Raw genomic sequence first — 72,089 nt, 5'->3', positions numbered from 1 at the left:
GGAGAGTTATGGAATTGGAGAATTCTAACAAAAATTAATAAAATAGCGGTGAGCCATGAAATTGGTGAGCTAAGAAAATAATAATAAAATATTAGTGAGCTATGAGAATGATGAGCTAACACATGAAGAGTTATAGACTTGGAGAACTCTAACAAAAAATTAATAAAATATTGGTGAACCATGAAGTTGGTGAGCTAAGAAAATAATAAACTATTAGTGATTTATGAGAATGGTGAGCTAACCCGTGGAGAGTTACGGAATTGGAGAATTCTAACAAAAATTAATAAAATATTGGTGAGCCATGAAATTGTTGAGCTAAGAAAATAATAATAAAATATTAGTGAGCTACGAGAATGGTGAGCTAACACATGAGGAGTTATGGAATTGGAGAATTTTAACAAAAATTAATAAAATATTGGTGAGCCATGAAGTTGGTGAGCTAAGAAAATAATAATAAAATATTAGTGATCTATGAGAATGGTGAGCCAACACATGAAGAGTTATGGACTTGGAGAACTCTAACAAGAAATCAATAAAATATTGGTGAGTCATGATGTTGGTGAGCTATGACAATAATAATAAAATATTAGTGATCTATGAGAATTGTGAGCTAACCCGTGGAGAGTTATGGAATTAGAGAACTCTAACAAAAATTAATAAAATATTGGTGAGCCATGAAATTAGTGAGCTAAGAAAATAATAATAAAATATTAGTGAGCTACGAGAATGGTGAGCTAACACATGAAGAGTTATGGAATTGGAGAATTTTAACAAAACTTAATAAAATATTGGTGAGCCATGGAGTTGGTGAGCTAAGAAAATAATAATAAAATATTAGTGATCTATGAGAATGGTGAGCTAACACATGAAGAGTTATGGACTTGGAGAACTCTAACAAGAAATTAATAAAATATTGGTGAGCTATGACAATAATAATAAAATATTAGTGATCTATGAGAATGGTGAGCTAACCCGAGGAGAATTATGGAATTAGATAACTCTAACAAAAATTAATAAAATATTGGTGAGCCATGAAATTGGTGAGCTAAGAAAATAATAATAAAATATTAGTGATCTATGAGAATGGTGAGCTAACCCATGGAGAGTTATGGAATTGGAGAATTTTAACAAAAATTAATAAAATATTGGTGAGTCATGGAGTTGGTGAGCTATGACATGGAGAGCTACGAAATTGGTGAGCTATTACATATGGCTCTAACTCTAACACTTAGGAAAATTCTTGAAGATTGGGAACGTGCTCTAAACATAATAATAATAAAATATTAATGAGCCATGAAATTGGTGAGCTAAGAAAATAATAATAAAATATTGGTGAGCTATGAAATAATAATAAAATATTGGTGAGCCATGAAATTGGTGAGCTATGACATGGAGAGCTATGAAATTGGTGAGCTATCACATATGGCTCTAACTCTAACACTTAGGAAAATTCATGAAGATTGGGAACGAGCTCTAAACATAATAATAATAATAAAATATTGGTGAGCCATGAAATTGATGAGCTAAGAAAATAATAATAAAATATTGGTGAGCCATGAAATTAGTGAGCTATGACATGGAGAGCTATGAAATTGGTGAGCTATCACATATGGCTCTAACTCTAATACTTAGGAAAATTCATGAAGATTGGGAACGAGCTCTAAACATAATAGGAGAGCTATAAAAATATGAAGCTCTAACAAAGATTAATAAAATATTAGTGTTGTAAAATTGAAAGTCTAGTTAGCATCACATGGTGAGCCAAGAATTAGGAGAACCGCATCCGACTTTGATCTGCCACATATTGGGGAGGCGGGACTGAAATCTGGTCCGCCCCTTGTTGGGAGCTAGGAACTGGGTGACTTGAGGAGGTCATTGAGGGGAGTAACTCTATTCATATTGGTGAGCTAATGAAATGTGAGCTAATAAAATCAGAGAGCTGGTTTGAGGGATTTGAGAAAACATGAAGTAAAGTAAAGAGCTACAAAGTAAAAGAGTTATTCTTATTTATTAAAAAAAAAACAAATAATTATTATTTTTATTTATTTAGTTGATTAATTAATTAATTAATTAATAATAATAATATTATTATTATTTTTTTTTTTTTTTTTTTTTTAAAGTATAAGTGTGATTCATGAATGCAAAACTTACTTGTTGCAATTTGGGGTAATGTAGGTAGAAATTGTTTGCTCAGAATGAAGCGGAAAGCCGTTGTATGTTCGTCGAAGAAAGTGGCCAAAAAGTTGCAAGCAAAGCAAGTGGGGAAAAGGCTGCTGAGGTGCCTTCTGTCGAGCACTGGTTTCGTGCTCCTTATTTTGTAGTCGGGGAGAGATTCTGGCAACAATTGGAGGATAAGAGGACTGTTAATCGATCTCAAGTTTTGTTGGGGGTACCCGAGGCAGAAGAAGGAGCAGAGGGGATGATAGCTCCAGAATCTATTATGCGGTTACACATAGAGCGCAGCCTCTACCCATATGCATTCCCAGCTCATGACAGCTATGCTTTTACCAAAAATGGTGGGGGTTTTGATACTTGGGCTGAGGAAGTGCTGACTAATCCTTCTTCTAAAGAGGTTTTAAAGAATGCAGGTGTGTATGGTGCTATAGTGGCAAGTGTGGGGTTAAATGTGAGAAGGGAGCCATCATGGTTGAGTGTGGTTTTTTTCCGTTGGAGTTCTAGTTCTCACACCTTTGTTACTCGGTGGGGGAAATTGACACCTACATTGGAGGATGTCTGCGCATTGACTAGTTTGCCTATACTTGGTGTTGCAGATCCACTTTCTAATACATCTGTTCCGAGTCATCTAAAGATTGTGTCGATTTTGAAAGCCTCAATTTCAGAAGCAGGATTCTTATTGAGCGACTACGATAAAGGAGGAGTGTATCTTGGGCCGCAGCGTCGGGAGCATTGTAAGAATACCTTTGGGGGATGGCTGCGATATTGGTATCGAGATTTGAATCCATCTCCGGCAGAAGGAACCGAGATAGAAGAAAATGGGGTAAATGGGCCTGGATATGAAAAGTATAAGCATAATTCCACCTACCTTGCTGCTTTCCTTGTATATTGGTTGAGTCGATATATCTTGAAGGGAGCACCCAAGGATGGAGTAGACCCGTCTGTGTTTGATATTGCTGCTTATCTTGCAAGTGGTCTTTCAGTTGCACTTGGGCCACTGTTTTTGGGGACTCTATACAGACGGCTTGATATGTATCAGGTTGGAGCAAAGAACTCGAAGGGTCGGTATGATGTTATTAGTTTTGTATCGACTTCCTTCCTGTAGATGTTCTTGTATGAACGGTTTCCTAGGCTTGCTCCTAGGCCGACTGATTTTGAGCCTGGAGAGGGGCGAGAGCGCCGAGCTACAAGGTGGTACGGGACACGCATTCGGGGGCCGCTGATGGATATTTTTGATGATGAGAGTGAGTTTATAGCTCGTCCGTACGTTCCTCCTGTGGTCGGGGTGGTTCCGTTTCGGATGTATGACTCGAGAGATTCTGAGGTGGCTTTTGATAGTCGACTAAGTAATGCCGAGACAATGACGGCTTGTAGCTTCTTGTCATGTTCCTTGCCTTATTTTATAGGAAGAGCTTATGGCTCTATATCCTATAATCCGGCGAGAGTGGCTCGCCAATTTGGAGTTGATCAGGGGGTCCCTAGTCCTAGCATAGTCCTTCCTGTAGCTGATACTTTTGAGCAGTTATTTTGTCATACTCATCTTCCGAGACTCCAGAAGTATGGCAAGTTTATTCGGACGAGGACTGATCGTGTAGGTGGGGTAACAGTTGGTTGGCGACATTATTGGAGGGAGACTTTTGCCACCTTTCAAGAGTTTCTCGGGGGTGATATTGGGGACTTAGAGTTTATATGCATTCCATCGGATATCGAACTGTGTCAACCGTGCGTGAAGGGCCAGACTGAATTGGCTAGAGGCGAGTTGTCTCGATTTGCACGCTTAGAGTTACTCTCTGATGTGTTGACTTAGGTGAGGGTGGTTGGTACAGACGGTTTTCGAGGGGAAGTTGGTACATCCAAACGACGCCCAAGCCAGCCTAGGAATGAGCCTTCCCAGAGAATGAAGGTTAGCTTTTTTTTTCTTTTTTCTTTTTTGTGATTTTCTTTCTTGTTGTGTTTCCTTTATGTGCTTCTAAGTTTGGCACTTCGTTTCTTCAGGTACAAAGGTCAGCTATCCATCATGATGTTTCTGTGGCACCTAGGGTGGCGGGCGTGCCTTCTGAGGAGGAGAACTCTGCTGATGATTTGCTTCCACGTCGGCGATTGCGGAAACAAAGTAATGCTAAAGGTTTTAGTGATTCCAAAAGTGAGGGTGACGATGGGGATAGCTCAGAGGCCAATTTGAATGCGAGGGATGACGATGTTGTTAAGGTTACATTCGAGCGGGCAGATGTTCCTCTTGATAGGATGAGATCTGAGGTTGTTGCGCCATGTGGTGAGAGTAGAATGACTTTTGCGCCTCCTCTATTGCAGTTAGGGCATCTGGTGGCACAGTCAGTTAGGCTTGGGGAGTCCGATGTTGATGACCCGACTGGTCAGTTGCTTTTGTCTGATGTTCAGTCTCGCCTGCCTCCTGGTGGAGTCCCTACCATATCTTTATTCGGTGGGAGTAGTGGTTTTTCATCAGTTGATGCTCGTCTTAGTGTGCCTTCAGTTGTGGCTTTAGTTGGTGCTCAGACTAGCCTTCCTTTGGTGGATGTTCAGCCTGGTACTTTGCTTGCTTCGTTGGGAGTTGTTACTAGTTTGTCACTTGGTAAAAGTGGTAGTTATGCCCATGATGATACTATTACTCCCGACGGTCGGGCGAGTTTACCTTTCTTGGATGGCGAGTTTACCGTGACCCGTCTTGATGGTGGTTGCATATCCTTGGCAGGGGCTGATGGCAAGGGGCAAGTCCTCGATCCTAAGGTACTGTTTGCTGGCGTGCGAGATGAATGTTTGCCTAGACTGAGTTTTATTTTTTATCATAGGCCCAGCACTTTCATGCGTTTGGAGGCTATGTTCTTACGACGCTATTTGTTAGAGGCGTTCGGTGATATGCTCAGTGGGTTTCATGGTCTTACTCCGGAGACTTCTATTGATACGTTTCAATCATTTCAGGCTGCTGTGGCTGAGTTTCAGTGGCATGAGTTTGAGGTGAGCTGGCTGAGAGAGAGTTTGTCTCGTATGGAGGTGCAGGTAAAGAATCACCATCTCAAGTTTGAGCTAGCGGAAATGGACACGGCTTTGATGGAATCGGCGTCTTCTAGGGAAAAGGCTATGGTGGAGTTAGAGCGGGCGACCAAGGCATTGGCGGATGTGGACTTGGCGATATCGAGTTTGAGAGAGAGGAGAGCCATGGTAGAGGCTCAACTTATTAGTGTGGAAGATGAGGCTTTTGACTTAGATAGCCAGATAGGTCCAAGTTAGACAAGTTGAAGAATTTCTTGTACTGGTTGAGCTAAGACCCTAAGCACTGTATATATTTTTGTTTTCTCTCTCTATCTTTTTTTTTTTTTTGGATTGATAATTTATTAATAGTTACACAAAACGTAATGAGAATGGAGATAGCAAATGATTGTTTATTTAACATAAGCATGAGCTGATGTCTTACATTGCCATTACATCAGTAAGAGTAAATTTCTCAGGGGTGATTCTTCACTCTTATCCTAAGGGAAATAGGCCTTTAGCCATTTGGCATTGATAGGGCTCAAGAGAGCTTGCGAGTTTGGTTCAGAAATTCTATAATAACCATTCTCGTTGGCCTCTCTTACTACGTAAGGTCCTTGCCACTTAGGAGTGAACTTGTGGGTAGCGATTCCTCTCATGACATGAGGTGCAGCACGAAGTACCAAGTCACCTTCTTGGAATTGTCTGGGGCGCACCAAGGTATCATAGGCTCGAGCTATGCGACTTTGGTAAACTTTGAGGTTAGCCAGGGCCTTGTCCCTTCTTTCATCAAGGATCTCCAATTCATAGGATCTGGAGTCTGGAGTAACTTCACTTCGGAGGGCCATGCGAGCTGAGGGTATGGCAATTTCCACTGGAAGAACTGCTTCCGTGCCGTATACCAATGAGAATGGGGTCATTTGAGTCGGCCGTCTTTTGGATGTTCTGTAAGCCTAGAGCGCCATTGGGAGTACGTGCGCCCAATCCCTTTGATAATCCTTGAGAGTCCGTGAAAGGATTCTAAGGAGTGTTTTGTTGGTCGCTTCTGCTTGCCCATTCCCTTGGGGATAGTAAGGCGTTGATTTATGGTGCGTGATGTCATAGGAGACAAGGAGTTGTCCGACTTGGCGGTTGACAAAAGGGGTCCCATTGTCTGAAAGAATTACTCTAGGTATGCCGAAATGACATATGATGAATTCTCGGATGAAGTTGGAGATAGCAGCTCCTGTTGCCTTTTTTAGAGGGATGGCTTCTACCCATTTAGTATAGGTCTCTGTAGCCGCTACAATCCATATGTGTCCCCTTGATGGCGGAGAGATGGGGCCATTGAGATCCATAGCCCACGTGTGGAAAGGCCATGGTGGGCTCGAACTATGTAGATCAGTGGCGGGTGCATGAATGAGATTTCCATGGAGTTGGCAAGGTTTGCAGCGTTTGGCGTACATTTTGGCATCTGTCTCCATGGTAGGCCAATAATACCCTAAATGTAGAAGATGTTGAAATAGTTTCGCTCCCCTTTGGTGCTCTGATCCGTGAGTAAGTTCCAAAACTTTATGGATTTCGGCTCCTGACAAGCAACGTAATGGCTTTCCATCGAAGCCATGCCTGAAAAGTTGCTCTCCTTGCAAAAAGAATTTCGGAGCTCGCTTCTTGATTATTGCGGCTGCAGAGCGTTCTGGTGGCAATGATTCATCTTTGAGGTAATCTATGTATACCTGACGCCAGTCGGAGGTGATTTCTGTGAAGTTGCATTCGGCCTTTGGAGGGAATTCCTGACATTTGGTGCACTTCCCTTGAAGGTCATTCGCTTCCTTGGCCATGGTAGGCCAATAATACCCTTGTCGTTGTAGCCTCCTGTAGAGGCTTACATCTCCTATCCCACAGGAGCGATTGTGCACCCCTTCTAATTTGGACTTGGCTTCGATAAGGTCAATGCATCGTGCCAATAAACCACCGGGCCCTCTATAGTAGAGGACTCCTTGATAAACTGTGAAGTGTTTGGTCTCACTCAAAGGTAGTTTACCTGAGGGGGTACAGAGCTCATCAATGATTGGGGCTCTTCAATCGGTGGGTTCTTTTTCAGGGAAGATAGTTGTTACTGAGCATGGCACGGAGCGTTTCAGGACTTCTATCTTGGTTGATTCTTCTGAGAATTCCACCTTAGAGGCCAAGGTGGTGAGGGCGTCCGGGTGTCGATTGTTGGAGCGAGGAGCGTGTTCTAGCCTTACCATGTCGAATTTGTCTGTCAACCTTTGGACGATGGTTCTGTATGAAGCCAAAGGGGCTCTTTGATAGCATAGTCTCCATTGGTCTGCTTGACCACCATATTAGAGTCGCCTTTGATACATAAGAGACTTACTCCTAGATGGAGTGCTACCAAAAGCCCTAGTATCAGGGCTTCATACTCTGCCTCATTGTTAGAGCATCGAAAATCTAGTTTATATGACAAATTGACTTCGGTTAGGTTTGCGGAAATAAGGACTATTCCAGCTCATTCCCCTTTGGAGGTGGATGACCCATCAAAACTCAGACTCCATTCTCCTTCAGCGTTTACTTTAGCAGCTTGGAACTCATCTCCTGGCAGCTCATTCGGGGGCGGCTCATGTTCTCCCCTGGGGAAATGAGCCAGGAGGTCAGCTAGCGCTTGGCTCTTAATGGCCTTGGGAGCTTTACAGGTGATATCATATTCTGCTAGCGAGAGAAGCCAGTGGGCTGGCCTGCCGGAAAGAGCAGGTCTGGTGAGAAGGAATCGGATGGGATCACTCCTGGTCATGAGATGAATGGGGTAAGAAAGGAGGTAATGTCGGAGCTTTTTAGCAGCGAAGACTAGGGCAAGGCAATGCCGCTAGATGGGGGAGTATCGGATTTCAGCCCCTTGGATAACCCTGCTTATGTAGTATACGGGTCATTCAAGTCCGTCGATTTCTTGGGCGAGCAAAGCTCCAATTGACTTCGGTGTGAAAGTGATGTAGAGAAGTAAAGGCCTTGCTAGTTGAGGGGGAGTCATGGAAAGAGGGGAGGTCAAAGCTAACTTCACCCCTTCGAATGTTTGTTGGTGCTCTTCATTCCATGTGAACCTGACATCTTTCTTTAGCAATGAGTTGAAGGGTTGTATTATTTCAGCCATAGCAGGGATAAATCTTCTTAGATAAGATGCCCGACCAAGGAAGGTTCTCAGCTCATCTATACTCGTTGGTTGTGGCATATTTCTGATGGCGACGACCTTTGCTGGGTCGGGGTCTATCCCATGGCAATGAACAATGGAGCCAAGGAACTTGCCGGCAGTGACTCCGAATGCGCACTTAAGCGGGTTCATTTGAAGTCTGTATTTCTTGCAACGTTCAAAGACTTTTTGAAGGTCTTTGAGGTGATTAGCTTCTTCTTTGGATTTTACAACTAAATCATCAATGTAACACTCTAGGGTTTTGTGCAACATATCGTGGAAGATGGCTGTCATAGCTCTTTCAATTCAAAAGGCATTACGGTATAGAAAAAGTTACCTATGGAAGTGCGAAATGCCGTCTTGGGGGCATCCTCTGGAGCCATTTTAATTTGGTTGTAGCCACTGAAACTGTCCATGAATGAAAACATATGGTGTCCAGCTGCCGAATCAATCAAGGTGTCTATGTTTGGGAGTGGGAACTCATCTTTGGGGCAAGATTTGTTCAGGTCTCTAAAGTCAACGCATACTCGAATTTGTCTATTCTTTTTTATGACTGGGACGATGCTAGAAAGCCATGTGGGGTGCTGGATAGGTTTAATGAATCCTGCTCCAAGCAGCTTTACTACTTCGTCCTTGATGTTGAGCTCTACCTCAGGCTTATAAAATCTGACACCTTGCTTGACTGGGTGAGCCAGGGGGATGACGTTCAAGCGGTGCATGGTAACTTCTTTGTCTAGGCCTGGCATTTCTTCATATGTCCACGCAAAGACGTTCGAATACTTCTTGATTAGCTCGACGAGGGGCCCTCTCTGTTCTTCTGGCAAATCTTTGCAAATGAAGATAGGACGTCTGCGTTTTCCTTCAGGGGCTATGTGTAGACACCCCATTTTTGACCGACCTTAAGACTCAGACGTCACCGATTGAGCGCTCGGTGATGGTGCATATTGTGCTCGTTCAGAAGTTTTAGAGTCTCGGCTGCGAGCCTTGCTTCCGGACTTCCGGGCTCTTTCGTGTCTTGCCTCAGTTTGCGAACCAGGCTCCGTTTTCTCTGTTTTCTCTTCCTGAAGGAAGGGAGAGGTCTCGTAGATCATCTCTCAGTGGCCGTAGGCTACGTTTCGTGGTCGTAGGCCATTTTTCCCGTTTGGAGCTCGGTTTCTGGTTTTTCGGAGCCGTTGGCCGTGTGCCTCGGTTCGGGACCGCTTAACCACCTCCGTTTGCTCCGATTTTTGGCATGCATCTTATTTACTCCCTTTTGAAGGACACTGCGGTCCGAAAAACACCAACTTCGTGGTCATACGCCACTTCCGGTACCTAACAGTCAGTTTTCAGGGCCCCGGGCTGCGTGTTTCGGCCCCCGAACTTTCATTTTGCATCGGTTTGAGTTCATTTTTGGAAGGGACCTTTGTTTCATTGTTAGAAAGGTCGTAGAATGGTGGGAGGCCAGTAATTGTTTTGACAACCATTTTTATTCCTCCATCGCCCTCCGTCGCCCGTTTTTCTCACTTGAAAGCCAATGTTGACCACCCTAAGGCCACTTTTTCTAGCCCTAAACCACATATTTGTGTTGTAGACACTTGGGAGGCCACAAATATCATATGGCCGGCCAGTAATTGTGTGTGACCCTTTTGAACCCCTCCTAAAAGTGGCCTTTTCTCTCTCCTGGTTCATTCTCTCCAGTTTTTGACCACATGGTTGTGTTGTGCACACATGAGAGGCCCTCTTTTTGGCATGGCCGGCCATTAATCTTCATTGACCCTTTTGACCCTTGGCTGACCGGCCATGGAGAAGGCCGACCGGCCACCTAAACCCTAGATAAGCAACCGACCTTGATCCTCTCTCCAGGTACATTACAAATCTGTATTTTGTTTCCCCCCAGATTGTGTATTCGGGGGGGGGGGCCAACTTTTGGGGGGAAATTTGAATTCCATTTCCCCCCCCCCTTTTTCCCCTTCTTTTGCATATATAACCAGCCCCCCCTAGCTGTGTTTTAAGGGTTAGAAAGTTTGGTTTAAGTCTCCTATATTGTATCTCTCTCTCTCTACACTCCAACCCTCAAAACCTCTCAAATCCTACACGCATTCTACTCCATCTCCAAGCCAACCAACCCACACTTTATTCTAGCAGCTTGGAGGTTCTTTCCAGAGGCTAGGATCACTACTTCTCAGGCCAAGAGTCGCTGGTTCATTGGTCTACAAGGGTGAGTCTCTATTTTCCCTCTTTTGTGCTTTATTTTGTTCTATATCTAAGCCATACTTGCTTACATTTTTGGGCTCCGACCCTAACTGAAAATAGCATTTTTTTAAGGTTTTTTTTCATGTTTGTTTAAGGACCTCTCCCTGTTTGAGGCTTTCTTTTTACACTTGCTTCTTTACCTCTCTTGTATGCCTCTTTCTTGCATAGTATTTTAGGCTCATTTGTAAATTTTTTTGAGCTTGGTTATAAACTGAAAAGTGGATTATTTTGAGCCCTTCTTCAACATTGTTAAAGGGTTCTTCACTGTTTGAGGCTTCCATCTGTCACTTGCCTCTTTATCTCTCTTTTTGCCATATTTTTGCATGTTTTGTTATCCCCTTGTGCTTGTATTTTTGGGCTCTGGTCCGAACTGTAAATATCCTTATTTTGACCCTCTCTTCATGTTTGATCAAGGGACCTTTGCTTTTTGAAGCTCCCTTTTTGCTCTTTGTGTTTAAACCTCTTTTTAGGCCTTATTTTGCATAGTATTTTAAGCTTGCATATGCACTGTTTTGGGTTTGGTCACTAACTGAAAAATACCATGTTTTGGGCCCCTCTTCAACTTTGTTTAAGGGCCCTCCTATGTTTGAGGCCAGAAACCATCACTTGCCTCTTTGTCTCCCTTTTGGCTCATTTCTTGCACAATGTTTTAGGCCTGTTTGTGTTTAGATCCGTGGCTTTCTGTAAACTGTAAAGTGCTTCATTTTGAGACCCTCTTCAACTTTGTTGAAGAGCTCTTGGCCATTTAGGGCCATAATATTCTACTTGCTTCATTACCTCTCTTACGGGGCCATTTTTGCATACTAGCTTAGTCCTATTTGTGTTCATTGTTTGGCCTTGCTTAAAACTGTAAATATGCTTATTTTGGGATTGTATTGATTCTTTATTCACACTTCATGTTCAAATAATGCATGCTTTGCATAGCCATAGGTCATTCCATGTACCTAATTTCATGTTTCGGGTCTCATTCCATGTATCATGTTTCCATGTTCTGGGGCTGTTTTGCATCATATTTGCTACTGAAATTTTCATGCTAGTATGCCATATTCCATGCCTTGCCATGTCTTGTTAGAGTGGCATTTGGTGCCTTAGGGTCGATCCTCGATTTGCGTGCACGTGAGCACGCATTTCGAGTTGTCTCATTTTCATCGTATGGCCTCCTATGTGAGTGTGGCTGAGGTCCACTTGTGTTGGTGTAAGTCCATTATACATTGTGTATGCCATTCCATTTCATAGCATTGTGTATGCTAGGTTGTATGTTAGCGCATTGTGTATGCCATGTTACCTCGTGCATCGTGTATGCCATTTCATAGCATTGTGCATGTTAGGTTGTATCTTAGTTGCATTCATGCATGTCATGCATATTGCATTGTGCTTGGGGTAGGAGTTAGCCCGAGCACGAGAAACGAGGTATGTTTCGTACTCCGAGTGACGGAACGTGTCCCAATTCCCTGTCACCGACACTCCGGATTACCCATGATGGAGTTTAGGTCTTGTTGTGTTTATGTGCGCATTCATTTCATATTGAGTTGTGCAATTCGACTCCTCGGCCATCATGCATCGAGATGCGCGATTGGTGGCACGAGGATCAAGGCATGCATACATGTGTAAAAATACATTGGCCCTGTTTGGTAGAGCTGTGGGAAAGTGCTTATAGCTTATGCCTAAACAGCTTATGGCTTATAACTATGAACATAAGCTGATTTCTAACTTATAAATTAAGCATCTCCTGCCCCACTCAAAGAATAAGCTGATTTCTGACTTCTAAAAAGTTATAAGCTATAAGCTAAAAGCTAAACCAAACACATCAAAATAACTTAAATTAAGCTGAAAGCTGAAATAAGCAGCTTTTAAGCTACACCAAACAGGGCCATTGCCATGCCCCTTTCTTGCTCTCTGTTGCAGCAAATCAAGAATCAGCAGCCTTCCAGAGCTTGGCACGCATTCCAAGAATAAATTGCAAACAGAGGCTAATCGGGGCATCGCCGTGGATTTCCGCGCAAGGCAACCCGAGCATGCATCATTCATCATCCGGAGCGGAGTCAAGGCAGTCCCTAGCTTGCATGCTAGTTTACAGCTTTCTTAGATTAATTTGTTAATTGATTAGAATTTTGTATTTATTCGGACTGTATTATTCATTTGGGACTGTCTATTATTTATTCAAACCCTCTGTGCGAGGGCAATGTTGTAATAAGTGTGCGTGTGTGTGATGTATGTCTTTCAACCCCACGTCTTTCTTCATTTTTATTTACCAGCTTATGATGGTTAGATTAGGGCATGTTTCAAATAGCATACAGTATGATAGCATGTTTGCATTCATTCATCTGTATTGCATGCACCGGGCTCGGCGCATCATACTAACTGCATTTGTATCTCAATTTCAAGTTGAATACATGTTAGCTGTTGCATCTCATATGCCGTGTTTAGAATAGCCGAGCCTGCTATAGTTGTATTTTTGGATGTGTTGCATTAGGCATTTCTGTATAGTTAGGATCATGCATGGATTTCTAATTAGCTTCTGTTTTGGCTTGGAGTACTCGGTGAGTTTTTACGCTTTAGCATCCTTGCATGTGTGTGAGTGAATGCCATGAATAGCATGCTTACCATGAGGCTATATGCTTATGTGATATAACTGCCTGAATGCCTGTGGGTGAAGGTTGGGTTATTTGGATTGGAACAAATCATTGACTGTGAGTTTTAAGCCCACTAGATAGTGGCAAAACCATCTTTTCTAAGCCCACCCGAGGGTGGCAAATCCACGTCTTAGCCTACTTGCGAGTAGCACCATCAAACCATCTTTCAAAAACAAACACGAAATGTTTTGTTCCAATTCAGGCGACCCGGTCTATACTTGTATATTGTGCGCGTCACATAGTAAACTTAGGCTAAAAAATCGGAATAAGAACACACAATGTTTTCAAAACTTGATATCATGGTTAGTAGAGGCCGATCTTTGATCGGGCGAGCAGGGGTGCTCACGAAGTGACCTTCCCCAATCGTACCCAAGTTCCCGAGCCGAGGCAACTTTGGTGATGACAGACACGTAGCCTTAGGCAACGAGTCAGGATTTCCTAAATTCTCCCAAAATAAATATTTAGGTGGCGACTCTGTATCTGGCAAAGCAGTCCATGTTTGGCACTTCTTTCAAAAATCTGTTTTCTCAAAATGATTTGCCGGATTTGGACTCTTTGGTTCAGACTTAGAACCGTGACAATTTGAGAGTCCGAACTGTAGTGAGCCCAAAATGAACGGAACGGGACCTCATCCCTCCCGGGGCGTTTGGGGACGTCTACACTATGTTGATTTCTTCCAGTTCTTGCTTTTGGGGCCGAGGGCCGTCTTGTAAGCATTCTGGAGCAGGCCTAACTTCTTGTAGTCCATCTTTCTTTGGGGTTACAACTGAGGTGGTAGGGGCTTGGTTAGGGGATGAAGTGGATACCTTAGATTCGACTTTTGAGCCCCCAACTCTATCCAAGTGACTTGTTGATGGACTATTGAATTTGTCGAAATGCTTTTCTATTACTGGGAGAGCCATGACTTTCTTTTCCTTTCTGTTTCTCTTGTCCTTGCTTTTTTTATTCTTTGCCCTTTGAGGGTGTTGGGCCAGTGCAGATAGAGTGCAGCAAAGATAGTCTCTTTCATTTGGTTTGTGATAAGCGATTGCCATTTCGTCTGGCTGGGGGTTGGCATTGGTGACACTTGCCAACCCCAGAGACCGTCATAAATGGTATACCACTCTGCCATCTTCTGTTTGGAGCCTCGTCACTTTAGGAAGCTTTCTTGAAGGTTCTGATCTGGCAAACGTCTTTCTCCGAGGTGGTGATGCATCTTCTTCCGAGAGGTCATCCCAATTTGGTATGGGAGTTCCTCGGAGTGGCAGGGGGGCTCGTCCTCATCAACATGATTGTAAAATACTGCATCCGCCATATGAGCTTCATCAACTCGAAAGGGTTTTTGAGAGCCAGTTATGGCCACTACCTCATTGTTGTAAATTGCTTTGACACATTGATGGTAAGTGGAGGGGATTGCGGCATATCTATGGAGCCAAGTTCTCCCTAAAAGATTTTGGTAGGTTGTCTCAGCCTCTATGACATGGAACTTAGTGGTGGAACGGATCGGTCCAACTGCTAATTCTAGTTGGATATGCCCTATGGTTTTGATTTTTTGATTTCCAAAACCGGTGATGGAAATGGGTTGTCTGACTAGGTGTTTTTGTGAGATCCCTGCTGCCTGGAAAGTAGAATAGGGCATTACATTTAGTGAAGCCCCTCCATCCATGAATTCTCTTTGAAACTCCATCCCATTGATGAACACTGGGACATAGAGGGAACGATTGTGTGGGAACGGTACTTGCTTGTCTGCTTCAGTAAAGGTTATTGCCAAGGAGTTATCTCGGAACACTTTCCTAACCGATCCGCTTACACTCATACATGCCTCACCATTTTGCTCCGCAAGCCTTAGAAAGGCCTTGGTGGCTTCGAAACGTGTTGCTTCAGACAAACCGAATTGGTCGAAGAACCATTTGAACTTTGTTGATTTCTTAAGTGCTATCGCGCGCCGGGTCTCAAAGTTTGGACAAGTGAGGGGTGCGAGCTCAGAGAGCTCACACACTATTGGTTCTTCCGTCTCGTCATAATGCGAAAGCATCATGACCGTCTTGCCATTATCCTTGTGACGGGGGAGAGGATCTTTTAAGACGTCCTCTGTCTGGTGACGAGGTAGCTCCAAAGCGTCGTCAGCCATCATCTTTCTGACTAGGGATCTGAGCGCCTAACATTCAGCGGTACGATGTTTAACAGAGCGATGATATATGCAGTAGTCCGCCCGGGCTTGATCTTTTTTGGTGACAGGTTGCCTTGGTTCAAGGAGATGAACTTTTCCATCTTCTACCCAGGCGTTGAGGAGTGCTTGTGCCTCGGCCATCGAGATAGGCAACAGTGGGGGAACTTGGTCAAATTTTCTTTTCTTTGCTTGGAGATTTGTTCTTCCTCCATTGGAACCTCTTGCTGCATATATGGCGTGGTTGCGTCTGTTAGGCCTTCACGAGGAAGGTGGAGGTGCCGCTGTCCGCCATGAATGTTTCCCTCCGTGCCCCCGATCTTACTGTTTCGCTTATGTTTTGAGCTGCAGCGCATAAGGCAGAAAAGTCAGGGAAGTAGTGATTGACCAACTGGAGCTTGTAAGTTGTGAGCATCCCTTCGATGCACATTGACACCAGTTGATGCTCTTCCATCGGGTCTTGAATGTCTACTGCTTTTTCCCTGAAGCGGCGAACATAAACAAGGATGTCCTCCCCAAGTCACTGTGTTTCCCTCATAAGATGAAGAGTGGTTAGCCTTTCTTCAACGTAAAAGAACTTGATATAGAATTGTTTTACTAAGTCTTCCCACGAAGAAATAGAGCCAGCAGCGAGGTTGGCGTACTATGAGAATGCTCGATCTGTGAGGGACTTGGAGAATTCTCTCATGCGGAGGTTTCGGTCTTCTCAATGGGCACCAAGGGCGTCAAGGAAGCGCGAAACGTGCTCCGTAGCGTTCCCTTTTCGTCCGTCAAAATGAACAAACTTGGGTACAGTGTACCCTGCCGGATATGGGAGACTTGCGATATTAATAGGGTATGGGGGACGGAGATCCAGTTCTTGAGAGATAGGGATGTGACCTTTGTTTGTCTGAAGGAGGTTGTGTATGTGTTCCTTTACTTCGTCCAGTGTCAGGGGTTAGACTGAAGGAACCTGGTCTGACGGGAGAGCTGGAGAGCAAGTTGAAACCACCGCGGCAGGAGTTCCGCCGACCAAACCGACTGGTGGCAAGGGTGTTTGGCTTGGAGCCTGTGGGGGGTGCAGTACGGCTGTCTGCCCTCCTACTAGGTTTTGTAAGTTGTTTCGAAGAGCGGGGTTAGCCTCTGAGCCATTATGAGCTGATGGCAAAACTCCATTTTGTGATGACGAAAGGGGGTTAGATGTTGATGGAAGTGTAGGCGCCCTTTGTAAGGCTAATAAGGCATCCATCAAGAGTTGTTGGTTCTGTTGGAGAGAGGTGACATTCTCAACCAAAGCACGGAGTTGTTCCGCTATGGCCGGTTGAGAGGATTGTTCCTCCGGAAAGCCGTCGGGGTTGTGTTCCGAGGTCTCCACCAAAGCCTCCCTACCGCCACCTTGGGATGTTGCTGTACCGGTTCTGGTATTCTTTTTGGGTGCCATGTGAAGTGGGCACCACTCTTCCCCAGTGGAGTATAATGTGGGTGATAGAGGTTAGAGGCGATCGGTCGTTGACCTCTGGGAAGATGGTAGGCACTTCAATGACTTAAGATCACCGGAGGTGGAGGAGTAGAAGACCAAGGCAAGCTTAGAGAGGGAAGAGGTGGCAGTGAGAGACCTTAAACACTTAATGTATGTTATGTGATTCTCGTTGCTCTTGCTGTGTGTTTTGGGCTGCACTTATGATGTCGTTATATAAACTCCAGGAGTATTGGAGCCCAAGCAACCTCAAGACAGGTGGCAAGTTCTCCTTAACTCGACAGGACGGTGATATCAGCCCTACTAGCTGTGTCCTATGATTCAGGTCCTCGGGGAGGTTGTATCATAGGAACTGCAAGGGTAGGTGTGATATCTTTTAAGGCGTATCATATGTGCATCAGATGTAAGTGTAAAGTCAACGTCTCTTTCTCTAAGCCAGGTCAAAAGGGGAGCTATCACTGCAGGAAGATAGCTACACGACCTTGACGATCCCGAGGTCTTAGCCTCCAATCCACAATCCTCCAATTATCCCAAGCGGGAGTGCCTAGGTCCTGTCCCCGACCTAGCCAGCCAAGAGGGTGAATGCATGGGTGAGCCAAGGGCTCACCTCAGTAGCCAAGTAAACATAGGTAAGCCAAACATATGTGAGGCAAGAGTCTGGCTATGTTGTTATGGAGCTGGGTGAGTGGGTAGACAATACATTTCTTGAGTTATAAAGGGCCATGAAGAGCTCTAAGTGAGCCAGCTCCATGTGGCCTTGTTTCATTCTTGGTGGTGCGCATGCCCCCGCTTAGGCTAGGCATACAATCTCGACTCGTCGTGGTGCCTCAGGGGTCTACCACGTGAATGCGTAATGGTGATGACATACTCATCGTGGTGCCTCGGGGGTCTGCCACGTGGATGTGTAGTGGTGTTGATGTGACGCCCGTTGGGCTCGCCACGTGCCAAGTATAGTATAGATACCCACAGGATTCATGACTAATTTTCCACTCTTTGCATATGTCATATATATAGGTAAGCCAAAAAAAAAAACTGAATATAATGAATGCCTAGCGCCACCCTACTAAGGGCAGAGGATGAACGTAGTTGTCTTTAGTGTACCATTGGTGGCTTTATCTGTTTAGTGACCATCTGTGACAGTTGAACTGCAAAGTTGCTACTTTCTTTAAAATTGCTTTGCAATTTATATAATGAATAAGCACGAGCATTTATTACCGAATCCATTTTCTTATAAATGGAAAAATGTTCTTCTGCTCTTGACTTTCATAATATCAATTCTCATTATTGTTTGCTTAGCAGATCAAAGACTGAAGTACAACTCTTAAAATTAATTTTGTAGGGCCATTGTACATCTTGCTCAAACAGGATTGTTTTGGTGGTGCTTGTTTGGCATCCCAATCGAAGCATTGATTCCTCGTTTTGTTGTAAAAATTTTTGTTCAATACTATGGAGCTGATGATATTCAGATTGCAAGAGAAGCCGAGAAGTTTGGGGGGTTTAGGGAGTTTGGAGGTGCAAAGATTGAAATGAACCCAATTTTCGATCCCCCGAGGAGATGACTAGGTGATTTTGCTGTGTGCATCTAATCTTCTTCTTTTTTGTAAAAACTGTAGTTGTCATATTCTTTTAGGCTTTTTTTTAAAAATTATTTTATTTTATCTTCTTTTTTTTTTCTCTGTGTCAAGTATATCATATTATTTAGGCTGCATCATAATATATCTCCCTTTCACTCTAGCCACATTTCGATTGTTTGCTATCGGAAGGATAGAAATTGTAATACTTGAGTTTGTATCCTTCCTATTGTAATTTTTCACAGAATGATGCAATGTAAATTAGAGCGCTGTTTACAACACAAAATCATTACCATTGTTATACATTTATTTGTTACGATGAAAGAGTTAATTTTCTCAGGCTTTGGAGTTGTGTATAGTATTCTTGGTTTTGGTGTTGTGGTTAATTTCATATGTTAATTTAAGATAACAGTGTGATACAAGGAAATGTGGTTAGTTTCAGATTTTATTATCAGAAAACATTTTGGGAACATGGTTTTGGTGTTGTAGTTATCACATCCCAACTGTTGTTGTGAAGATGAGTGTCTTCCTTTTCTATGAGCTTGCTGTTGCTGCTGCTGCTATCAAAATTGATTGGTGACAGCTGTGTTTGACTCTTTCCAGCTGATCTATGCTTTTTATTTATTTTTTTTTTAATTTTTTTTTTTATAAATATGTTTGTGACTGTAATGATTGTATTGTGTTAGCAGTCAGTGGATTGTTCTTTACCAAATGAACAATATTATGGAGGAATCTACATATTGGTGCACTTTTTTTTTTTTTTTTCTTTTTTTTTTTTGTGCTCGCACGCACATCTGAAAATTTTGAAAATCAATAAAAGCTTTGTGGATATCATAGAATTCTTACTGTGCTGCCGGAAAATATTGGGATATCATAGAATTTTTGTTTTGACCTGGCCCTAGCCGGCCGGGCCTACCCTCCTGCCTTAGATCATTTCTTCCATTCTGGATGCAAGCTGCTAGTGGGCATAAACGAATAAAGTCACCGATTAGGATTTAGGGTTTTTTTATACTAAATTTGAAAAAAAATTCTGTGATGTTCAGAAAAATAAATAAATACACTAACCATCCATAAGGTTCAGGCAAAAATTACAATATGCCTATAAATTTGGTATAATTACATTGATCTATTTTTTCGTAATGTTAAAGCAATAGGAATTAATGCATAAAAGTGTGTAAACATAAGCATAAACAAGAAATAATATATATTTCAGTGTAAATATGATGTCAATATCATTTTTTTTCATATATAGGACTAACGAATTCTTGATGAAAAAATGGCACAGTTTTAAAACCTTAAGGTAATCCAATATAATTATGCTAAATTAGTTTGATTACGTAAGCTTAATTAGTAATTTAAAAAATAATGTTTAAGCCATAATTTACTGGAATCAGTTCTTTTTTTTTTTTTTCTAAAAACCGAATTTTGCAAAACTATAAGGTAACAAGATCTTATATTATCATTTTGAATTCTTATAATGATTTTTTATTTTATTTTATTTTATTTTATTTATATCTTAATTTATGTAAGTGATAGAGACCCTGCAAAAGGCGTTGGAGAGCCTCTCTCTGAAGCGATTTCCAACGTCTTTTTGGCAAGCTCCAAAAATATTTTCATAGTGTAGATCTGGATTTTTTTATACCTAAAAAGAAAGGTTTGAGAGCTTAGAATATCTAACGTTTTGTTTGTTTAGGCAGAAAATATTTTTTGAAAAATATTTTTTGTACTTTCTAGTGTTTGGTATAATGAAAAACGAAAGTCAACGGAAAATATTTTCCATAATCAACAGAAAACAAGCATATTTGAACATAAAAATATTTTCCATTTTTACGAGGTGAAAAACGTTTTTTGAACTAAAATTTTACCATTTCCACCTCCACCAACACACCCCTCTCACTTTCACTACTACATCACCATCACCATGGCCACTGCCACCATCATCGTCGTCACCGTTACTGTCGTCCCACCACCACCACCAAACATAGAAAAATATTTTATTCGAAAAACATTTTCAGAAAATATTTTCTTCGAAAAACATTTTCAAAAAATATTTTTCGTTCAAACAAACAGAGCATAAGGTACGACACTCTCTCTCATATCTTCCCTACTCATTAACCAATCATATTAGTTACACATTAGTGATCTTGTAAATCATTTTTTAATTTAAAAAGTATTTAGAATGGTCTAAATAAATATATTTTTAACTTTTCATTAAAAAAAATATGCAAAAAAAAAAATAGACAAATAATATAGAATAATGCTTGGGACCCCCTTTTGGGGGTCACCCCTCGAGCAAGGATCCTCTAGAGTGATTTTTTCCTAAAGTTTCCTAAAGTACTACAGTGTATGGTTGAGATTTATTGGCAAGTCACATCAATTTTTCTGATGTGACTTGCCAGTAAATCTCAACCACACAATATAACACTCTAGGAAACTTTAGGGAAATTTTACTCTAGAGGATCCTTGGTGCACCCCCTCACCCCCCTCTTGCCACGTGGCGGGTGATGATTGGAGGAGCAGGAAAAAAAAGAAAAAGAAAAAAAAAATGTGACCAATGAGAGAGAGAGAAGGTCAAAGGGGTTGAGAGGAAAAGGGGATGAATCATTGTTAAATAATATAATAAAAAAAATTAAAAAAAATACACGTCGGTAGTGCACCCCAAACCACTAAAAATCTAAAATCAGAGTGTAGCAGAGCTTGAAGCGTGGTGTTACTGAAAATCGGAGTGTTCATGGGTCGATGAGCAATGGGATCGGCGAGTTTCGGATCAAAATTCCCGGTCGATCGAGTGTTACGGTGATTTTTGGGAGGAAAAAAAATCTTATCGTAACCCTAACCCTAATTTTGTGTCTACTAGGGTTGTGAGAGATGGGTATTGAGAGAGGTTAGGGTTGGGGAAGAGAGGCGGTGGTAGTAGTGGTGATGGGGTGGGGATGAAGAGAGAGGGGGACCTGGTGGCGGAGGTGGTGGTGACGATTAAGGGATTGGGAGATGGGTTTATGAGGTTGGAGAGGATGAATATGGACATGGTGAGGGAAGTCGAGGCGATGCAATGGACATGGAGATGAAGTGGACCGAGATGCTTCTCGAATCACAGGAGCGGATTGTGGAGTTCTTTGGGAAGGCTTTATCGGAGAAGAGAAACAAGAAGGCTAAGAGGATGCCAACGCCAAAAGCTTAGATTTTGGGCTGCCATGGGAATTGCAGAGTTCATAGTTGGAAGATTCAGAGAAAAATGCTTTTTCAGGTGTTGTGGAGCTCTCTGAAGCTGGCAAACTTGGGTTCGCATAGCTCTTGTATGTAAGTTGTCTTTTTTGTAACTTTGTCTCAATTGATTTTTAGAGCAATTGAACAATTGGAACTGAATAATTGTAGCTTGTTTTAGATGAATTTAGGTTAATTTCAAACTTGACAATCAAAGTGTTCTTTTATTGTTTTTGATTCTTTGTATGAGAGTTATGCTTTTTATCCAATTGCATTAGTTTGCGATGGCTACTTGATTGGAAAACAGAAGACTTGCAATTTGGTTTTGATGGCTGGAAATTGATTTGATGTCTATTGTACTTAGTTTGCTAGTATAACTGGAAAACAGAAGACTTGCAATTGGTACTTAGTTTGCTAGTATAACTGGAGTTGGGAGATAGAGATTGGGATACAGTATAGGAATTGAAATTGAAGATGTGATACTAAAGATTAGTTGTGTGGTAGAGGAATGCTTACTAAGAAAGATGTTTCAATGGTTGTTGGCCATTTCAAAAGCATTTGAAGTCGATTATTATATCTAAATGCAATAAAATGCTGGGTGCTTGTTTTTTAAATTCTAGAAAAATATTTCATGTTGTAAATAAATTACATTTTCTTTTAAAAGAATTTCAAGAGGTTTTGCCCAAGTATTTTCTTGGGGTGCCAAAATGTTTTCCCCAAATATTTAGCCAATGTTTGGATCATGGGTTTTGATAAGGATTTGAATAGGAAAAGGTAAAAAGTGAGGACAATGTGACTGAAATATAATCAGATGGAGGTAGGCCACTATGTCAAAAAGCCATCATATTTCGTTGATGGATAATAGAGATGAGCTGCCATTGAGATGATACTTTAGTAAATAGAATATTACCTATAACAATTTTCCTAGTACTTATGTGATATTATATATATATATATATATATCATTGTCTGGTGGTGGTAATTATAATTTATAATCATTACTTTGTATTTTATAGATTGTATTCCAAATTCCAATTAAACTTAGATTATGTAAGTTTTGTTGGTTGCTCTAACCTTTGAGATTTTTGTTTTTGCTTAGTGTGTTTGTATTATTGGGTGAAATTCTAGAAGAGGGTTGAAAAGGTTTTATTTCGGGTCTCTAGGGTTTGTTGTGCATGGCAGAAGGGCAAGTATGTGAATATTTCATTTGATGTCGTAATTTAGCAGACTTGCAGTTGATAATTTCCTTATCTTTGTCAATCATATCCTTTAATTAATGATATTTAGGAGATATGCTCCATTTAAATTGTGACAAAAAAGGTTGTCCATTCTTACTGAATACTTCAGTTCATCTGAGAGTGAAGCTTTAGTTGTAGAAGTTTGTTTTGCAACTTCCTTTATCTTTTGTGGTTATGATCTCAAGACTGAGATGTCAATCCATTTTAGTTTGTCAAGTTGGCTTGTTGAATTTCCATGTTTAGTTTAGCCCATTTGTGTTAGCATAGAACAAGTCAAAGTTTGGAATTGGTTGTGCAAGTAAAAGGTTGTGAATTTCTTTAGGAATTGCATACATAGGGACACTTTAGTGTTTCCCAGTATACTCTTATTCAGGCACAAGAGTGATGTGATTTTTATGTAATCTGCTGGTGTATCACTTTTGTTTTTCATTTGTCTTCAATAATTACTTCAAAGGAAATGTGAGATTGTAGCACACCCCAAATTCAGATATGACCGGCTGTGGCCCACAGAGACTTAGCCCAAGGCACACGTAAGCCTAAATATGAACTCAAAATCACAAAGAATAAATGTGACGATAGCCCAAAAATAAATAAATCAAAACCTAATCCAATGACATGTCACAAGTATAAATGGTAAAACCAACCATAACTAACTTCCAAAAATATATACTAAACGGAACACAAACCGCCCACAAAATAAAATAATTCTAAATAAAATCCAACCACAATGTATGCACAAAATCGACATAACAAGCTAAAACAAAATAATGAATGTCCTAGAAATCCATGCAATTGAATTCCCGCTACGCTATGAGTCCACTTTAAGTCCTTCTAACACTTCGAAATGGTAAACAACTAAGTTTATAATTTTCTAGCAAGTATGTTGCAAGTTCAAGCCCAGCTTGATTCCCAAAAAACCCAACTAAATGTATGTCTCAAGGCATTGATAATGCAAACCGTGGTGGTGTTTTGATTCCTGAGGGAAGTTGGGGTCAATTGTGGAGTTTAAATCTTGCTGTAGAATAGAGGCAAATGGTTCATATCTGTAATATATGGGTTTCTTTGTGAAACTCTTTTATACATTTCATTATCAACAATGCTCATTGCATAGCTGACTATCTGCCAACAATTATCAATCAAGCTAATTAACAACAATAAATTGAAAAAAAAGATAAAATTAACCTAAATAATTAACTAAGGCATTATGCTAAGAGCTTGGACACAACGATATAAAAATTTTATATTGTTTCTCGTTTATCATTGATTTCAAATTACTTTTTCAAATTTGTAATGCGTGTGTTTCCAAAGTGTCTTTAAAGCATATCTAATGTGTAGAAATTTTTTAAAAACACTACAACAAAACTGAGTTTTTACCACATCAACAACATACAACAAATACAAGTCGTAATTTTTCAATTTTACGACTTTCTTTTTTTGCATGTCGTAAATAATCTACAATAAATGCAAGTCGTAATAAATTTTTTGATGATATGCATAGAGCATGCTGTTGATACATCAAATATACACGGCACACAATTACTAACCATTGAAAATATTTCACTTTATGCGACACACAATTGCTGTCGCGAAAGGTATGACTTAAAAAAAGTAGGTGGGAAAATAAAAGCTCTAGTGCCAAACACTAGCAAAAATATTAAGTTAAAAACAATCAAATATATCAAAAGAGCCCTAACTCTTTGTCTCCACACTCTACGTTTCTGATAACTAAATCACCCCTCCTCTTCTGTTCTCTTCTCTTGGGGTTTGGATCCTATGTCCTTTATCTTCACTGAAGGGAGCATTTTTGTTTAGGGTTTACAACATCTGTTCTCTCAACTCTCGCAACTGCTCTGTCAATGTCGATCGACGATCTCAAGTTTCGTCTCTGAACAACACTTGCTTCTATCGTTGGTGTCATCTGCAACAAACAAAATATCTGGCATGTTCTTCTTCTTTGTCTAATCCTATCTTCAATGCTGTATTTTATTTGGTTTTTTGCCATAGATTCGTGCTCTTGTTTTATTCATGGTGCGTTCCCTTCAAAATCTGCCTACTATGTGTTTGACAATATGTCTACACAAGATATTCACATGTCTCTGCCTCCATAAATTGTCCACCAAGTGCTTGTGAATTTGTCTAAACCAAAAATTCAATTGTGTTACCATATCTCTTCTCTCAGCATAAATACAAATACAAAACCATAAAAAAATAAAAAAATAAATTCAGTCCTTGGGTATTTTATAGTAGGTAAAACCATACCGTCATGTTAAAAAAAAAAAAAAAAAAAAATTCTTTTGTTATGATGTTCATACACTTGCAATGTTCAAGTATCTTCAGAACAACAAAAAAAACACAAAAATAAAGGCTCCAATTTATTTTATTCAAAGTTTATGTAGAAAGTTACTATTGTGATTGGGCCTTCAAATCCACCGGGAATTCGAAACAGATTCTTAGACATTCAAAAGCTTCCATTAATATCATTGACTTACAATCCACTTGACAGGAAATAAACCAAACAAAGAAACAAGATCCAAAATATGATGAATTTTCTAATACTTTTGAACCAGAATTTCAATTGTTTGGCCATGTCTCATTCCATAAGTGTAGATACAAATACAAAAAGATTAAGAAAACATAATAAATCAGTGACCATTGTTTGGCTGGCCATGTCTCATTCCATGAGCATAGATACAAATACAAAAAGATTAAAAAAACATAATAAATCAGTGGCCATTGTTTGGCCATATGTTTGGCTACACTTTTTTGAGTTAATTTCAGAATTTGTTTTTGACAAGTGTTTTTGGACAAGTGACCATTGTTTGATTGTTGGAGTTAAATTCAATTGCCGATTCAAATGTTAATTAAGAAAGTTTTTTTTTTTTTCTCTTGTTAAGAAAATAAAATAAGTTAGAATTCAAGTTGATAAAAATTGTGGGTTTAATTATTTAAAATGAATGCGTGGTTGTTTAGCTTGAAACAATAGTGTGGGAGTTTTCATTGTCTTTTACATTTAGGAATGTACATAGCAATGAGTGGATAGACTGCAATAGAATGAATTGACAATAGCCATTTTTCTCCACCTTCTTAAAGGCAAAAAGCAATTCCTTGAGTAGCATTCAATGATTATCATGTGGTCTTTTTGAGTTATCCATTTGAATGGGATCTCAGTCATTTCCAAAATTGAGATTATATAGCCAATGTATCAATCATTCATAGTTTAGTCTTGATTTTCATAGCTTTTGAGTTGTCTTCCAGAGGAATAGCCATGTAGTTGCAATTTTCATGCCGCAATTCATTATGTACAAAATTTTGGGACCTTTTGGGATGCTACTTTCCAGCTTGATGAAGGGATTTTGAATTGTATCTTCGCTAGTAGTGATTGAAGATGCAAAGCTATGAAGAGAGGCTACCTATGGATAAAGCGGAGTAAGTATGTCAATATGAACCGTTTATTTCCTTTTGCTCATTGAGATGTGAAGTAATTCAATTTAGAAAAATTGACTAGAGTAGGTTTGCAGCATCATTGGTGGTGTAGAATCACTCTTGAACCCACTCTTAAAGTAAGTCATGTTGGACCTCTCACCATGTATATTTGTTAATTCTGTAACTTTTAGTAATTCTTCTAGTTGAATCCTTAGATTTTATCTCGTCTGATGTACCAGACATTGCCATAATTGGTTATGCTAGCTATGATTCATCTCTTTTGCATCTTAAAATTATTTTGATACATAATGACTATGGAAAATTGACTGTGTTATTGGCAATATTTTAGGATGCTACTCACTAGATACCGGTAGCATCAATTTTTTTATTTTATTTTATTCTTTATGATTTGGATATAAGATATTTAGTAGCTCAAGGCACCTTAATTATATTGTAAGCATCTTATTCTTAGCTAACAATAGCGCGACCCCCACGCGTATGGCGTGTCTGGTTCTAACTAGTATATATATATATATATCAACGTCGCCAAGATTATCATACTCTATTACTGATTTAGTATTTAATCATTGTATAGCCTCTTAACTTTTAGAAAGCACTAATCACTCTGTTTGTTTTCATTTTTTAGAATTCACTTTTCAAAAAATTCTACTTCTTATTTTCCGTATTTTTTTTTGTTTTTACAGAATTTTTTTAATATTTTAAGGAATTTCTTTAAAAATTTTAGACACACCTAACATAAATACACTTAAAAAGTATAATTTTTGTGAAAAAAATCTTTAAAAAATTCATTAAATACCAAAAATACAAAAAAATATGAAAATTCAGTATATTTTTCATATTTTTGTGTATTTATTAATTTTTAAAAATATGTTTTCACAAATATTTTACTTTTTAGATATATCTAAGTAAGGTGCATCTAAAAAAGTTTTTTAAAAAAAAATGCTTAAAATTTTAAAAATATTCATTAAAAACAAAGAACACGAAAAACAAAATATCCAATTTTCAAAAAACAAAAACCAAACGAATTGAATAGTATCTCAAATGTTTAAAGATGTGAAAAGGCTATCTGGGATAAGTGGGCTTTATGAAACATTTGGGAACTATGGTTAGCTCACAGCAAAGAGTTTGAATGCAGAACCGTAAGGTATGTTCATTTTTCCTAACCTTTATTATCTTAATTCACGACTCTCTAAACAATTTTGAATCTTCCATAGAAGTTTCTAGTGTTATGTCATCAATTAGTTTGGGCAGTAAATGATTGGAAGCAGATAACGGGCATTTTGCTCTTTTAAGATATGCATTGGTTTCTTAGTATTATAGAACTGAACTTTCATAAAAGTTCTTGGAATTTTGTCTTTAATTGTAAAGTGTAAACCATGTGATTTATCAGCTTCTTCTATTGGGATAATTCTATGTGCTTCTCTAATATTTAAAATGTTGACATTGGTCCTTCTATATATTTGTTGTTTTGGTTTCAATCAAATGTTTTCTTTGGTTGATTTAAGGCATACTGTCTATTTATTTACTTTTTTACTTTTTCAGTTTCAATCAAATGTTCTTTTTTTGGTTGAATTAATTGGTTCATATTATTTTCAACTATTCATCTTTGCATCACTGGGAAACTTCGATTTATTTAGTGTGATCATTAAAGCAAACTCATTACCTATGCGAGTAGGGATGTAATATATTTTTATTAACTATATAGTATTTCTTAGTTTTTTAGTGCAAGACTATTGTAGCACTTTAGACATGATCATTGATTAAATAAACTAACAGGACTAAGTTCTGACTAAGTTCTGACTGTTTCTCTAACCAATAAGTTGTCTAATTTTATGTCGTTAATATTATTGTTTAGTCTTGAGATTTCTTCATGTTATGATTTAATTTTATCAATTGATTTCAATTTGGGTGAGTTGACTAAAGTTGTTCCCATCATAATCTGTTGCATTTCAGCTTGTCCACATTTGTCTTTCTTGTAGTCTTTCTTGTAGATTGTGAGACTTCCAAGTCAAGCTGCCAGGTTTTCTAAAGTGGGCGTTGAGCTGAGCCTCTTCCTTGTTCCTCAGGCTGCCGCTTGACGGGATGATATTTCGACATGGCCCGTAATAAGACAAAAGGCCCCTCATTAGTGGTTTTGAATTTAAGGATAGTTTTTAGATGGTTTAGAACTTAAAGAATTTTTTGGATCGTTTTGGATTTGATGAGAGAAATAAAAAGAAAAAAAAAAAAAAGAAAAAGAAAAGGAAGAAGAAATAATTGATAAGATTTAAATTTTAAACTATATTTAGTTTAGTTGACAAATGAAAAAAGAAAAAAGCCAAGTCCACTCAAAATACAAAAAGTGAGATTATTTCCCTCTCACTTTCTTTTCTCTTATACTTTCCATTATAATCAAACAAAAAATAAGATTACATTTTCTTTTCCTTTTCATTTTCTCATCAAATTCTCAAAACAAACACGGCTTAAGATATTATGGATGAGGACAATGTGGATGGAGCATAATGTTACACTGCTCACATTTGAAGCCTATTTCCCTCGCAATGAGTTGTGCTACAAGAGGCAGGGAATTGATATGCTTGTGACAGTAGGCACAGTTAAAACTCTCGTCTGTCACTGGAACATAGATGAGACAGTGTGGGTGCCTATCAAAGTTATAAGTGCTTCCCCACTTGATATTTTGAACTTCCTTTCTCTCCGTACAAATACATTTGGCACAAGCAGACTGATCGCAATCGATGCAGTGATAGAACCACCAGTTGGGGTCTATTTCTTCCTCGCAAAATTCACAGATATACTCATCGGGTCCATCCTTAATGGGTGCATAAATTAGGGTGAAGGGATGATGTTCATCATACCTATGCTTAATTGTATCTGGTAGCAGAGCACATGAGGAGTGTAAGTTGAAATTGCAAATGTCACATCCAAATGCAAACATCCGAACCCTTCGAGGACATGCAGCACAACCTGCGCTGATACATTCTTTCTTTAGGAAGAGGGGATGCTCATGAACTTTATGAATGATAGCTTTGGGTAGGAAAGCGCACTTAACATCGAGGTCGCAATTGTTAAAGAAACTCAAACATTCATCTTTGATACATCGTAAGGCAAATCCATTGCAATAATAGCCGCAACCTTTGCAATTGAACAATCCTCTAGGTACAGGGGGCTTTTTGAGGAGGATGAGCTGGTGTGGGTGACACGGATGCTCCAATTCATTTGGTAGCTCGGCACACCATTTGTGGAGAAAGAAATCACATAGACCACAACTGTAAAATGGAGCCGAAATTTTTCTCACACAAGCATTGCATATTTTGTCCTTATTCAGCTCATTCAAGATAAGTAGTTCGTTCTCATAGCACAAATTGTTGTCTCCTTGCACATCGAAAAGGATTAATGGATGATGATGACTAAAATGGTTGAGGTCTGCTTCTCTCTTGTTGTCTCCCATGCTGCTTTGCTTCAAAAATAGGTCAATTGCACTAATTGAGTCATCAGCCATTGGCAAGTGAATCAAATTGGCCTCGTCAATATTCTCAACCTCAATTGCACTTTCTCTTTCCCTAAATCCACAAAATAACAATAGAAAACACATCAAATGAGGAGAAAAGCATGGTCAATAAACTTTTTCTTGTCAAAAGGGAAAATAAAAATCGAGATCAGGGTAAATGCGAAAGCATACTTTGTCTTTGTTGAGCACTTGACATCAATGCAATAGTGGCATCCTATACAAACATATAACCAAAACCTTCCTCCCACCATTGAATTTTCACAAATGTCGCACAGACTAAAACAGTAATGATATTCATGAGTAGGATAGATGAGGGTGAGAGGGTGAATGTGAGTGTGGTGTTTAAAGGTGGGTGTTAATGAAGCACAGTCCTTATGGATCCAGAAACTGCATGTGCCACACATATAAGACATGCCTTCACGCTTTGTGCCACAAGCATCACATTGGAAGGAGGCCAACCTGGACACGAGGCTTAATGGGTGTTTGTGACTTTCATGTTTAAGCTTCGGTGCCCTCAAAGCACAACATATGTCGAGGTTGAAATTGCAGATGGAACAACGATATATGAATTCTTTCAAATCTATATGACAGCCGTCACATATGAATTTATTAGCCACTACTTGGAGGAGGGCAAGCGGGTGCTCAGGGTGCATTGGGTGTTCCATCTCTGCGGGTAGTTGTGCACACAATTTGTGGAAATAGATAGAGGGAGAGCAATTTGTGCATTTGTACGCTGCTGTTGAACCTGTGATCTGCTCCAAACACACATCGCAAGAAACCCTCTCATCAACATCATTCTTCTCATCTTCATTGAGGATCATCAACTGATGTTTACTGCTAAAATGTTGGCCTCTAACCGTACATCTGATGTCCACGTCAAAATTGCAACGCCAACAACGATAGGCGAATCCACATATTTTTTTGCTACAAACATCACACCTTGTTGAAGACCACCTTGTTTGTTGGAGCGTAAGGGAATGGGCGTGGATCGGGTGTTTCATCTCCTCGGGAAATTTAGCACAAAATTTGTGTAAAAATAATATACAATTTTTGCAACTGAATGCAGAACCAGAGATGTTTTCCCAACACATGTTGCAGACAATTGCCTCACCATCGTCGTTCACTTCACCGAGGATCAACGGATGTTCATGGCTAAAATGTTGAAGCTCCATTTCTCTCTCACTACAATGTGGGTTTGTGTTTGTCTTTGATGATGTAAGTTCCCACAGCAACAAAAGCTTATTATAAGAATAATCGGTAATGATGCATTCTATTAAAAGTGGTGCTCTAGTATTACTAATAAGTTGACAAGCAGTTTAAATAAAAAAAACAAAAAAAACAAAACACAAGTAATGAATTATGTCCACTGTTACATCACTAATAATGTTTTTAGAACACTACTTTTAATAGTCTCAACATTATTGTAAAAATAATATATTGCACAGACTATAGTAAAAAACAGAAGTTGACATGTATGGATAGATTATTGGTTGTTGACAGCTGTTTCCAGCTTGACACAACAACTACATTGAAATATGTAAACCAAAATGAATTGTTTATGTAAGTGATAGAAATGCCAAAAAGAGTAGAATTAATAGAGCAAGGATTCTTTAAAGTGATTTTTTTCTAAAATTTTTTAGAGTGATACATTGTGTGGTTGAAATTTATTGACAAGTCACATCAATTTTTTCTGATGTGACTTGCCAATAAATCTCAACCACACAATGTAGCACTCTAGGAAACTTTAGAAAAATTTCACTCTAGATCCTTTGTGGAATTAATATATTGAAAAATGATTATCAAATATGCCCATGAATTTCATTGGTTGACGAGTACTGCTCAGCAAACATGGTATAGAGAACACTATCATTGAAGTGAATCATTTTTCAAGATTGGGTGTTATACGGAATAATAAAATTATTTAAATTATTAATTAAAATAAAATTTTAATATTATTAAAAATTATTAATTAACCTTGGGTGTTATACGGAATAATAAAATTATTTAAATTATTAATTAAAATAAAATTTTAATATTATTAAAAATTATTAATTAACCTGAAGATTTAATAATAAAAAGACTTATTTATTATAAAATTAGAAAACTCAAGGGGCATAATATAATTTCTAAAACCACATAGAATAATTTGTAATTTAACTAAATCTCAAGAGGTGTGTTTGTAATTTATCCCAAAAAATTAGATCTAATTTTCAAGGCTAGTGATATGACAATCAATTAGGATATTCTCTCTCATATTTCTCCAATAATCAATTAATCATATCACTTACACATTATTAAATTTATTATAAAATAAATCTAAAAAATAAATTTATATAGTATCATTTTCTAGTAATTAATGATATACATGTTTTATGACAAAAACTTAAGCCGTTTGACATTTGTCAAAAATGTTTGGGACCCTTTTGGGGATAATTCTGACACCTTCAAAGTGATCCTAGCCTTTTATGTATGTATGAGGCCGACTAACATATGTATGAGATTCATATCACGAGTGATCCAAATTAAAAAAGTCTTGTGAAGTCTTATGAAGGTGAGGGTCTCAATCATTATTTGACATTTATATAAGGGACAATTACATTGACATCGTGTCAGTGTATATTAATTACAAAAATAATAATAATAATAATTTTAATTATTATTTTTATAATGCATTTGACCTTTTTGTAAATAGTTTTTTTCCTCAACCCATTATAAAGTTATTTCCTCGTTATATAACAGCTTCTACAATTTCGGGTAAATTATAAATATATGTTTTGAGATTTACTTAAAAAATAAATTATCCCTTATGGTTTAGAAAATTACAAATACCTATCTGTTAGAATTTTTTATTTGACAGAATTAATTGAAAAAAATAAAAATTTCTAACTATTCATTTATACAATAATAAAATTATCTGCATTATTAATTGAAATAAAATTTTAACATTATTAAAAACTGTTAATTAACCTGATGATTTATTAATAAAAAGACCTATTTGTTATAAAATTATAAATCGTAGGAGGCATAATGTAATTTCTAGAACCACATGGGGTAATTTGTAATTTAAGTAAATCTCAGGGGATGTATTTGTAATTTATCCTAGATTATATTATAAATATATAAGTGATCTCATAAAAATGTGTAATTAAAACAAATTTGAGTAAGTGATCTTAAAAAAATTGAAACAATATAAAATCATACAAGTTTTCACAAACTCAAATAAGTAATCTCATAAAAATGACTAAGTTAACACAAATTTTCTATAAATGATCTCATAAATTTTTTTGTGGAAGACAAAATCACATAAATTTTCACAAAATCACATAAGTGATCTAACAAAAATACGTAAGTAACACAAATTCGAGCAAGTTATTTCAAAAAATTTTGATTTAACAAAAATATGTAAATTTTTACAAACTCACGTAAGTGATCTCATAAAAGTGCGTAAGTAAAACCAAATTTCTCCTAAGTCATCTCATAAAAATTTTGAACAATATAAAAATACGTAAGTTTACACAAACTCACGTAAGTAATCTCACAAAAATGCATAAGTAACACAAATTCAAGTAAGCCATTTGAGAGTGTTTGGTTTGTATTTTGAGATAAATTTTCAAAAAATAATTTGGGGAGAGAGTTTAGAAATTTTTTTGGTTTATTTGGTTATATATTTTGAAAATAGTTTTGGAGTTTGAGAGTTTGGGATGATTTGATATTTTGTTATAATTAAGTAGATGTGTGTGAGAGAAAAAATGAGTAAAAATGAGAGATGAGAGGAAAAAAAAAAGTGATTGATTGATGTATAAGAGAGAGAAAGTGATTTGGAAATTTTTTTTCAAAAAATTTGAACCAAACAAAATTTTGAAAAATTTTCTCAAAAATTATATCTTGAGCTACAAACTAAACAAGCTCTTTGATTTCACAAAAATGCACAAGTTTTCACAAACTTACGTAAGTGATCATGCAAATATGCGTAAGTGAACACAAATTTTTCGTAAGTCATCTCATAAAAATTTTGAACACAAAAATACGTAGTTTTCACAAACTCACGTAAGTAATCTCACAAAAATAAGTAAGTAACACAAATTTGAGTAAGCCATTTGAGAAAACTTTGATCTCGCAAAAGCGTAAATTTTTCACAAACTCACATAAGTGATCTCATAAAAATGTATAAGTAAATACAAATTTCTCATAAGTCATCTCATAAAAATTTTAAACAACACAAAATCAAGTAAGTTTTCACAAAATCAAGTAAGTGATCTCAAAAAAATGCGCAAGTAACACAAATTTGACTAAGTCATTTGAGAAAACTTTGATATTACAAAAATGCATAAGTTTTCACAAACTCACATAAGTGTTCTCACAAAAATGCATAAGTAAATACAAATTTTCTGTAAGTCATCTCATAAAAATTTTAAACAATACAAAAATACGTAAATTTTCACAAACCTACGTAAGTAATATCACAAAAATGAGTAAGTAACACAAATTCGAGTAAATCATTTGAGAAAACTTTGATTTCACAAAAATGCATAAGTGAATACAAATTTTCCGAAAGTCATCTCATAATAGTTTTGAACAACACAAAATCAAGTAAGTTTTCACAAAATTACACAAGTGATTTCAAAAAAATGCGTAAGTAACACAAATTCGAGTAATTCATTTGAGAAAATTTTGACCACACAAAAATACATAACTCTGTTTGGAAGGATTTTCAAATCCTAATTCTACCCCCACATTGTAACATCATGTTTTGATAGAGTTTTGGAATTAGTTTTCCACAACAAACACAAAACTCTGTGTAAAGCGCGATTTTCAATTTTATTTTTTTTTTAAATTTAGCCTAACCGGTCGTCCCACCGGACGTCCCACCAGTCGTCCGACCGATTGACCGGAATAGTGCAATTATTATTATTATTATTGTTGTTGTTGTTGTTGTTGTTGTTGTTGTTGTTGTTGTTGTTGTTGCAATTGATATGCTAATTTTTATATATTCCAAAAAAATATTTCCCGAATTTTTAAAAAATTTTTATGTGCTTTAATAGAATTTTGAGTTTTATGTTTGGTTATAAGTTGTAAGTTTTTATATCAAATGTTATATCAAAAATTCCCCACTCAATTCAAAACTATTTTCAAAACTCTTTCACCAAACAAATTTTTCACACTCAAATCATAATTCCAAAACTCACAAACTCAAAATACAACTCATACCATCAAATCATAGTTAGAAAGCTCTACCAAACGCAACCTAAGTTTTCACAAATTCACGTAAGTGATTTCAAAAAAATGCATAAGTAACACAAATTCAGGTAAGTTATATGAGAAAACTTTGATTTCTCAAAAATGCTAAGATTTTTCACAAACTCACATAAGTAATCTCACAAAAATACATAAATGAGCACAAATTTCCCGTAAGTCATTTGATAAAAATTTTGAACAACATAAAATCAAGTAAGTTTTCACAAACTCACGTAAGTGATCTCATAAAAGTGTGTAAGTAACACAAATTCGAGTAAGTCATTTGAGTAAATTTTGACCAACACAAAATCAAGTAAGTTTTCTGAAAATCACGTAAGTGACCACACAAAAATATATAAGGAACACAAATTTGAATAGTTATTGGTCAATTTATCCAATCAATTGGCGAATCTAATCGATTGGCCAACTGATTGGTTGTGTCCAAGCCATTCGATCAATTGCAAAATCGATCGGAGTGGCCAATTTTTCCAATCAATTCTTTTGTAAAATTTTAGATGTGCAATCAATTGTAAAATCGATTGGTGGTGGCCAAGCCTTCCAATCAATTAGCAAATCGATTAGTGGTGGCCAATCCATCCAATCAAATGCACAATCAATTCTTTTGCATGGTGTTAGACCGTCATCAACAAATATTCAAGTTGGAGACAACAAGTGTTACTTGAAATAACGAGGGCACGTCAGTGGATGTTGGTGTATGGTGATGTCCATACAATACAATCGATAGATTGGTGATCTGATGGAAAAGAGGCTTATAATCAATTGGAAATATGAAAGACCTATGAGTTAAGGAAGAAAGATGTTGCCAGTGGCTTCATTGTCGAGTAACAAGCGAGTATAACAAACGATTGTCTAGATTTTTAATTATTTAAAGGTAATTTCATTTTTTTTATTATTTTGTTGTCTAATTAATTCTAAAATATTAAATTACGAAAATTTTAATACTGTGTAATTAAAAGTTGATAGTAATAATTATTTCATTGTCTTCAACTAGTGAAATTTCATTATCTTTAAATAGTGAAATTTAACCTTAATATTAGTAACAAAGTGAAATTTTTACTAAAGGAGTAAAAATTATAAAATTAAAACCAAAGACAGACTAGCGAGTAAATGGAAAAACTATGAGTTAAACAGAAAGATGTTGCTAGTGATTTCGTTATCGAATAACAAGTGATTGTCACTAAATTTTTAATTAGCTTATGATTATTTAATTTTTTTTTAATTAATTCTATGATGTGTGTAGTTGCCAAAATTTTAATATTGTTTAATTAAAACTTGATAGTAATAATTATTTCATTATCTCCAACTAGCGAAATTTCCTTCTCTTCAAATAGTGAAATTTAGCTTTAATGTTTAGGTGAAATTTAAGTATTAGCAAGTGAAATTTCTAGTAAATGAGTAAAATTTATAAAATTAAATGCCAAATACGGACTAACGAGTAGATTAATATATTTATTGAAGGGTTTAATTGTATCATTTTATAGTTCATATAGTAAAGTGATACTTTGTGATAGTTTGAGTGGAGAGGAGTAAATTTATACTTCATGATAGCTTTAGGACAGTCAAATAATAAGGAAGTGTAGGATATTTTCGTATAGCGGGAGAGAGGCCTACAACAATGTAGAATTGCAGAAGAATCACGAGTTCAATGAGAAAAAAGTAAGTTTTGATCCCTTTGACAATTGCCTCTACAAATTTTAATTTTTCCATCGACAAAATAGAGAAAAAGAGACATAGAAAGGTAGAAAAATAAAAATAAAAATAAAGGCTCATGATGGATCTAGATGAATGTTAGTAGATCTAAAATTTTATTGCTGCAACAATGGTGATGGACAATCATGAGACAGAGCTTGCATGGTGATGAACAATCATGATGGATATTCAATTATTTATTTATTAGAATAAAAAATAATATATATATATATATTTTTTTTTAAATTTGAAAAAACTAATTCTATTTTTGATTTAGAATTGCAAAAATTATTTTTGAATTTTCAATACTTTTTTTTAAAGTGAATTTTATTAATATTTTAATTAAAAATTTTAATTTTTAAATTCAGTTAATCTAAATATAATTAAATATTAAATATTTATAAAAAAATCTATAAATACAAAAAAATATAAAAAATAAATGATTTTTTCTTTATATTTTTAAAATTTATACTTTTAAATGTATCTAAATTTTGTACTTTTTTTCCTCAAACTAAGTCATAAAACTCTAATAAAATAAAATGATAAACAATAAATAATAATTAAAAAATATTAATTTAACAAGCATAGCCTATTTTTTCCATTTAGAAACAAATTAGAAACAAATTTTTTCACAAAATTTTACCTTAATTTGAAATTTCCACTCAAAATTTGGACCCTCAAAATTTTGCCCTAATCTCTCCTACGTTTCTCATCTCTCTCTCTCTCTTTCAATTTTTTTTTTTTTTTTTTACTTTTTTAAGTGCACTTTACTTAGATATATATCTAAAAAATAAAATATTTGCAAAAAAATATTTTAAAAAATCAATAAATATATAAGAATACAAAAATATATTGAATTTTCATAATTTTTTTTTTTTGTATTTTTGGTATGTAGTGAATTTTTTTAAAAAAAATTTCACAAATATTATACTTTTCAAGTATATTTATGTTAGGTGCATCTAAAAATTAAAAAAAAAAAAATTACTTCAAATATTAAAAGAATTAAGTGAAAATAAAAAAACATGAAAAATAAAAAATTTTAATTTTCTGAAAAGTGAATCCTGAAAACTCAAACCAAACAAGCAGATTGGTTGCTTAGGCCTTGAAGATGGTGCCATGCCATCCAGTTTGAATCCCATTAGTTTCAACTCCTCGGTTTTTATTTTTTGCATAGACATACCCCTTGACTTGATGGATAAATTAAATTGATGTATTTTTTTGAATTCTAAAATTAGTTTGATTTAGAAGAATTGGGAAATCACTTTCCAGACAATTCTACGTTTGACACTGTGTTGCATGCCTTGCACGTAGCCACCTTACTAGCATACATATGCATACATGTTTCTTTCATATATATATATATATATATATAATGTGAATTGTAGCAAGTGTGAATTTTTTAGAAATGTGAAAGTTGTAATTGTGAACATTTATACTTAAAACTGCAACACAAAATCCTTTTTTATCAATAAAACTTACTAAAACACTATCACATTTTAAAATAATTTAAAAAGAGGATTAATTACATTTTACCTTTTTGTAGTTACGTCTAAAAATATATGGACTTTTAAAAATTAACTGTGTTTGTTTTACAAGCACTAAATTGAATGCGTGAGGCAGATATTGGCCTCAAATAGATTATTAAAATGACATGTTTGCCCTTTTTTCTTTCTTTTCCTCTTTTTTCTTTTCTTGTCTGGCCCTTTCGTCACTATACTGCAACATTGCTGAACCATCCACTCTGCCCTTCTTTTGTTTTTCTTCTTGCCACTACCTCCTATCTTCTCTCTCTCATTTTTTTCTCTTCTTTTTTGCCATGGCTGCTGAGTATATATATGTATATATTTATATATTCGTGGGTTGTGTGGGGTCTTTTTCTTGCCTAGTTTGGTTGAAACCAAAAAAAATAAAAATAAATAAATAATACTAGGCCTCGTTTGGAAACAAGCTATTTTAGTAAGTTTTTGACTTTTTACGAAAAGATGTGCAGAAAAGTAGAGAGATGATGTGACAACTTTTAGTAACTTTTTAACTAAAATAGCCACTCCCCAAACGAGGCTTAAGGATCATTCACTCACCTCCCTGATGTTTTACAAAAAATTAATAAAGACCCATACATCATTTTAATACTGTAAAACAAAATTATTAAATTCTATATAATATTTAAAAAAATTCTAAATTGTTAAGACAATCATGTATATAATAGTAGAATAACCAAACATTACCTTATCTTAAAAAAAAAAAAAGAGCTAATAAACTGATCACCATTAAATTTTATATTCGATTAAATACAATCATTCATTTGAAAATTACGAAACAAAGTATAAAAGATGTTTTATTTTTTAAAAAGACCACCAATTTTATAAATAATTATTTTGAGAAATTAGAGTTTGAATAAAAATTTAAAAATACATATAAGTATTTGATTTTTTTTCCATATAAAAAATACATATTTGGAGAAATTATCTATCTCTTTCCATTTTCTTTATTTTATTTCTTTCATTTTTCTTTCTGTTTATTTTCTCATTCATTTTTTCATAATGTCACTGCAGCAAATAACAATACCATATAATTTATTATTATTATTATTTGTTCTCTTCTCTATTTTTTTTCTCAAATTTTTTTCATCATTTTTTCTCTTTCATCAATGTTAACAGAAGATTAACGGTGGGAAATCTTAATAAAAGAATGATTTCTGTAATTATTGAAACTATATGAGAGGCCCCTATAATTATTAAAAACCTCATGCGAGGTGAGTGTAATTTACCCAAAATAATTGAATGTAATCAAATAATAAGGAAAGAACTGATGAGACAATTAAAAGAAGAGTTCCATGGGAAAAAGAAGGTCAACCTGGATAGTTTGTTATTTGATGCTGTTATCCCCGAATCAACAAGATTAAACTCTGGTTTGCCTTCTCTGAAACCACATAATCAAAATGAGATAATTAGTTGCTCACGCGCAGCAAGAAATTTTCACAACACCATCATCATCTTATATGTGCTCTGTTTTGAGGATTAGGGGATGGTCATGGCTGAAGTGTTCAAGCTCCATCCTCTCTCTGCCTCTGCCTCTCTATCTTCCTGACAACAATTGATTTATGATTGTGTTCATAGATTTACAGATTCCTTTGGACTTTCATGGCCTACAATGTTCAAACTAGGCATGCTCATACTTTTCTAATTTATTCCACATGCATTGAATTGATTGAGCAAGACAATTATTGTTTTGAATAATTGTAAACATAATTTTCCTATCAAAAAAATATATATATACAAAATAATGTGGTCTTGTGTAACTCTTTTATTTCAAAGCAAAATATTCATTATGTTGGATCATTTAGCATAAATTTTATGTATTAAAATTATGTTTGTAGAATATTTTTTTTTATAATTTTAATTTTTCAAAGAGTTCATAGAACAATTTATTTTATTTTATTTATTTGTATTTGTATATGTATTTGAGTATATTGGGAAAATTTAGCCAAAACCTTTAATTGGACCCTTATTTAGCGAAAAGCAAAATACTCATCATGGTTAAATCATTCAGTATAAATTTTAAGAAAATTGAGCAAAACTCCTCCATTAGACCATTATTAAGTGAAAAAGACAGTCTAATTTATTTTGCTTCATAAACTCCTTAAGGAAAAAACATATAATTGAGTAAAGACAAAATAAAATTTCTTTTTTTTCTTAGACAATATTGCCGAGTATCATATTATTGTGAAATAAAATAACATGTTACTGTTAGAGTAATTGTGAGCAGAGTAACATGTTACTGTTTAAATCAATTTCAACGGTAATATTTTTTTTTATAAAGAATTTCATAATCAATATGGATCTTATTTGATAGATTTTAATGAGAAAATTTTAAAAAACACTAATTTTTTTTAAAACCAAGCATCTACAATATTATTTTAAAATTTAATATTTTAATAATAATAATAATGTGTTAGATATTTTTTTTAAAAAAATTTATGCTTATCTTTAATATATTAAAATTTTATTAGGAGTGAATTTTGACTAAATCACCTTATTTTTTAGACGGATAGTTGGGCAGAACTGATAAGGTCCTGCTACTTGCTATCTAGCCACGACTTTATGATTACTTCAAAATATTTTTTAGACAGATAGTTGAGCGGAACTGTTAAGGTCTTGTTGGCTGCTATCTAGCTACCACAACTTTATGATTACTTCAAGATTGCTATCTACCTGCCACAACTTTATGATTACTTCAAGATATTTTTCAGACAAATAGGTTCAAAAACTTTTCTGACGATTAAGACTTTCTAATTTTTTTTAATCAAATTAATTATTTTTATTGTTTAATTAAAATAAAAATAAAAAATCGTTAAATTTTAACACCATTAAATTAAATATCAAATTATTTATTTTATTTTTGATAGTTTTGGCTCAATAAATATAGCTAATAGACTAATAGTTTTGGTTAGACATATATTTATAAAAAAAATATTATTTATGATATTTTGGAGTTAGTCATAAATAATTGAGAAAATTGGTGAAAAATTAATTCTTGCAATTGTCTAAGCTATATTGTGTACGAAATAATGTTTACTTAAAATTTGCAAAGCTATATTGTGTCCGGTGAAGGTTTTACCCAAACAATAATACTACAGAAACTATTCAAATGTACTTTGTTTTACTCAAACAAATATACATTTGAAGGTTTTCAAAATGTATTCTTTAATGTTAGTTTGGCCATTAGAGTGGTTCATATCATCAAATGAAAGCATCATGCAAAAAATATTACTTTGAAGTGGTACAATAATGAAGTTGAAAACACAACCTAGAGAGAAAATAGGAGAAAACAGAAAATGACAAAATGAAAAGCATCTCAGAGTTAACATTCCCCATAGTTTTCTTCACTAGCAATCAAAGTGCAAGGATAACAAAAGATTACTCATCACTGATGCTCACATAAATCCATAGCTTCCATAAAAGAACACATAAAAACTAATGAACCAAAAACAAGTGGTAAATGGATCTCAGAATAATATGAATATCTTCAATCCCTTTAAAGGGAATTATAGATAGAAAACGTAGTTTTTATCAATCATCATTGATCCTATCCAAAAAACACAATTGAGCAAAACAAAAAACTTTAGTACTTAAAAAAAAAAAAAAAAAAAAAAAAAAAAAGCAGCCAAGCCAGACAAAGAGAGAGCTATATCCATAGATTTCTGAAGCAGAAATCAAAGCAAAACAACTAACAAAGTAACAAACAGATCAAGCATAAAATAAGCTGTTAAAGCATAAAGATTGAAATTTTTTACACAATACAAGTGATAGAATTTTCTAAAAATCAGGAATCAAACACTTTAAACTCGTTATATGGACTTTTATATTCCCCAATATGAACCTTTGTTAACAAGACATAAATTGGGTATAGGTACGAGATGTATGGGACACATGAATTTTGCAGTAGTTTTTTTGTTTTTTTGTCTTAACGGAATAACAGAGCCATTTTCGATTGGATTTTTTTTTCTTTTATGAATTGCAATTCAAGGTTATGTTTTGTCTAGATTCAGTACAGCTTCCTAATCTCTGAGAGAGAGAGAGCTAGAGAGAGAGATATGCAGGTTCATTGTATTGTGGATGGTGTGTTAAGTTTACATAAGCTTCCTAATCTCTGTGAGAGAGAAAGAGTAATGTAGGTTCACAGTAGTCTGGATTGTGGTTGTGGATGCTTTAAATTTAAATACGGTTAAAAAACTGAGGAATTAAACTGGTCCGTGAATGTTTTCAAAAACTGAGGAATCTAACTCAGCCTAATCAGATTTTTTTTTTCTTTTCTAGTAGTGAAGCCCAAAGAATAGCAACAGCCAGCACAAGTTTTCCTAAAGAATCATTCCAATAATGGTAGCCTTGACAACACCTAAAGTAATATCATACAATGATGGAACAAAAAGTTACTCTAGTAATGTCTTTTTTAACCTTCCTCACACTAGCACCTTCTACATGCACAAAATTATAGGTCCAATGTGTTGTTGATCTGCTTTAATAAATGTAAACATCTAAAACTTGACTCTGCATTTTGTACATTATTTAACAATTATGTCATCTACAATGTCTGACTAGGGGTGTGCACGATGCGGGTCGGTGCGGTTTAGGAGAAAAATAAAAATCGTATGGCGGGTGGCGGATTAATAAAAATGTCATTAAAATTTGCCATTTTTCTTATAAAAAGCTGGCGGTTCGGTTGGCAAATAATGGCGGATTTTCCTTGGTAGTTTGGATGGATTGACAGTTTATAAAAATATAATTCAAATTACAAAACTTGAATCAAATAATAAAAAGATTTGATTTATAAATTAACTAAAATAGTCAAAATTAAAATATTCATCTAACATAACATTAAACATAAACAAACTAATAAACTAAAAAAAATAACCATGCCACTTCAAATCAACAGCAATTTAGTGATTGCAATATGCAAATAGCAATGACATTATTAATCAGTGAACTAATGTTGCAACAAAAGGGCATCTTACAAACCAAATGGAAACATGTTACAAAAAAAAGGGGCTCATTGCTTCACTGCTAAAACTTTTAAAATCAAATGACTTCATAAATTTTAGAATACAACTTGTTTTCACAATCCCTAATGGTTCATCATTATCCAAAGAAGTGAGACATACCATTACAGAACAGAAAATATTACAATTTATAATTGCAAACAGACCATCATCCTATGCTGTTGGTTTACATCAGGGAAAATAAACAACCAATTAACTTTACTTATTCGGCATTGCAAAGAAATTTCATGAGGATGTTAAGTAATGCGTGTGACAAAAACTAGACCTAATAACAGTATTCTTACCTCAAAAGAAAGTTCATAGTCATCATACTCTTACCGGTTTATGTAGAACAGCAGATAAATAAACCTATGGTTTCCCCGACCCATTCCCCTTGTCTCCCACAACCCATTTGGTCTTTTTGTACCCAAACCGTTCGATTAACCGGGTTAAAGCCATTTTCTTTTCATCAGCGAGAGAAAAAGAAAAAAGCAGAGAGGAGAGAGAGATCAGCGAGAGAGAGAAGAGCAGAGAGAGAGCAGCGAGAGAGTCACGTACCGACGCGACGAGTCGACGACGACGAGTAGGCGCCGATCGGCAAGGGAAGGAGACAGCGGCGGTGGTGACAGCCGATCGGCGAGGTGAGGAATGAGACCAAAGACAGCTATGAATCGATATGAATGAATGAGATGAAATGTGTGGTGTCAATTAGGTTTAATTGAAGAATTATTCTGTGTGTGTGAGTATATGTGTGTGGGTGTAATCTACGGCTGAAATTTCTTGCTGTGTGTGTATGTGTAACACAGTTTTTTTTTTTTTTTTTTTTTTGCATCAGAGGCGGTGCGGGTCGGTTACAACCGCGGGTTGGCAAAATTTCACCCGCCACCGGCATTGAGCCGCCGACTTGGAACCCCAACCCGCCCACCAAAGTTGAAAAATGCACGGTTCAAAGCGATTCAAAGCGGTTTTGGTAGTTTTTTGCGGTATTATGCACACCTCTATGTCTGACTATGAAATTTTAGTCATTATATTCAATAAAGTAAAATAAAAATATTTAGGCCTCGTTTGGGAACATGTTGTTTTAATAACTTTTTGGCTTTTTGGCCAAAATGTGATATAAAAAAAACTAGTATGTTTGGGATAATTTTTTGACTTTTTATGAAAAGATGTGCAAAAAGTAGAGAGAAAAGAGAATTTTTGACTTTTTGGTATGAATTATTGGCTTTTTAATTTTTTTAGTAACTTTTTGACTTTTTGGCTAAACCGGCCGCTTCCCAAACGAGGCCTAACTTTAGTATTTCATTAACACTTCAAAGAGATAACAAGTTCAAAAGTCATTACAATCACAAATCATAACTATTCGGTCAGAAATCAAATTACTCAAAACACTTTAAAAACGATTAATTTTTACACGAATAATTTAAAACTGAGATTTTCTTGCCAAATAGAGTACAAGTTTTTCGAGTATCACTATCCCTGTGATTATCCAGCTTCATCATTTGGATAATCAGCTTGTAGTCACTACATTCCGACACTACTTTCATCTTAATCCAGACACAATCCATTCATCATCCATATCTTCACTAGTTCCATAGTAATCAATCCTAATCTCGAAAAGGCCTAAGCTTTCGCACATTCAAATTATTCAGCAGGTCATGAATAGCTACTAATTCATCAATAAAATTCAACATGCAAACATATAAATTGATTTAACCTATAATATTTTAAATGAAACATGTCATGATTTGTAGCAACATGAAAATAAAAATTACAAATAAAATAGTTCATACTTTAGGTAGCTGCAGAGGAGCTTTAACCATGGTTCATCCTTCAAATAATCCCCCAACACTATGACTACACCAACTACTGTACCATCAAAAGATGTAAATTATTGATTTCACCTGTGGGTTGGAACTATTACTGTTCATTGTATCAAACTGGACAAACAACAATCAACATGCTTGTTAAACATGTAAGCTAACTATACTGTCAAGCTGCCATAGATGGCCATATATTCAATGAAAAAACAAAACAAAACAAAAAACATATGTTTACATATACTTGTACAGATATATCAATAGGAAAATTGGAAAAATCATGGATCAATCCATCAAAACAATGAGCTAAAGAAGAAATTGAAAAATTAAACTGAGAATTGAAATAGAACTGAAATACTAGAACAATTTTTTCAGCAAAATGAACCTCGCTTTTGCTTCGAATTAGGAGATGACTTCTTCGTAGTGAACCACTAAGTATCCAACTTCTCGATCTCTAATCTTCATCAAACCTCAACTCACTCTACTATTACTCCATCTTCTATCGATTTGTAACACCCTCAAAAATCCCCAAATTCATCTACTTAAAATCAACAGTGACTCAATGCTTAACACACACATTTCGAGAGAGAGAGATCAAGAAGATATTGAGAGATTCATACCAGTTTGTGAGACCGAGAGAGAGAGAGAGAGAGAGAGAGAGAGAGAGAGAGAGAGAGAGAGAGAGAATGATCAGTGTTGTTTGTGAAGAGACTAGGGCAAATGTAAGGAAGAGAGGAAAATAAATAAAGGAAAATAGGGAATAAATTGACTATTTGCGACTGCTAGTATGGTGGTCACAAGTTATATGGTAGCAAAAAGTCATTTTTCTAGTAGTGTCATGATATTTTTTTTCATGATCGCTAACATTAGTCAAAAAAAACAAAAAAAACAAAAACAAAAAGAAGACAAAAACTATTGGTAATGTAGCCAAAGAAAGAATTGATGGATAATTTCAATTATGCATATATGATATACATATACATACATACATTTTAATTGATATATATATAGTACATGTTTATATATATAGGAAGGAGTGTGTATCTATATATATAAGCGGTGCTTTTGCATGGAAGGCTTTTTTTTGGTATCGATTTTACCCTTCTATTTTGCGGAGGGTCAACATTGTTTTGCTAGGAATGGATCCAGATTTAGCTAATGAATAGCACAATAGAGCATTAGTAGTTTTGGGTTAAATTACTTCTTTGGCTTGTTTACATTAACTATCACGTCCCGAAAATTTACACCATAAAGATTCACCAACTCCCATTGTTAAACGTAAACATAAGTAAGTTTTCAATATTAACATCATCTATAAATCTCCAACATTTGTATTCATTGATCATTAAGAGATTTACAAAAGATATTCCATATGCAAATATACATTCAACATCCCTAGTATATGAATTTATAGCATGTGACATAACAAGTTAGGTACAAATAAATGCTCTCAATGGTTACAAATTCCAATGCTTAAACACAAAAGTGGTTTCTGAATCCATACATAATAAGCCCATGGCTTATCAAAAATAATTACAATAAAGAAAATAGCATCGTGCTCTAAAAACATATCCCACGCCTCTAACTCGGCGGGACCACCACATCCTTTCCTGCATAAAATCCCATGGGGTGAGCACAAAGTCTAGTAGGAAAATCTCAACAAAGTATATACATTTTATACAATCTCATAGGATGAATGCATATGTCATGCCATGTTTCAGAAACATAAGTCTTTAGCATTTGAAACTATTGTCTCAACCTTAAGAATTTAACAATTCAATAATTTCAATGTAATTCAAAGGGGCAGTAAATACGACTCAGGTAATCCCCAGAGGTTGATGTTTGCAAGTAGACATAACAAGCACTACCAATCCCCACTTCATCGGTAGCTAACAGGAAGGCACGTGGACTCTGCGCGTGTTTTCAGTCTTTCATCATGGATACTCAGGCCAACTTAACCAATACTAACTGCAACCCCTATCCAGACTTACTAACATAGTTACCCTAAAAACAATCAATATGATCTTGTTTCACAAAACAATTTCCTTTCTCAAAACAATACATTTTTCCAAGGCAATATTTAAATTCAATTGTATCAATGACAAAATTGAATGATTATGCAAATGCCCAATGCAATAATAACGTTCCATTTAAACATCTCAACAATGCCAATTCGAAAAGTGATAATAATTTAATCAAGTGTCAATGCAATATATTTTTATATCAATGCCTTGAAATGTCTCAATTTCTCCATTCATCTACACAATCCTCCATTGCGATCAAATTTCTACATCTCTTATCAATATAATATCATAGTATATTTTTCCCAAGAGACAATATAACAATAACAACATTCATGAGTTCTCCACATGTTAAACATCATTTTTTTAGCATTTGTTCTTCCACAATAATAACAATACGCTCAAGCTTTTCAAATCACTTCATTTGATACAACTATAGAATTTCCTCCATCATTTACTCCCATGGTAAATTATTTTGCCAATCTCACAATTTTTTCCCAAAATTTCCAAATTCTAGGGTTCTCATAAAAAATAAAGTTTTTGTTCCATTTTTTAAAAGATTTGTCTAAAACAACACTCACACCTTAGAACATACTCATATTCTCAAGAGTTTTGGGAAAAATACATGAAATCAACTCCTAACATCATCTAGGGTTCAACAACCCAAAATCATAACTCAAAAACATGATGAAGTACTCAAAACATGAATAAACTTGCAAATATATATAACCCAAAGATTATCCTTACCTCAAGATTTGGAGAGGAAGAGGATGAAACCCTAGAAATCAAAGTCGACAAAAACGCAATCCAATCGGTCATAATCGTAGCCCTCGTTGCCCTCTTCGATTTGGTGTAAGAAGCCCCCTCAAACTCTTGAAGATTTGAGCTAAATCTCAGAGAGAAGTTGAATTTTTGGTGTGTTTTTAGAGAGAAGGAAGATTTGAGACAAAAACACTTTTGGCATCAATTTTGAGGAAAAGAGCACAAAAATCGAGACAGACAAACTGAAATCTGCTGGTGCAGTTTTAATTCCGCATGAGCATAAATTTTCTCCTTAAGGGTGGAATGCTCCAGAGAGCTGCCTAGAAATTTCACCAAAAATCTGCTCAAGCGAGACCCAAAATCATCTTGAGTGGTTTCCCGCCTAGAAAACCTAGAAAATTTTGGAAAATCCTGTGAGGATCCATGCTGGCGGTTTTCAAATCCGCACGAGCGATTTTGCCCAAAAACTCAGAAAAATGATTTTGTAACCCAAGATAAGTTCTAATGCCCAAAACTCAAAAATTTCAACCCAGAAAAGTTAAGAGAGGTTAAGTAGGAATAGGAAAGGAATCTCAATGACCCGATTCGGTAACACAGCACTGAAAGAAATGCATACAACTCAAGCCCAAAACCCCGGGACATCACATTAACAATATTAGTTTATATGTTGGTAGGGCTTGTTGTAATTGTGTTTGTTTTTCAAGTTTTTTTTTTTTTTGTCCATAAAGTTTTGATAGCTTTAATTATTTAAATTTACTACTTTATCCATACTGATAGTTATATGTTGTGGCCGTGTGCAATATGGTGTGTGGTATTCACAACTTGTGGTGGTATTCAAATTTTTTTAACATAATTTTGTATGAAAAATATTAGAGATTTATAATTTAAGTATTACAATTTACTCATAATGATACGGTAAATTATGAGTCTCAATTTTTTCCCAAATCTTCTAATCTTAAGAGTAATTCCAATGATGAAACTTAAATTAATTTTGTCAATACAAACAATTAGTACCTAATTATGGGTTACACATGTCCAATTAAGCTAATTTTTTAAAATAAATAATATACTTCATGAACCCTATAATATAAATGATTTAATATGTTTAATCTTCTATTGGAAAGCAAAATCTTTTTCATAATAATAATTTCAAATAATATTTAATTAATTGAAATGAAGGCTAACTGCCATTGAATTGAAATAAAATTCTTCTTCTTCAATCTCGACCAAAAAATCAAATTAACAAAAAATAAATAAATAATACTATACAAGTCCCCTGTGCCTTGCATCCGCCTACTTCACTACAAAACAAACAAAAATTCATTTAAACAGCGATTTTAAAAAACCAAATCAAATAGACTTTTTTTTTTTTTAATATTAGAATCTGACCCTTTTAACAAATTAAACTATAACTTTGTAATTTTATGAGAATTGACTATTTTAGTTGACACAATTAAATAATTAACAAATAAAGTCTCACGTAACATAAATTTCAGAAATCATTAAAAATTATTTGTGAAATTTGTCATGTTTTGCATATAAATAAAAAATAAAAAATAAAAAATGAAATTAGAAATCATAACATCTATTAGTTTAAGTTGTTGTTACTAGTTCTATATATTTGCATTCTTATTATAAATAAATATATATACGGGTAATGTTATAGTACACATCTCTAAAAAAATAAGTGCTATATAGTCATTCTTCTTTAACCTTTGCCAAATAATCATTACTATATTTCTATAAAAAAACACTATCTTAAAATATTAAAAAAAAAAAATTAATTAAAAAAAAAAGTTGTGCCACGGGCCAACCAACCTTGTATATATATAGATGTGTGTGCGCGCGCGCATGGTTTTAATTTGGAAAAATATTTTGATTATAATCTACAAAATAGAGGCAGTAGGTATGTAAAAATGAAAAATCTTTTTGGGTTGATTCTTTTAGCTAAAAGAAGGGGAAAATGTCTCATAGCTCAAATTTTGTGGCTCAAAAGTGGCTCAAATGGCCAAAACGACGTCGTTTTGGCTATTTTTATGTTGTTCTGTACTTAAAACGACGTCGTTTTGACCATTTGAGCCACTTTTGAGCCACAAAATTTGAGCTACGTAGCATTGTCGATAAAGTCAAAATTTTGGTTCTGATTGTGATGGCATAAAAAGGAAAATTTAAGAAAAAGGTCAGGGTAGTACAGAGCTTTTACAAATATTCTTCACAGAGTTGGTTTTTCCCTTCACTCCAAATTATAAGGGGTTAAGTGTATATTTCTAAACTATAAGGAGCTAGTGTGTTTTTCAGCCAAGTCACAGGGAGGTTAAATGTAATTAACCCTTCAAAAAAATGCGAACATTTACACTTCATATATTGAAGTTTCAAAAATATCTAATAAGTTTGAACATTCAGCATTTTTTATTTTGAAAATTATTCGAAAAAAAATTATGGTCTCGTTTGGGAAGTTGGCAATTTTAGTACGCTAAAACTTTTGTATTTAGAAAGATATTTGGATTTTTTTTTTTTTTTTTTGTAGTTGGATGTGATTTTTGTGAGAAAAAAACTAAAATGATTATGAGTTTGATATGACATTTTGTCTTATTGGCTATTTTAGCCTATTTTGTCTTTTTATAGATTTTAGTTAAAAAATAAAAAATAAAAAAAATCCTTTTGCCAAACAGGGCCTATATAAACTTTCACATTTTCTTTACATAAACAAAAAACAAAAATCATCAATAAAAAGTGTATACCCCAAAACTAAGCCTAAATTTAGAAGAAAAGTTGCAAAGTTTGCCCTTCCAATTTTGTCATCTCTAAGCAAAGCCCTTATTGAATGGATATCTTTGAGTAGGAGAAATTATTTTCACACACTTTTTAATTTTTGTGTACACCCTTAATAAAAAAAATTATTATAATTTTACCATAAAACAAAATGACTATAACGGATATCAATATACAATTACAAAATGACCAAACAAAAAACCAACATGAACAACCCTAGAAAATCGAAATTCTCATCCAATAAGCCAAAAAACCATCTGGGTAGTTCTTAGAATCCCAATTTGAATATGATGCCTTGCACTTCCCTCCTTTATTAATGTAAGTTGATGCTTGTACTTGTTTATTTTTCATCAATAAAGTTTCCCTTCTTCTTTGCTGATCAAAAAAAAAAAAAAAAAAAAAAGTCAATAAAATGGACAAAATTACAATCACTGTGCAATTGTTCGCGTAAGGAACTGATATTAGATTGTTCAAAAAAAAAAGAAAAAAAAGAAGAAGAAAAACAATAGTGTTTTAGCGAGTAAGAAATACTCACCCTTGACCAAGAAGATCAACAATCTGCCAAAAAGGTTGTGCTTTTTTGGGTTTGAATGTATCTGAAGAATCAGCTAGTGTCCGCAATTTTATTTTTTTGTGTAAAAATAAAAATAAATAAAATGAGTTAGTTTTTAAGACGGGTCGGTTTGCGGGGGATGGAGATACACATTCTTTATTTTCAAAAATGCGGTGGACTTCAATGTAGGTCTTTAATGGAGTCATGTTTTGCTAGAAAGTGTTGGATTGCCAAAAGATATCTGAGATCATCAGAGTTGGTCCTTAGGAAAAGCTGTGCATAGTGAATGATTTAGAGGTTTTAAGGTGTAGTATGTAAAAATACCTATTTAGTGGTGTGTACATATTATGAGTCAGGCATAATGTATGGAATGAGAATAATAACATATAATTAAATTCATAAATGTGTAAATTGAGATATGATATATAAAAAGAATAAAGGGTGTGTGGAAATATAATTTCCCTTTAAGTAGGTAACGCTACAACAAGTTGGAGAGTTATTTGTTATTCCACTTTATTAACTTTCTATAGCGATTTTGGTTGGACCTGACCCATTTGTTGTTTTAGATCTGGGTTTCATTGTCCTACATAGTTATCCATGTCTTGTTTCCCTTTATATCTCTTTGAGTTTGGCTTTTGGTATGTGTTGATTGCGTTTGGAACAAATTGGTATCTTTTTTTTTCAAACTTTTGTTGCCCATATTTTTGTTCCTTTGCTCGAGCGCCACTTCTTGCGCTCGAGCGGTCTTTGTGAACCTCCAGTAATTTTGCAGGTCTGCAAAAATATTGGGAGTTTGTATTCTTCACTCGAGCGACGACCTCTGTCTGTAAAACTACTGGGAGTTTGTATTCTACGCTCGAGCAAAGCTTCTTGCGCTCGTGTGATAAAACTTATTGTGTCTGGTCGCTCGAGCGATACATCTTGTGCTCGAGTAAACTATGAGTATATCAGTTCATAAACAGCCCCTTTTGAGTCACTTTTTCACCTCTCTCTCTCTCTTTAAACATTTCAAAACCCTAATATCTCTCACTCTCTCTCTAAAACCCATCTATTTCCCTTGAATATACATAGATCCGTCGATCTTTTCACCAATGTCCCTTTGTTAAAAAGGTAGAGCTTGATGAGGGCTTCGTTCTAATTGGAGCAAAGTTGATTTTCGACATCTTTGAGAGTCCACCCCTCCTTTAATCATCTTCTAAGCTTGAGGTAGGGATACTTTCCACACTTTTTTTATGAGTTTTAACTTAGTTATTTGTTATTTCTAAACAATATTGAGATTGTTGGAAGATTTGGAATAATCTAGGGTTTTGGGTAAAAATCAAAAGAGGTTTATTTATTTATTTATTTATTTATAAATGGATCATTGAAAATGACTTTGATATGGAAAATAATGTTGAGTTGGGAATAAATAGTTGATTTTGATCTTTGGGATTGATTTTGGAAAGGAAAACTATTTTGCCCTAAATGCTTAAAATGTTGATTTTATATAAATTATGAAATTGATATTGAATTTGTGAAATTGGATTGAGGTTGATGAAGATGGTGGAGTTAGATATGTATTGTCACTCACCTCTTGAAAATTTGGAGAGTTTATCTTTGTTGATGATTGTATATCTGTTTAGAAATATTTGTTTTGAGCTATCGGTCGAGGATAACTATGATTGTGGTAGAAATTACATGTGAATTAGGAGAATTGAAACTATTTTCTCATTCATTTGCATTGAGCACTATCTTACGCTTATACATTAGAAATGTTACTATTTTGAGAATATGGGTGAATCTGAGAAGAAATTGTTGTTACATCAAATAAGTTGGCCTGTGTGTCCAATGTGAAAGTCCCGAAAATCATGCGTGTACATGGGTGCCGATCCCGCAGACAAAATTTCCGCGAAATGGTAATAGTAGTGCTTGTATAGCCTACGTTTACATGGGTTCCAGTTTGCGGTTTCCTTCAAACAAAATTTCAAAGAAAGGTTATATTGTTTTGAAATTCCAAGAGCATGATTCAAACCCTATCTTTTTCTTCCAAGGGAAATGATTTATGATATTATTATGGCCTTGCATAGTTTTGGAAAGAGATATAAAAATGTTTTGGCACAAGCATTGCATATGCATTCACTTTATATCTTTGTTAAGATTCATATACTGTGTTAGATTATTTATACTGGGTTTTGGCTCACCCTATGTGGGAAAAATATTGCAGGTGCTGATGATATGCCTCCTCCAAGACAATAGTTTGGGAAGACTTGAGAAGAGAGCTTCTTTTGTCTATTTGCTATATTTATTTTTGTACAAGCTGAGGGCATTAATTGTATTAGACTTAAGTCCACTTTTGTTGTAACCAAGCATCCTCTTGGAAATCTGTAAGCCTTTAGGGCATTTCTTATTTGTCTAACTTTCATCTTGTCACTCTATCATTTTAGTATTTTGTAAAGCTTAATTATAAGTCAATGAAAAATAACTACTTTATTATTGTGATCACTTATTGATGTTGAGTATGGGTTGTAGTAATTATTTTGGGGCGTTAAAGCGTACCGAGTTTGAATACTTTAGGTATGTGGGAAGTGGTTATTACCATAATGGGTTTGTCTCGCTTGATAGAGATATTGGTATGTATGGTATGCTTATGTGGTTATATAGGTATGTGATTTAATTCCTAAGATATTGATTAGGTCTACGGGTTTTTAGAAATCTTATTAGAAGAGCACTTGATCACTGTTGTTTCTAATTGAAACTCTGGCAATGCCACGGGACGATCATTATTTAGGAAGGAAATTCGTATGTGTTTATGTGACTACGTACTTATGTGGAGTGAATTACTAACGTGAGTGAGTTAGCTTCGGCATATTTGTAAATGTGCTAATCTTTTTGTTACCTTCATTAGGATGTTCGGACATGGCCTTGGTGGTGGTAGGCGTGGTAGGCCCAGAAGGCATGAGGTGCCTTTACCGAATGAGGTTCCAGCACAAGAGGGAGGGATTGGTCAGGCCAATGTGGTCGAACCAGTTGGTTAGCAGGCCATGGGTGCTTTGGCCCATGAGATGGCTGGAGCTTTGCGGGAATCTATGGACATTCTTTGAGCTGAGAATTAAGTCCAGGCCCAAGTTGCTGAAGTAGGGCTGTCCTTCTTGAAGATGGAGTTTTTTTCGATCGAATCTGGACGAGTTTTTAGGTGTGGATAAGTGGTTAGAACAGATGGTGAAGATGTTCAAGATGATTGGCATTGAGGACGACGGTTTGAGAGTGACCTTTGCATCCTTCCAACTGAAGAGAGATGCGGGTCAATGGTGGAAGTATGCGCGTGGGCGTAATGGGGTGACTTGGAAAGCCTTTGTCAATGCTTTCCAGGACAAGTACTTGCCTCTCACTGCTAGGAAGAAGTTGAGAGATCAGTTTTTGAAGCTCAAGTAGCTTAGTTTGCCAGTAGCCGAGTTTGAGGCAGCTTTCACAAGCCTTTTTAGATATGCACTGAAACTCGTGGCAATAGAGGAACGTTGTTGTATCGAGTTCGAGAAGAGATTGAGGAGCATGCTTCTTTTTAAGGTAGCTGGGTCAATGATTAGAGACTATGGACACCTTGTGGAGGCGATGACTCATCTTGAGACCATAGTTCAGGCAGAGGAGGAGTGGATGAGGGGCTCCAAGAGGAGTCAAGAGGTGTAGGGGGAGAGTCGAGACAGTAAGAGATAGAGAGGTCCCGCTCCACAACAGTCCCAAGTTGCACAGTCTAGATCCACCTTTCCTGTGCCGAGTTCAAGTTTAGGAAGAGGTAATTCGGGAGGTTTCTCTTATTACAAGTATGGCCAGTTGGATAACAAGTCTTCAGCTTGCCCGCAGAGAAGAGAAGGACAACAGTCTGCGTCGCTTGCGGCTCGTTCTTAGAGCCAGAGTCAGGGGAGAGGGCAGTTGCCTACTTGTTATTAGTATAGGCAGTCAAGGCATGTGAGGAGGTTTTGCCCTTAGTCAGGTGGCACACTTGGTGCGTCTAGTTCGAGGCAAACATAGAGCAACTAGCCCACATAGTCAGCACATGCCTCGAGGGCTAATCAAGGAGCCTCTTCAGCTCAGTCAGTGCATCAGACTTATGCTCCGAGAAGTGAGCAGGTGGAACAGAGACCTATGGGTCATGCGTATGTTATTACCATGCTAGACTTAGTGCTAGCGCCTTCAGTTGTGAGAGGTACTTTCTTGTTATGCAATTCTATTGCCAATGTGTTAATTGATACAGGTGCATCCCATTCTTTTATTTCGTTTGCATTTACATGAGCATTGGGGTTAGAATTAGCTCGGTTAGCATCTCCACATAGTTTAGAGTCACCTATTGGTAGTGAGATTATTTTGGAACAGGGGTGTCAGGGTTGTGAAATAGAGGTTGTCGGTCACTGACTCCCTTTTGCATTTGTGTTGATTGACATGTCAAGTTTTGACGCCATATTGAGTGTGGACTAGTTGTCATCGTATTGAGCTATCATAGATTGTTACCATCAGAGGGTTACTGTGTGTACCTTAAGTGGTGATTGTTTTTATTTCATGGGGGACAGAACCGATAGAACTTCATCGTATGTATGTGATCCGCGAGGTCAGAGTGAGCTTAGTTACCTTCTTGCAAACGTCTTGGGTAATGAGTGTGACGAAGTCCGAGTTGATTTGCCAAGGGTAAGTTGTGAACACCCAGATGTTTTTCCTGAGGATCTCACTAGTTTACCACCTCATCGTGAGATTGAGTTATCTATTGACTTAGTGCCTGGCACGTCACCGATTTCTATGGCACGATATAGATTTGCACCTGCCGAGTTGAGCGAGTTGAAAATTCAACTCTAAGAATTGCTAGATAAGGGTTTTATTCGCTTTAGTACTTCGCCTTGGGGAGCACCGACTTTCTTTGCCAAAAAGAGAGATGGTGCATTACGACTTTATATTGATTACCGGAAGTTGAGCTGGATAACTGTTAAGAATAAGTACCCAATGCCACAAATAAATGATTTGTTTGACTAGTTGAAGGGGTCTTGTTGTTTCTCTGAGAAAAACTTGAGATTGGGTTATCACCAGTTGAGGGTAAGGGAGGAAGATATCTAGAAGATGGTATTCCATACACGGTATGGCCATTACGAGTTCTTAGTAATGCCCTTCGGGCTAACCAATGCACCGGCCGTGTTTATGGATTTGATGAACCGAATTTTTCGTGAGTTCTTAGAACACTTTGTAGTCATTTTGGTGGATGACATCTTGATTTACTCACCCTTTGAGAAGGAGCATGGGGAACACTTGTGAGTTATGCTTGAGTTTCTTAGAGCCCACAAATTGTATGCTAAGTTCGGGAAGTGTGAGTTTTGGTTAAAGGAAGTTAAGTTCTTAGGTCACATAGTATCCAGGGAAGGAGTGACTGTGGACTCTTCTAAGATAGAAGCAGTGCAAAATTGCGAATAACCCAAGAATGCCTTTGAGATCCATAGTTTCTTGGGGTTGGCGGGGTATTATCGTCGGTTTGTGAAGGATTTCTCTAAGTTAGCCTCAACTTTGACTAGACTAACGAGAAAAAGAATCAATTTTATGTGGAATAAGACTTGTGAGAAATCTTTTCAAGAGCTTAAGGTTAGACTTACCACTACACCAGTGTTGATTATTCTGGAGAGGGATTTGGGCTATTCTGTGTATTGCGATGCTTCACGGGGAAGGTTTGGGTTGTGTTTTGATGCAAGAGGGAAATGCAGTAGCATATAGCTCACTCCAGTTGAAAATATATGAGAAGAACTATCGTACCCATGATTTAGAACTGGTAGATGTGATCTTCGCCTTGAAGATTTGGAGGCATTACCTTTATGGTCAGAAGTTTGAGGTGTTTTTTGATCATAAGAGTCAGAAGTACCTATTTTCACAAAAAAATCTGAATTTGAGGTATAGGAGGTGGATGGAGTTTATGGAAGACTATGACTTTGAGTTGCACTATTATCTAGGTAGGAAATCCATTAGCAGTGTAGCTTGTATTGTCATCCGAGAATAAGAGATGTTTGGCGAGTTTGACTTGCATCTGGGCGAGTTCGTTTAGTCTGCAGCTTTGTTTTCTGTAGTTGGACAACTTACACTTGCAACCGAGTTATAGAAGCATAGAGCGGTGACCTTGAGGTAGAATCTCTCAGGGAGAAGATCTCTAGTGGGAAGGTAGAAAGATGCTTGAATGTGTATTTTGACTCGAGTGCTAGATACCTTGACCATATTTTCATGTTGGAGTCTTGTTAAGAGGAGGTACTCTGAAAGTTTCATCATTCACACCTTGCGGTGCACTCAAGAGGCACAAAGATATATCACAATCTTAGTCGTCAGTTTTGGTGGAAGGGGATGAAGAAAGATGTAGCCATGTTTGTCTGGAGGTGCCTTACTTGTCAACAAGTGAAGGTCGAGCATCAGAGGCCAACGGGTTTGTTACAATCCTTGCCTATAGTCGAGTGGATGTGGGAACATGTCAAGGTGGATTTTGTTGTAGGTCTTCCGAGGACTCAACGAGGTAACGACGCCATTTGGGTGGTAGTTGACCGATTGACCAAGTCAGCGCACTTTGTACTTATGTGCACGAGTGACTCGATAGATTATCTAGTTGACATTTACATTAGGGACATAGTTCAACTTCATGGGGTCCCGGTGACTATTGTTTCAGATAGAGATCTACGTTTTACAGCTCAGTTGTGGTAGAGTCTACAAAATGCCTTGGGCACTAGGTTGACTTTTAGTACCGCCTATCACGTCCCAAATTTTTAATTACTCGGAAACATTACCAAAAGCCTGTAATTTAGGTCCATTTTTTTTCTTATATATCTATTACCCTTGAGTAATAGAACCATAATAATATATGTTCTCTCTCTCAATGGATACAACAATAACAATAATACATGCCAAGCTTCTGTTACGGAGTTACAAATAAATAATTATAAACATCAATGTGCAAAATTCATTTCCTTCACATCTACTATGAGATTACACATAAGAGATACATGGACTCCATAACTCTTCAACTAATGAATCCGAATTTCCCTTCCTGAAAAAAAATAAAACAACGAGAGGTGAGCACTAATGCCCAGTAGGAAAGCTCAGAATAACTATCACATAGATAGAAATAATCATGCATGAAGAGTGATACCATATAGTAAGGTGACGTTTTGTAAGTTCAAAATATTATACGTAGAGTATCCTTTTTTCTTAAAATTTCATTTGAACACTTAAGAAAACTCCCTGCCATAAATGTTGCTCCTCATCATTAGGAAGCCATAAATTCTCTTTGAAAATAAGTACACTTAAGAAAGAACATCATCTTAAATTTATTAACCCGATTCCAAATTATTCCTCATTTCATTTCTATTTTAATATTCCTTATTTCATTTCCGTTTTCCCCTTATACTATTTCCAATTACTACAACAACATAACACCAAAATCCAAATTTCCTTTATATTCAAAAAGACGATCCTCATACACTTAACTCCCACTTGTCTAATAATTACATCACATTAACATTTACATTATTAATTAGAGTTCAAACATAACACAGGAATAACAAACCCTTTTTAATTCAATTTCTCAATTATTTACAAAGAAAAACTCATAATCTTCCCTTATAGTCACAAGCAATCCAATGAGATCATCATCACCAACCTTTAATCCAATTACCATTTCATTTTCTATTCTTTCAAATAATGTCATATCCAATACCGGATCCATTAACAAGTCATCTCCATGAGTCACACGCTTTACCGGTCTCAAGCCGAAAGGAATGCGGAACCTCACGCTTTACCTGTCACAAGCCAGAAGGAAAAACCTTAACATATCCTAACATACCACATGCTTTACCGGGCGCTACTCCTGAAGGAAGGCGGAACCTATTTTAACGCCACGCTTTGCCGGCTCAAAATATAGCGGGAAACGAACCCCGAAATAACATTACATTGTTAATTTGGGACTCGTGTATCGAGTCGATGAGAATGGATGACCGAAGAATAGGTTATGGAGATGGATTTGTAAGAATAACATTGTTATGAATGATTTAATGTTGATTTTGAACTTAATTTGTAATTTTGAGGACAGAATTCTTTAAGAGGGGAAGGTTATAACGATTCCAGTTTTGACCCGTCACCTATTATATTCTGGACTCGAGTTTATGATTTCTGAATGTTGTTCATTGTCTTTTTCTCTTTATTCCTCCCTAAATTTGGTTGTTTGTGCATTTTGAGTGTGTTTAGTAAAGGTTGGTTACTTAGTTTTCAAACCTTGCGCTGCCCAGAATTTTGGTCTTCCGCTTGAGCAGGCCTTCTTGCGCTCGAGCGGGGTTTGCAAACACTTAGTACTTTGCACGTCTGCAAAATACTGGAGGAGTGTTTTACACGCTCAAGCGACGTTTCCTATGCTCAAGTGGGTGGGCGCTCGAACGTCCCTTCTTGCTCTCGAGTTGTTTGTCTATTGTCTGCAAAAAATACTGGACGTGTGTATTCTGTGTTCGAGCGGATCTCTTTTGAGCTCGAGCAGAACAAATTTTTGTGTTTGACGCTCGAGCGTAAACTCTTCCGCTCGAGCGGACTGTACGTATGTCAGGTCCCGAAAGTGACATTTTATATTTTTTTCATCCTTCTCTCTCTCTAAAACTTTCTAAAAACCTAAATCTTGACCCTCTCTCTCTCTAAAATACCCACTCTCTCTACATTTTGTCATAGATCCTTTGATCTCTTCACCCTAGTACCTTTGAGAAAAAGTTGGAGCATCTCAAGATCTACATTTTGAACCGAATAAAGTTGGGTTTGAGCGTCTTTGGAGTTCCACCTTTGCTTTGCTCATCTTCTTTGCTTGAGGTAGGGATTTTCTACACTTTGTTATGATTTTTAACTTAGTCATTTGTGGTTGTGTAACAATGGTGGGATTAGGGAGTATTTTGAGCCCAACCTAGGGTTTGGGTGAAATGTGAAAGATGGGTTTTTGGTGGAAATGAAATAAATTAACATGGGGTTTGAAAATGAAGCTATGTTATGTCAAAATGGGTAATTTTGGTATTTAGATTGGTATTTTGAAAAGAGGGATATTTGCCCTAAATTGATTATCATATCTATTTTGTATAAATAGTTGAAATTGGTATTGCAAACATGAAATTGAGTGAGTATTGGAATAGATGGTGAAATCATATTACTTCTCATCTTTAGGAATTTTGGATAATTTATCTGCCTTGAGATTGTATATCTGTTTAGAAATATCTGTATTGGGCTATCGGTGGAGGATAGCTTTGATTGTTGTAGAAATTGCATATGGATTAGGTGAATTGAAACTAATCTCTTGTTGGTTATCATTGAATATGACTATGATTATATACATTGCATATGTATGATTGTTTGGGAGAAGAAATTGGATGTATTCCATGTGTGTTTATGTGTTTATATACATTGCATATGTATGATTGTTTAGGAGGAGAAAGAGGATGGACTCCATTATAATTAAGTTAGCCGGAGTGTCTTGGGTGAAAGTCCCGAAATTTATACATGGGTGCTGATCTCGCAAATGAAATATCCGTAAAATGTCAATTGGAAGTGTTTATGTGTTGATCGTGAAGTTGTTGAACCATTGAGTTGTAGTACCATTGAGTTGTAGTCTCGTTTGGGTTATTGACAAAAATAATGAAGTTGGCTCATGCATTGAAACGTATTGAGGAAAAAGAATGAAATGAAACATGGACTTGATATTTGATGACTATATGAAATGTGAACGTTTTATCCCTAGCATTGTATATGCACATTGCACATATACCTTTGTTAAATCTCATATATTGTGTTAGATTATTCCTACTAGGCTGTGGCTCGCCCTATTTGGGAAAAACATTTTTAGGTATTGATGGCTTGCCTCCGCCAAGACAATAGCTTGGAAGGGCTTTGGGAGCACAAGCTTTTTTGTTTTGGATTGTATATTTTGTAGAGCTGAGGGCTTTATTTGTATGAGATAGTCTCTCTTTTGTTGTAACCAAGTCAAGGCTTGGAAAGGTGTAAGCCGATAGGGAATTTACTTATGTTAAACTCTTTTGTATCATTTACTTCATGTAATGAAAGGACTATTTGCTCCGATTTATGTAGCTGTTAACGAATGTTTGGGTTGTATTTATTGTATTTTTTGGGGGGCGTTACAAACACCGTTATATTTCACAATCTTCCATTTATCATTACCCACACTCATCTTAGCCCAACCTAGACTTAACACAATTTAACATAACTCAATGCAATTCAACATAAAAAAATGAAATTCTTAAATATTCACTTCATCATTTTGTCAAAAAACTCATATCATCCATACCATTAACAATTCATTTATCCAAATATGGTTTCATATTATAACATAGTTTAAAAGATCAACAATAAGAGTTCAATTGTAACTTTTACATAAATTTCCAAACACTTCCAAAATTCAATTAAAATTGTATATGTGCAATTTAACTTCTCAATTTCATGATTCTACTTTCACTTTAAGCAAAACCATCAATCATCTTCATGTACTAAACTAGGGTTTTAAGAGATATTAAAGCTTTTCATCCAACACTTCTTTTTTTATTTCAACTCTTCTATTAATTATACATCCAAATTCATAAGTCCATAATCATAACCCAACCGCCAATATTTCAAACCCTAAACCCCTAATCTCATGATTTATCATAATATGCTTAAAAATATAACTTTTGTATTTATATCAAGAAAATATCACAAATCTATCTATAAATGAGAGTATTGAAGGAGAACTAGAAACCCACACCTCTTGAAGCGAAGAGAAGACAACCCAAAAATCACCGGTGATGAAACTATGAACTATTTGGACCAAAAGGAAGCCCTTGACGAGATCTACAATCATTCTCAAAGGACCAAGTTGAAAAGATCACTCTAGGTGAGTAGATCTAAAGATCTTAAGTGAAAAATTTTGAGTTTAGAGAGAGAGAAGAAAACTCACGGTGTAGAGATAGAAAAGAGAAAGAGAGAGGAAAGAAAATAATAATAAAAGTGTGTTTGAAGCCTATTTATAGTAGTGGAATACTAGCCCCAAAGTCAAAGGAAAGAATAAGTCAAAATCCCTAATAATAGGCGCAAATCGCAATGAACAATCTGAAATTTTACTCACAGGGGTCGACCCTTTAGACAGAGTTGTTGACTCTTCAGGAAGAAAAGCCGAGACACTAATGTGTGCAGAGGACAAGAGTCGATCCTTGGAACCAGTGGTGTCAACCATTTATTTCAAAACGCATGTATAACAAAACAGCAAGGGAAGGGTTGACCCTAGGAACTCAGGTGTCGACCCCAAAAACCAGCAAAAGCACTAAGAGCAAGGCAACAAGGTGGTGTCGACCCCCAGGAAGGCAAGGGTCGACCCCATAACAAATTTTCCAAATTTCCAAAGAACTTTTCAACATAAACAAGCATGAACGAATAGCCCCAACATGTTTAAATCGAATTGTACTCCTGCAAAATCAAGATACAACAACTCCAAAGACTCCTAAAATGAAATAAAGCATTTAATTACACTTTCTAATAGTTTAAAGGGCACAAGTGCTGCATCATCTTTCATTCTCAGACAAACGGACAGTCAGAGTGTACTATTTAGATCCTTGAGGATATACTTCGAGGTCGTGTCCTTGACTTTAAGAGGTCGTGGGAGAGGCACTTGCCCTTAGTGGAGTTTTCCCATAACAACAGCTTCCAATTGAGTATTGGTATGGCATCGTTTGAGGCCTTGTATGGCCGACCGTGTAGATCTCCTATGTGTTGGGCTGAGGTAAGTGACTCACCTATGTTGGGTCTAGAGTTAGTCTGGGAAACAATAGAGAAAATCGCACTTATCTATAAGAGGTTGGTTATGGCTCAAAGTCGTCAGAAAAGCTATGCCGACCATAGGAGGATACCATTGTCCTTTGAGGTGGGAGATCACGCCTTCTTGAAGATATCACCTAGACTGGGTGTGATGAGGTTTGGGAAGAGCGGTCTGCTAGGTTTATTGGGCCTTTTGAGATCCTAGAATAGATTGGGGAGGTAGCTTATCACCTGGTCTTGTTGCCATGGCTTTCTAGGGTTTATGATGTGTTCCATATCTATATGCTTCAGAAGTATGAGTCGGATCCTTCACACGTGTTGGATTAGACTGAGTTAGAGGTTGACGAGGATGCCTCGTATGAGGAAAGACCGGTTACAGTTTTACATACTCGAGATCAAGTCTTGTGAGGCAAGACGATTTCATTGGTAAAAGTGTTGTGGCAATACCATGGGGTTGAGGAGGCCACCTGGGAGCGTGAGGCGGAAGTCCGTGAGAAATATCCGGACTTATTTATTGATGTTTGAACATGTATTGAAAACTTTATTATGTTAATGAAATATAAACGTTGCATATGTTTTGGAAATGTGAATTGTATATTTAGTATTGAAAACTCATTTATCATGTTGATAAGAGTGGATGACTGGTGGGTTGGTTATGGTGATGAATTTGAATGACTATCATTGTCGTAATTGGTTTAAACTTGATTTTAATGTTTGGTTTAAAATTCAGGGGACGAAATTCCTAAAGGGGGGAAGATTATAGCAATTTTGACCCATTTATTGTTTTGGATCTGGGTTTCATTGTCCTACATAGTTATCCATGTCTTGTTTCTCTTTATATCTCTTTGAGTTTGGTTTTTGGGATGTGTTGATTGCGTTTAGAACAGATTGGTAGATTGTTTTTCAAACTTTTGTTGCCCAGATTTTTGTTCCTTCACTCGAGCGCCACTTCTTGCGCTCAAGCAGTTTTTGTGAACCTCTAGTACTTTTGCAGGTCTGCAAAAATACTGGGAGTTTGTATTCTTCGCTCGAGCGGCAAAACTTATTGTGTCCAGTCGCTCGAGCGACACATCTTGCACTAAAGTGAACTATGCGTATATCAGTTTGCAAACAACCCTTTTTGAGTCACTTTTTCACATCTCTCTCCCTCTAAACATTTCAAAACCCTAATATCTCTCACTCTCTCTCTAAAACCTATCTATTTCCCTTGAACACACATAGATTCGTCGATCTTTTCACCCGTGTCCTTTTGTTAAAAAGGTAGAGCTTGACGAGGGCTTCGTTATAATCGAAGCAAAGTTGATTTTCGACATCTTTGAGATTTCACCCCTCCTTCAATCATCTTTTAAGCTTGAGGTAGGGATACTTTCCATATCTTTTTATGAGTTTTAACTTAATTATTTGTTATTTCTAAACAATATTGAGATTTTTGAAAGATTTGGAATAATCTAGGGTTTTGGGTAAAAATCAAAAGAGGCGTTTTTTTTTTTAAATGGATCCTTGAAAATGACTTTGATATAGAAAATAATGTTGAGTTGCGAATAAATAGTTGATTTTGATATTTTGGGATTCATTTTGGAAAGGAAATGGATTTTGCCCTAAATGCCTCAAATGTTGATTTTATATAAATTATGAGATTGATATTGAATTTGTGGCACTGGATTGAGGTTTGTAGCACCTGTATCCTTTAAAGCTTTTGGGAAGTGTATTTGAATCCTTTATTTTATTTTGGGAATCTTTGGTATTGTTGTATCTTGGTTTTGGAGGAGTGTAAATCAATTTAAACTTGTTGAGATTGTTCGTTCACGCTTTTTTACGTTGAAAAGTTGTTTGGGAACTTAGAAATTTTTGTGAAAATATAAAATATTATGAATTTACAATTTTTGGTAATAAAATTTAAGTTGATACACTTTTGTTAAAATGTCAATGTATGAACATAAATTTTTGATGGATCCTTTCTTTCCTTCCTTCATCCTTATCTTATCCATTCCATGACACATACTCACACACAAATGTCATACGCTCATTGTTGGGATGAAACTAGGAGAAGAGTATAGGGGTCATGACTCCCCTGTTTTAATAAAAAAATTTGTTTGTCATAACACTTATAAATATATATATATATATATATATCTTATTTTATAAATAAAATGACCTATTAATATAAAAGATGCATATCTCATTGTTCTCACGTTTTGCATTTTCTTTTATTTTCTGCCAAAAAATTTCTTCATCCTATTAGAGATTTTTTTATATGATATTTAAATTTTTTTTATGTGTATATATATAATTTATATATCGTATTGTATATACATGTGTGTTTGTTTATATGGTAAAAAAATATTAATTATCTTTTGACCCCTATATGGTGGTGAAATCCTAGTCCCGTCCATTCCACGACACACACACATACACACACAAAGGCCATGTTTGGTTGGCAGATTAGTTAGATGGTATTATTAATACGGTGAGATTGAGTAAGGAGATTAATAGTGTGGTGGTATTAGATTGGAAATGTAAGACAAATAGCGTTTGTTTGTATATTACCGAATTATTAATACCTTGAATATAATTGTTGCTTGTTTTGCCATAAATGCTCTTAAATGAGATGTTTAAGACAATAGTTGAAGGGCAAAATAGACATTTCACACACTAAGCCTTGGATTGTTTTTCCAATTCCATACTTTCTCAGAAAAACCTAAGTCCACTGCCATACATCATAGACAATCCCATTGGACTAATACTCCTAAGGATTATCAAATAAACCATAAATGAGGTGGCCTTACTAACAATTCAATACCCTCAATGAGTCAGCCAAACAAACATGGCCAAAAATGCCCTATGCTCATTGCTAATCCATTCCATGGCGCACACACAAAAAGATGACCAAAGCAAGCAAAGTGTAAGAAGCAGGAATGTGATATATGTATGTATAAATTAATAAAAGATGTGTATGTAACTTGCAAATTTTTAAATAAGAAAAGATGTGTACTGAACTTGCAACTATGGCTTTCTTCTTGTTATATGCCAATTTATAAAGTTATTTTGTATTCTACTAAACTTTTGCATGCATTAAAAAATAGCAAAAAAGGAGGGGGAGGGGAAAAAAGGTTTGAAAAAGCTCAAATTAAGGCCTATTAGCTAACCCGCCCAACTACCTAGGCCAAGCCCATTGGTCCTGGGCTTGTATGTTCAGCCCAGGCCAACACACCAAGTAAAAAGCCTTTGCCAAATATTCTGAAAAATACTTAAAGGGACAATTACAAAAAAAAAAAAAAAAGCCTAAAGTTTTAGCTTTGAAATAAAATAAAAATAAGTTTTTAATTTTGTCAATTTAAACTCTAATATTTTGATTTGTTTTCTATATAAACATTCACCTACTTTTGTCAAGAAAAATAGATGAAAAAAAAATGTAGTCGTTAAACTCAATGTAAGTATATGTAAAATGTCTAAAGTACCATTTTCATTAAGTTTAATGACTCAAATATTCATTTTCCTTTCGATTTTACTTAACAAAATAACCAAATAGGTGAGATTAAAAATAATGCTAAAGTTAAGGTTTAAATTGATAAAATTCAAAATTCAAAAATTATTTTGTTACAATATTCAAACCCCCTTTTTTTTTTTCCCGCAATACTTAATGTATGGACTTACAAATTGCGGTAATAAAATTTAAGGAAATTACAAATTAGTGAAATTAACTTAAATTAATTATAACTTTTATAAAAGGGCATTCAGGCCATAAGTTTGGGGCCATAGCCACATGGTCTATTTTTTTGGAGCTAAAAAGACAAAACAATTTGAAAAACTATATCACTTATATGTCAACTTTGTCCACATATCTATCCTTATGTCATTCTCCTATTTGTTCACGTATCTCCTATTTGTCCATCTAGTTTATCTACATGTCCATATTAACACTATTACTAGTCACCGTTGTCGGCCACTGTTAATGACTTTTCCGGCTTCGACGGTGGTTCGATAGTGATCTAGTGATAGTGGGTTAAAAATGAAAACAAAAAAGAAAATTTTAAAATAATATATTGTTCTTACCAAACGTTTTCGTTAATCATGTCTTTATTTTCATAAAAGATCAATTTTTAAATCTAATGCCATATCCTCCATTAAAAATCGACTTATCACCAATAAACCCTTGCAAGTAGATTTGTATATGGTGCACGTCAAAGATCTGATATGAGCACAACTCTCTCAATTGTAGCCCTTCCACCTCCATTTTTGTGTAATTCTCCATTTTATTTTAAAATTGCCAAAAGTAGGAGTTACGAAATTTTGGCCGATCCTTTCCTTGCAAATCTGATCCATGCCCACAAAAATAAATAATAAAAAGAAGAAGAAGAATAAAGAAAGATGAGGAAAAGAAGCAAAGCATAAGGGTCAGGAATGGTATGGTATGGTATAAAAAAGATGTGCAACTACTTTTAACTTATTGTAAGTGTAACTGCTTTAAGTTATAGTAACTATTTAAAATTTGATGTTGGTCTGGTTTTGTATGAAGTGGAGGATGGAAAACTGGTTTTCAAATCTGGAATTACGAGGAACATTGTTCCCCCTTCCTGATGACATATTGCATGATGTTATAGTTGTTGCAACTCTCACTGTTTTCATCGCTACTGCTGATACTGCTGTCGTCACTACCCGTCTTTATTTCAAAAAGAAACCTAAAGGTCTATGTTCAAAAAACTTCATGTCACATATTTATTTATTTATTATTGGATTGTACAGTTGTGGTGATTACTTGAATATGCTTAATATATATATTTACATCATTAGTTTGCTGTGTTTATTTATTTATTTATTTTTTTCATTCATTTTAATTATTTTTTGATTGTATCATCATACCTTCAATTATCCTTTTGATTGCTTAAAAGATAAAATTTTATTTTTACCCTTATACTTTGTATCAATTTTCAATTACAACTCTACTTCTAATAATTCAATTTTACCTTTAAAGTTTTTGAAATTGTATCATTTTTGTTGGGTATATCTCCTTATTAGAGTATGAGACCTAATTGATTTATTAAAATATTTAGTTTGGTTTGGTGTTGGTTATAATATATTTTTAATGTATTATATCTGACTTTTGAAAGCCCAATGATAATAGGTAGGGTTTTGAAAAAAGCCCAAGATTCAACAACATATATATATATGTTGTCTTTGTTTGTCCCATGAGATAGAGCAACAACAACTTTGTGAACAATTCGGTGAATTTGGCTTCTGTGGAGGAGCAGCAGGTTTTGGACAAATTTGGTGGGTTTCTTTGTGCATGATTTGATGCTGCTATAGTCTTTGATTCAAAGCTAATCTGGGTTATTATTTTTGGTCTTCTTCAACTCTAGTTTGAAGGTTTTTTGTTTGTCTATTTGGTGAGATCTTTCCTCTTATTTATTTGTGATTATTTGAAATTCATCTAAGGGTAGTTTGTGAGACCATTCGTGTCTCGTTTGTAATCGTTTGGAAACTCTTTGGTTGATAGTGAAAGCGAATTTCGATCCCGTGGACATACCTCACATTGAGGGAATCACGTAAAATTAATGTGTCGTTATTGATTTAATTTTTCCATATTATTTTTTATTCCCATTGATTGATTTACTTGTGGGGAATCATATATTTTCCCTAACAATTGGTATCAGAGCTTACGGCTTATTTGGGTTTATTTATTTATGTAAATCAATGGAGGGGAATGTGGGTCGCATGTCTAGTTTCAATGGAAGCAATTGGGTAACTTGGAAAACTAAAATGGAGAACCTATTATTTTGTAAAGATTGGTATGGGCCCATTGAGGGTGATAGTGGCAAACCTGAGGGTATGCAAAATGTTGAATGGTAGAGGTTTAGTTGAAAAGACATTGGTGTTATCCGTCAATGGATTGATGACGGTGTGTTTCATCATGTTGCTACTCAAACATCAGCACATGATTTATGGAAAAAATTAGAAGGCCTTTATGACAGGAAATCAACCACAAATAAAGTTTTTTTATTTCGTAAGTTGGTTAATTTAAAATATAAAGAGGAAAGCCCTATTCCAGAATATTTGAATGAAATAAAGAATATTGTTAATCAACTTGCTTCTATAAAAATTGTGTTTGATGATGAGTTGCAGGCTTTGATGCTACTTAGTTCTTTGCCTGAAAGTTGGGAGACTTTGGTTGTGACAGTTAGTAATTTGGCGCCCGATGGAGTTGTCACAATAAGCCAAGTCACAAGTAGTTTGTTGAATGAAGAAACTAGAAGAAAATTAGCGGGTTCTTCTCATTCGGAGGCATTTGTTGTGAGAGGCTGAAGCAAAACAAGGGGGATGAGTAAGACTCCTCATGGTCGTGATCAAAGCCATGACAAATCAAGAAATGGTTCTTTTTCAAAGAAAGACATTGAGTGCTATTATTGCCATGAGAAAGGGCACATGAAGCGGGAATGCCGAAAGCTCAAGAACATGGAGAAAAGACATGACCAAAGTGTGGATAAGAAGTAAGAAGACACAACGGCGGTTACTAACGATGATCTCATAGTCGTTTGTGAAGACGATTGTATCAATTTTGTGGGCCAAGAGAGCAAATGGATGATTAATTCTGGTGTTTCTTTTCATATGACTTCTCGAGTTGATTTCTTTACTACCTACACCAAAGGAGATTATGGTTCTGTTCGAATAGGTAATGAAGGTTTGTCTAAGATTATTGGCATGGGTGATGTTTGCTTAGAAACAAATTTGGGCTACAAGTTGTTGCTTAAAGATGTGAAGCATGTTCCTGACATTCGCCTCAATTTGATCTCTACCGGGACGCTAGATGATGAGGGCTTCAACAACAAATTTGGTGATGGAATATGAAAGCTCACAAAGGGTTCTTTGGTGGTGGCTAAATGCAAGAAGACTCCTACACTTTATTCGATGCAAGGAAAAATTTGTAAAGGTGTTATTAATGCACTTGAAGATGATACTTATACTGAATTGTAGCATAGGCGACTTGGCCATATGAGTGAAAATGAGTTACAAGTTTTGTTCAAGAAAGAGCTTCTACCTGGTTTAATAGGTACACATCTTAAAACTTGTGTTCATTGTTTGGTGGGTAAACAACATAGAGTTTCTTTTCTTAAAAATGTTGCTTCTAGAAAAGAAAATGTTTTAGAGTTGATTTATTCAGATGTTTGTGGTCCTTTGAAAGTTAGAACACATAGTGGTGCACTTTATTTTGTTACTTTCATTGATGATTATTCAAGGAAAGTTTGGGCTTTTATACTAAAAACTAAAGATCAACACCATCTAGATGTATTTAAGCATTTTCAGGTCATGGTTGAAAGAGGAACAGGGCAGAAATTGAAGTGCATCCGAACAGACAATGATGGTGAATACATTGGGCCATCTGATGAGTATTGTCGTAGCCAAGGTATTCGGTACCAAAAGATAGTTAAGAAGACTCCTCAACAAAATGGTGTTTCCGAGAGGATGAACCGCACCATTGTGGAAAGAACAAGGTGTTTGCTTTCACATGCTAAATTGCCAAGATCCTTTTGGGGTGAGGCAATGAGGACAGTGATTGACACGATCAATTTGTCTCATTCCTATCCTTTGAATGGTGATGTTCTTGAAAGAGTTTGGACCGGCAAAGATGTGTCTTATGAGCACTTGAGAGTATTTGGTTGTCGGGCTTTTGTTCACATTCCAAAAGATGAAAGGTCCAAGCTTGATAGTAAGTCAAGACAATGTATTTTTCTTGGCTATGGGCGTGATGAATTTGGTTATAGATTGTGGGATCCAGTCGACAAGAAAGTCATTTGAAGCCGTAATGTTGTGTTTCTTGAAGACCAAACAATTGAAGATTTTGGCAAAGGTGATCAACCGAAGCCAAAAAGTAGTGATCTCATTGACATGGATCCATCTCCTTTATCTTCGGTGGATGATGAAAATGGGAGAGATGTGCAGCCACCTATTGAAGATGTAGAGCATGATGCTAATCCTAATGAACTTGAGCCGGAAATTGAGGAAGAGCCTCCAACTCAAGAACCGTCACCACAACTCGTGTTAAGGAAATCTACAAGGGACTAACAACCTTTAAGAAAGTATCCTCCCAGTGAATTTGTGTTGATTTCCGATCAAGGGGAACCCGAGAGCTACCAAGAAGCAATTGAGCATGTAAAGAAAGATGATTGGAAAAAGGCCATGGAAGAGGTGATGAATTCCATACTTGAAAATCACACTTATGATTTAGTGAAGTTGCCTAAGGGGTGGAAAATTTTGAAAAATAACTGGGTTTTCAAATTAAAGAATGATGGCAAGAATTTGAGGTACAAAGCACGTCTTGTTGTGAAAGGTTTTGGGCAAAAGAAATGTATTGACTTTGATGAAATTTTCTCGCTGGTTATGAAGATGTCTTCTATTCGGGTTGTACTTGGCATGGTCACAAGTATAAACCTTGAAGTTGAGCAACTTGATGTGAAGACCACATTTGTTCATGGTGATTTTGAAGAAGAAATTTACATGGAGCAACCAGAGAGTTTTATGGAAAAAGGGAAAGAAAAATTTGGGCCTAACCCGTAGTGGAAAGGTCAGTCCAACAATGATGTTGGGTTGGACCGAGCTGCAGAACCAAATCCCCAAAATGGGCCAAGCCCATACAAAGATATCCCACTGAGCCAGCCCATCTCTACAAGCAATCTCATAGAGGACCTAGCCGAGGCATGACGGTACCGAGCTAGAGGAACACACCAGAGAAATGTGGAAGCTGTGATCACATGCATGTGTACGTTGCCACCTCAGCTGGTCCCCTACACCTAGAATCACGGAAATGGTTAACCAGGGAATGTGGTTTGTTATCAGCATGACTAAAATGTGTATATACACCCTACGTCAACTACCAGATGGTCCCCAACCTAGAGCAATGCTAAAGCAAACTTGACAACACCAAAACTCCATGAAACCATCTTGGGCAACAAGCAAGGGGTTCTACATAAACCACATTGACTTCACATTGAAGGTAACTAATCTAAGCCTAACCTTACTCACCGAAACATAACTCTCTACACTTAGAGAGCACCTTTCTTCTTCTCCGATTACTGATTCCCACACCGGAGGGGTTATCCGGCCAACCCCGGCCGGGCAGCTTAGACGG

At 35.9% G+C, this 72,089-nt stretch overlaps 3 protein-coding genes, 1 long non-coding RNA gene and 2 other non-coding genes across 7 annotated transcripts in view; 2 read left to right on the top strand and 4 right to left on the bottom strand.

The window, feature by feature from the left end:
• Positions 1 to 5,660: 5,660 nt before the first annotated feature.
• On the bottom strand, positions 5,661 to 6,080 carry LOC145818924 (uncharacterized). Its single transcript, XM_082912930.1, has one exon. The coding sequence runs from the start codon at positions 6,078 to 6,080 to the stop codon at positions 5,661 to 5,663; it is 420 nt and encodes a 139-aa protein (XP_082769056.1).
• Positions 6,081 to 21,035: 14,955 nt separating this feature from the next.
• On the top strand, positions 21,036 to 26,519 carry LOC145820292 (uncharacterized). The gene is made up of 2 exons (XR_014361561.1): positions 21,036 to 23,333; positions 24,616 to 26,519. It is a non-coding gene; the product is annotated as an uncharacterized LOC145820292 (long non-coding RNA).
• Positions 26,520 to 28,503: 1,984 nt separating this feature from the next.
• LOC114266267 (uncharacterized) lies at positions 28,504 to 43,891 on the bottom strand. Of its 2 annotated transcripts, XM_082915458.1 has the most exons (4): positions 43,794 to 43,891; positions 39,554 to 39,619; positions 29,927 to 30,960; positions 28,504 to 29,807 (listed from the first exon to the last, which is right to left on the bottom strand). In XM_082915458.1, exons 3-4 carry the CDS (start codon positions 30,925 to 30,927, stop codon positions 28,718 to 28,720), a joined length of 2,091 nt encoding a protein of 696 aa, XP_082771584.1. In that variant the 5' UTR covers positions 30,928 to 30,960; positions 39,554 to 39,619; positions 43,794 to 43,891; the 3' UTR covers positions 28,504 to 28,717. The 2 variants fall into 2 exon arrangements, with proteins under 2 accessions (XP_082771584.1, XP_028062962.2); XM_028207161.2 differs by lacking the exons at positions 39,554 to 39,619; positions 43,794 to 43,891 and having other exon boundaries at positions 29,927 to 31,369.
• Positions 41,548 to 41,636, bottom strand: LOC114321324 (small nucleolar RNA snoR26). The gene has a single exon (XR_003650238.2). It is a non-coding gene; the product is annotated as a small nucleolar RNA snoR26 (small nucleolar RNA).
• LOC114321325 (small nucleolar RNA snoR27) lies at positions 41,698 to 41,788 on the bottom strand. The gene has a single exon (XR_003650239.2). It is a non-coding gene; the product is annotated as a small nucleolar RNA snoR27 (small nucleolar RNA).
• A 23,599-nt stretch (positions 43,892 to 67,490) lies between the features above and the next one.
• The window catches only part of LOC145818883 (uncharacterized), a 7,730-nt gene continuing 3,131 nt past the window's right edge, over positions 67,491 to 72,089 (top strand). Inside the window, exon 1 of the mRNA XM_082912925.1 lies at positions 67,491 to 67,653. Within this exon, the coding sequence (XP_082769051.1) occupies positions 67,491 to 67,653 (163 nt within the window). The remainder of the gene's footprint in view (positions 67,654 to 72,089) is intronic.

Source organism: Camellia sinensis, chromosome 2, assembly GCF_055761805.1.
Source record: "Camellia sinensis isolate YWXY chromosome 2, ASM5576180v1, whole genome shotgun sequence".
NCBI lineage: Eukaryota > Viridiplantae > Streptophyta > Magnoliopsida > Ericales > Theaceae > Camellia > Camellia sinensis.
This window is presented reverse-complemented; position numbering and strand designations above follow the sequence as displayed.

What these genes read in the sequence shown, in the direction of transcription:
- LOC145818924 (XM_082912930.1), bottom strand. Translation starts at nt 6,080, where the DNA reads ATGACCCCATTCTCATTGGTATACGGCACGGAAGCAGTTCTTCCAGTG.
- LOC114266267 (XM_082915458.1), bottom strand. Translation starts at nt 30,927, where the DNA reads ATGGAGCTTCAACATTTTAGCCATGAACATCCGTTGATCCTCGGTGAA. An exon ending in AAGTGCTCAACAAAGACAAA is followed by an intron (nt 29,808 to 29,926) that starts GTATGCTTTCGC and finishes TTGTGGATTTAG; the next exon opens with GGAAAGAGAAAGTGCAATTG.